The sequence below is a fragment of the Toxotes jaculatrix genome, chromosome 10 (assembly GCF_017976425.1).
Source record: "Toxotes jaculatrix isolate fToxJac2 chromosome 10, fToxJac2.pri, whole genome shotgun sequence".
In the NCBI taxonomy this organism is placed as follows: domain Eukaryota; kingdom Metazoa; phylum Chordata; class Actinopteri; family Toxotidae; genus Toxotes; species Toxotes jaculatrix.
Window position 1 is genome coordinate 2,761,791 of NC_054403.1, and position 67,109 is coordinate 2,828,899.

A 67,109-nucleotide genomic window follows, 5' to 3' on the forward strand; every position below is an offset into this window, starting at 1 on the left:
ATCAAACCCTATTTTAACCTTAATCTCCTGAATGAAAGACCACAAAGAAAGTAGTTCTTGATTGCAGGTATTTTCCTGATCCATGTTATCAGATGTTTCAAATCTGTTTTAACCAATAATCTCCCAGAGTAGCGGAGCATGTGTAGGTCAGGGTTACCCATAACCAAAATAACATAACCCCTAACTGGTATTATCATCCTAATGCCTGTTTTATTTTACAGTTCACAGGTAGGGTTTATCCATTGGGTTCCATGAATAGCTAAACTGCCATTTTGTTAGGCACCAATACATTTCCAAGCAGCACGAAAGCACATTGAGTTCAGTTAAGAATGACACATGGATTTTTACATCACTTCAGTTATGTGTTGAGTCATGAATACTGGAATCTAGCACATTATTGCAAAGCACGTGAAGTGCATGCTAATCTTCAAACCTGAAAAAACCTGAATTTTGTTCCTTCTGCATTGTGCAGGTGCAGGTGTATGTTTATCTGACCACAGCAATATACAAGATTAATACATTTTGTTGAGATGGAGTGTATTTGCCATGAGCAGGCACTCATCCGGGAGATGTTATTAAGCTTTCTGCAACGCCTCGGCTTATCGTAAAACAATAATAAAGGATTGACTTTATAGAGTACACTCCAGATGCAGACCTCATATCCATATAATATTTGCAGTTCAGTTCCTTGGTTGACTGGTTGGTTGAATGATTGGCTAGTTGGCTGGTTGGCTGTAATAAGCTGCAGATCAGCAGTATTGAGTTAGTTGAATCTGGTAGAATCTATTAGTTCTGGAGAATTTCAAGTAAATGTGCAAATAGAGCCGACACTATCAGCTGGCTGCACACCTGGGGAGAGAGAAAGAGAGGGGGGGAGAGAGAGAAAGGGGAGAAAGGAGGAGAGAGAGTGGTGAGATGATGCCTAATGTGGTGTGTAATGCTGTTTTTCTGTCTGTGATTGGCTCCATTTAACCCTGAGTAACCCCCCCCCCCCCTCCCCCGCCGCCCTCCACTCCCCACCTCTTTGCCAGCCAGCTGGATGACTGAGCTGCTCCCAACCTATAGGCTGTACAGATCGTATATGAGTAAGTGTACTTTTGCTGCTATCTCTACCTGCTTTTGGAAGGAAATTCATCTTTATCTGTCCTGACCCAGTCGCTGTTACCTGGCCGTGCTGTCTCAGCCACATCTACTGTGAATCAGCAGAAACCAGAACCTATCGCTGGTCACACAGAGGGAGATTTGGATAAGTGGAGAAAGTGGAAAGGGAGAAAGACGAAGAACTAGCAGAAAGTGACAGAAATTAAGAAATGAGTCCAAAACAAGATCATCACATCGTGGAGAAACTGACACCTATTCTGATCTACTTATGGCACGTATCTCCCAGCATCCACATGTGACGTCGTAAACATCATAAACATGTAACAATCAGACTAAAGAAAGAGAGAGATTGCTGTGGTCCATTCACTGGTGCCATGAGCAAAACATAATAGTCTTGCAAGGTAGATTTCTTTCCCTAAATGTCGAGTAGCCTACACTGTCAGCTGTCGCATTCATAGGGGATTAATATCCCAGGGAATGTGGGTGATTAAACATTAGTCATGCTAAACTGATCAGTCTTTACAATTTTTTTTTACCGGTCCCCCAAAAAAACGGGGATTTTATATTTTACATTCCATTGAGGATGTGCTCGCAACCTGAGGGTAGAAAACCCTCCATCATCAGGACCTGATAGCGTTTAGATTGGACAGACAGAGAGAGAAGTATGACATGCCACAAAGGTTCGCCAACCACTGAATGTCTCTTTCCACAACCTTTCTTACCACACATTGATAGACAATGGCCAGTGGCTGCTATCGTGCACTCAAGAACAAGATATGGGTCCTCCCTCAAGGCGAAATACTTGTGTGCAATCATGCATACGTGGACACGTCCACACACACACTCCCAAAGCATCACGTCCTCAGTGTTCCTCTTTGTTTTGATTCTGCCCTCATTGAGATTGAGTGTCAACATGTAAATTATTTAGGTGGGATTGTCAGACTTGTCAGCAAATATGGCACATCCGATGTCAAGGAAAAAAATCCTACAGACATTTTTTGGGGTAGAAAATAAATGAAAAATGACAATATACGCCGTGTGAGCAGTATATACAATGTTGAACCACTGTACACAGTATGAGCACAGTATAGACAGCATAGAGAGTGTATGCAGAAGTGAATTACTTCACTATGCTGTACATATTGCACCTGAAATTGAGACTGTTACACCTTTCAGTGCAGGTATTTGTGTGTGTGTGTGCATGTGGTCTACTCAGCACAGCTGGTTGTAATGGCAGCAGGAAGGAAGGAAGGACCTGCGTTAACGCTCCTTCACTGTCCTGGGGTGAAGCAGCCTCTCACTGAAGGAGCTGCTCAGTGCCGTCAGTGTGTCCTGCATGGGGTGGGACTCATTCGCCATCATTGATGATCGCTTCGCTACCATCCTCCTCTCTCCCACCACGTGCACTGAGTCGAGGGGGCAACCCAGGACTGAGCTGGCCTTCCTGGTCAGTTTGTCATCCCTGTAACCCCTTTCTGTTGAAGGACAGGAGAAGTTGTCTGGTGCCCCATGTGAGTGTCCACCTTGATCTTCACTGATTCCAATGACCTTCAAAGTCAGCCAGTGTTGTCTGTTTCTGCACGTTATACAGTCTCATGCACAGGGTCATACACAGAGCAGTGCTTATCCCTCTCCAACACAGCAGTCAGGGTTCATACAGTACACAATACAGGCTTCAAATTAGCTTTGAGAGGGAGTCGACCCATGCATTGATCGAAAACAGTGAACTGGGACCTGCAAATCCACCTGCAAACAGGACTACACACTTGGACCAGCACAGGTCTCATGGTTTGACTCAAGTATGAAATTTAACCTGCATAGTACAAGCAAAAAGAAACAACGATAAAGAAAGAAAAAGGCTGTAGTTCTACAGATGGGAGAAGGTGTTTCAGTCGCAACAGCGTATCGCTAGTTTTTGTCCTTCAGGACACATGATTGAACACCACTGCTCTGACACTATCACATTAAAAAAAAAAAACTATCACATGGTATAATGGATTAAAACTTACAGAGGGGTGTTATCTAACAACTATCTCCAACCTTAGATTGTAAAATGCCACTGTTTTCAGCAGTGAAAGGAGCAAGTCATGATTTGTAGAGAACACACTGTGTAAAATGAATATATGGTGTTGGGGAGTGGGGGGGCGGGGGGGGGGGGGGGGGGGGGGGGGGTCTCAGAGAGACAGAGATGTGTTTAGGGAAAGTGTAATATAGATTGTGGTATATTCTCCTTGACAGTAACACGCTGCAGTTTATTTGCACATTGCCAGATGACTATTTTAAGAACTAATATGTATTTTTTGTCTTCTCCCCTTTCTGTCTCTATTTCTCACACTGTCACTCTGTGTTCTCCCCTTAATTCCCGGCTTCTCCCCCTCTCTCTCTCACTCTCACTCTTTCTCCCCCTCTCTCTCTCACTCCCCCCCCCCTCCCTCTTCCGAGTAGAGCCCTATAACCAGCAGTGATTTGATTACTCTGTGTAGCTACGGTCTTTCTTTGTTATCAGCCTTCATAAATGTTTAAGGAGCATTAAGGAGACGCAAACAGAGCAGACGGACAGAGGGGATATCTTAATGCTTAAATGACCATTACCCTTCTCCATTTACAGATTAAAAGCTTTACTTTGTTTCCTCCGCCTACTACTCATCCTCCCCTTGCTCACCATCATCCCTCTCTCTGCATTTGTCCTTCGGGGCTCTGGAGAATCACTTTTGTTTAGGTAGATGATGGCAGTGAAAAAAAAGATTAGACAGAAGAGGAGCTGAAGAGGAGGGACAAAAGAGAAACGGGTGTAGCAGAGTGGAAGAAGAAATAAAACCGGTTTATATATAAGAGTCGGATGAAGTCATTTTATTGAAGGTCACGCTTAATACAATCGGTACAATGCAGTATGATTACGAGATTGGAATGATGCTAATAGAGTATAGTAGCACATTTGAACAAACAGAAGTAGAAGTATGAATTAATGTATTACTAGTGTTGTTGTAATGCTAGTTTAAAGATCCTGGCTTTCAGTGATGATGTTGGATGTTTTGGGTAGCTTAACCAGATTGCAACCTTACCTTAACCACAATCTAACCTAACATCAACCAGAGAGGGGGCGAAGCTGGAAACATCATTTTAGTGGGAGTAAAAACACTTTTTTATTCAAAGGGGGGATACAGACCTCGGCATAAGACCTGTTTGCAGCGAGTAAACAAACCGACAACAGCTGAATTTCATTTTGACCTGCCAACATCTCATATTACCTGCCACTAGTGCCAGCTAAAAGCAAGAAGCTGCCAGCTGAACGTTTTTGTACACTGCTTACTCTTTGCTGCATGAGAAAGACAGAGTTAGAGTGGGAGCTTTGCAAATCTGTGTATCTTGCAAACCTAGATTTCAGAATACAGAGTCACCTGCACCGGTGCACTCAACGGATTTTTCACAAAACACAGTACATTAAAGAAATAACTGGTATTTGATCTGCTGTTGTTTATGCAATACCAGCCCTTAAAAACATGCCCAGACTGGCCCAAACACCAGTCTTTAGGATGAGCTCAGGATATCTCTTGTCTGAACTATATATAGTACCATCCCTCAGTTTTCTAACTATATGCAGCACCTTTGAAGAAAGACTGTCTGGAAGTATGCACCTTTATCCACATTTGTACAAGCTAAGATTAGAAAAACGTGCAAAAGCCACAGAGTTCTTGGAGAGAGCATGGGGAGATGTGGTCCACCAGCAAGTTGAACTATTGCATATTAAGCACATAACTTGTTCTTCTCATGTAACAAGGTGGAAAGTATGGGTGTGGAGATCAGGGTGGTGGAAGGGCATGTTGAGCATCCAACTTTCATGCTGGACACAAAGTTTGCATCTGTTAAAGATAAGCAATTAACATTAGTCTTAACCTTCATCATGATCTTTCCATAACCATAGCCATAGAGGTCTAACCTTAAGCTTTCCTAAACCCTACTTTATTTCCCATAACCACAATCTTTCCCAGACTTCATCCGAGCAAGAAATTTCAAAGCACTGGCACCTGATGTTCAAAAAAAACAAAACAAAACACTGCATTGCTCCTTATGGTTAGATCTTCACTTCCAGCAGCCTGTTTTACATATACAAATAGCAGCCATTCACAGCTTCAGTGTTAAAGTATCAGCATCAACCTTCAGCATAAACATTTATTAAACTGTGTACAGGGAGAAATAAGGGAAAAGAGGATGGAGTGAAAGAGTGAGTTTCTAAGAGTGAGTGTGTGTGTGTGTGTGTGTTGTGGGTGGGTCAGTGGTATGAGATCAAAGGGATGGAGGTGGATTTGGAGGTAAAGAGAATCGGAGGCCTGAATGCAAACAGGGTCATTGGTGAGAGATGAGCCGTGGAGGCTGAAAATACTCAGCACTAATTCTGGAGCTGCTCCTCAGAGGCTGAATGGCAGCGCTGGAGGAGATGCAGAACACACACACACACACACACACACACACAGAGGCAAACAACATTAGACGTCTGGATTTGTGAGTGCACACCTACACAGAGACATATAAAGAATCTCGCCTGCGTTCTTGTATGGTGTGCTCTCTCTTTCTGTCACACACACATATAACAAACACATACACACAGCAGTTTTGCTGAGGAGCAGCCAATTGGTTCTGATTTTTGCCAGTGGGGAAGAAACCCGTCTGATTATTTAATAGGCTCAGAATGGACCTCACAGGGAGCTGTGTGTGTGTGTGTGTGTATGTGCGTGTGTGTGTGTGCGCGCGTGTGTGTGTGCGTGTTTGTTCATGGTGCTTCTATCTTTGTGAGGACTGTCCATGTTTTAGACCCATGCAAAGACAACTTATTAGCCTAATGTTGTCAAACTTTAGGCATTAAACTTAATAACCTATGACATAAATACATGCTCACTTTTCTTCTTTTCATCACAATTTGCTACAACGCAGTAGTGATTCAACCAAAAACCCACTTTTATATTTGCTCTTCCAAACTCCTGGGGCTCTATTGTTGTGAATCAATGGCGCGCAGCTTAAGAGCACAGGGTGTGGCGAGTGATGTGTGGCAAATTTTGTGGCCTGAGGTGCAAAGTGTAACTGCAGCAGAGTTGCAAACAGCATGGGATTAGTCAGAATATATTAACAGCTGGTGTGGTGATGACCAATCATATCAGCCCCTTTTCTTCGCCGTTATAACAGAATGTTATCAGAGTGGAGCCATCTGATGAAGTTGGAAACCAAACGTCCTTGTGAAGAAGGACGTGTGGAGTTGCTATTTTGCACTTTAACTTAATTTATCTTTTCATGAGATAGAACATTTAGTTACTGTGTCGCTCTCGTCATAAGAGAACCACTGCTAAATGTAGACCCAGTGCACTCAGAAATTATTCAGACCCCTTCACTTTTTGGCTGGAAAGCAACCATGGAGGGGCCAGCTCTGTAAAAGCTAATGTCTGTGAGTGACTGAGTGAAGAACTTACGCCATTGGTCAGCTGGCTGATCACAGGCAAGTTTTGCCAACCTGGCCCCTTTTTCATAAGATTTACCGACTTTCAGACCCTCTAGTGACTTTTTCCAAAGCACCTTGTGACAGATCTTGTGGCTTTTTGGAGAAACCATTGCTACTTTCCTTAGAAGAGAGTCTCCAGTATTGTACCCCTGAGTGTGGGGTCAAGCCTTCCCTCCACTGACAAACCTCTCTATGTATCTCATTCACATGACCACACGGCAGCTGACGTAGATGTGAATGAGCTTCTCACTTTCTCCCTAACTAATAATTTAACACAGCTGAAATCACAGCACAGCTGTTGTCTTTAAGGTGCATTTCTGATTTGGATTTGGGTTAACAATGGCAGAAAATTCCCAAATCCAGGCGAGCAAAGCAGTGTTGACTTTTGTGATCACTGCAGCTGACTGTGCCGTTCACTGCAGAGCAGAGAGTCATTCAGAAGCTGGAGTCACTCAGGGTTTAGTCTGAGAGGAGATGCTATATCATCACATAACATCAGCACTGTGATCTTTGTTCAGTGAACTGCTAGAGGACGATTTTGATGGAACGCCGACGTGAATCTTACTCGTTGCTCCTGATGGTAAAACTAAAGATAGCTGACTGAAAGTAACACTTAATGTTACCTCCACATCCACAGCACTTAATAGCTACATTAGCTTACCTTTTAATAAATGCTGCTGTGCTGCCTGCATAGTTACACAGTTCATAGTCTCAGCTGTTTTGTTGCTGCCTCTTTTCTAATTCTCTCTGGATTGTAGTTGAATTTAGTCCATAAATCTGTTTCTTCCAAGAACAGGTAACGTCAGAGAACATTACTGACAGACACGTAACTTTGCAAGGTGTTTCTTATTATTAACAGTGCAACAGGTCAAGCAGCTGAATCATGGGTTTCACTGATCAGGAGCGACACTGTGTTATTCTTGTGGGGAAAAAAAAGGGTTGTCACTGAATAATTTTCATCATAGTTTTCAAGCTAGCAAAATGAACATTAATGCAAAGCCAGTCCTGTCACACCCGAGAAGACCTGAGGCTCAAAATGTGCTTCAGCTAAGCTGTTTAGTTTTTCCTTTTTAATAAATTTGCAAACATTTCTAAAATTCTGCCTTTCCTTTGCCATTATGGGTGTTCAGTGTGGACTGATGATGGAAAAAAAAAAAGATTTTAAACAGCTTTAATGATTTTCTTAGACAAAAACACAACAAAGGATCTGAATACGTTCTGAACGTACTGTGTCTCTAGGCTTGTTTTGGCACATACTGACAGTGTTCTGTGGATGTAGCAGGGTTTTCAGTGTAATTTATTATTTAAGCTCCAACTGAAATGAAATTGCAGTGTTTTTCTGTAACAGAATACATTTTGCTTTGCCAATTACATGTGATGTGCTCTCCTTTAAGGAAAAAAGCCACAACCCATAACTGAGAAATTTCTATTATTGGCTTCATTATCTAGTCAGAACACTGTTAGTTCTCCATTTGTGTAGATGAAAAAAAAATCTTGTACAAAGCCAATCAAATCATTTTAATCAGAAATGATGTGATGCAGTCATGTCGGTATGGACCAGAATCTAAAGGACCTTGGACATTTCATGTGGACATAATTCATCACATCACAGACTTTAGCTTTGTGGCATGGAGCTTTATCCTGCTGGAAGTAGCCATTAGAAGATGGTGAACTGTGGCCATGAAGGGATGAACATGGTCAGCAACAATACTCAGATAGACTGTGACATTCAGACCATGACTGATTTGACTTAATTTTCTTTGACAAAAATCAAGTGGATCAATTTCTTTTCCCTCAAAAAAGAGCTTGGCTTCACTGTCATTTTCTTTTCATTTCTTACTTTCTTTTCTTTTTCTTTCTGTTTTTTTTTTTTTATTTAATGGTAATTTGGAATAGGGGAGAAGACCAAGGTTTGCCTTATTAATAAGGGTTTTGAAATGTTTGTGGGAAAGAAGATGAATATGGTGTTTGATAACTGATATGAATAAGAAATAATAATGGACCTAGAATGGATCCTTGTGGTTCTACACGATAATACAGCTCTGTTAGACTCGCAGTTTTTAGTAAAGACTTCTCTATCATTAACATCACTTTCTAGCCAGCTGAAGACCTTTCCTTGGAATCCATATCTTTTTCATTCTAACTGTAATAGCAGATTGTGATTTACAACATAAAAGCCAAAAAACAACAAAGCAAAAGTAAGAAAAAAGTAAGAAACAGGCTGTATGCAGGGATAACTATTGCACGATAACAGTAGTACAAAAAGATTAACAGAGGGTGGTCATACCAGACCAACCAATACTGTAACAACAAAACTTGAGTGTATTCAATTTATAGAGGATGTGTAGAATTGCTTATAGATTGAACTTTTACTTTGGAAGAAGATGCATGTGTTATTTCTTCTAAGGTGACACAGTCTCCCTTTAAAGACTGAGGGCAGTTTCAGGATAAGACAGTGAATGTGATCACTGGAAGGTCCTTGCAAGTATAGCAATAAAACCACGCATCTGCAAGTGTTTGCATGTGCGCGTGTGGGTGCGCTTGTTTTCTTTTGTGCCAGCGTCAAATGAGTTTTTAGATATCAGTGTGTTTTCATCAGTCCCACACTGGCAGGCTCTATTAAAAACACCCGTGGACTCATTCTTGTCACAGTTTGACAAGAGTAATTCACATGACAAGCAGGACGACGAGATGAAGAGCAGACAGGGGTTTACACATATCCAGTTTTAATGTATTTTTATTGAATATGATTTATTTCCTACATCAGGCCAATATTAACGTGCAGGTTCTTAGCTGATAAATAGAAGCTACAGGACAAATCATTCACAGCATTGGACTGAGCCTGCAAAAAGAGCTCAGTGGTGTTTGTGTTTTTTTAGTTTCTCAGAGGCAGACTTAATAGTGAGCTGAATGCAGTAATGAAGGTATTGTCACTGAGGCTTGGATCTTGCTGTATCAGGCCATTTGTGTGGGCTGCAATCTGTCCTGTACTTAAAACTGCTGCCTGAAGGAAAATCAATCTGTCTGTAAAGTCAATTCAAATTACAGCGATCCCTGTATGTAGTACGTGTGCATCATTATGTATGTGCATGCTTATTACTGTGGCCATATGTTCGAGCAAACACCCTCCGCAGCGAGTGTGAATATCACTCTGCCATTTGGAGACTTGATCGATGCAGACTTTTGCAGAAATGTTTACTCCTCGCTGTCCATCTGTATGCACCACATGCAGCCGAACATGTTCAAAGCAACAGTTAGCGTGGCTATAAATTTCATTATCCTGCGAGTGTTATATGTTCACTCTAATCCTTGTATCTTCAAATTCTCTGCTTTTCAGGAAACGGTGTTATTGTGTTTTAACACTATCTGATTTGGGAGAGTTCAGAGCTGTTTTTCTAACAACTGACAAACCATCTCACTTCAGCTCGTGTGAAACCATTACAATCACCACAATTTCCAAATACAAGCTTTTCAAATCAAACCACTGAAACAGCAAAAGTAAGGATACAGGGGACTAAACAGGGAATAAAAGAAAAAACATTCTCATTTACTGACATCAAAATGAAAGCATCAGCTCAAAACTAAAACTTAAATAATAAATCAAATTTAAAAAATAAGTCAATAATTTGACTTTGTTTTCATTTAGCACACATGAATCCTGCATTTTAAATGGATGTTACTAGCCAAGGTATTTTGTTGCTTGCTGATGGAACACTTTCTTTTTTTTTTTTTTTGGTCATGAAATAGAGCAAAAACTGTATAAACATCTTGATGAAAACATTCCTGACTTCTTATTTAGTTAAACTTGCAATTTTCAGCTACAAAATGAAAAGCTGCAAATATAAAATGGGCATATTCTCACATAATAAATTTGAAATTGTGAACATGTTAGCAAACATTTTTCTATTTACAAATGTAGTGGCCACAGTAACATTAGCATTCACTGTGTGTGGTGTTTGGGATAATCTATCAATATTTCCCTCTCTTTTAGCTCTGTTTTTGGTCTCTACCAACTCATGAGGGAAAGAACTGGCTCTTTAGCTGCTAAATGCTCCACCATGTTCAGGTAGTGGAGAGTGAGTTTATCAGACCTTTTTCAGTGAAAACACTCGCTGTTGCTGCTGGAAATGAGGCTGATGGACCGAAATAGAAAAGCATAACGAGACCAAAACAAAACAAAAAAACAAAAAACCAACAGATTAAAAACTCATAATTATCCAAAGTCAAAATTATTTTCGTTGTGTTGGTCACGTACCCCAAACAGTCACTCAGGGTTAAGTGCCAACTTTCAACTTGAAAGTTAGTGTTTGCCTTCATATCAGATTAACTGTAAAAATTGTAGCTTTTAGGGGACCAAAAATAATTGGACAAGTGGCTATCTTTTACCTTCGCAATTTAATTTAAGATTCACAATGTTAACCTTAAATCCAATGTCCTGGAGTACAGGGTTAAAAGCACAGGAAAAAAAGATATGTAAATCTACAAAATCTATAGGAGAAGAACAAACACGCTGGAAATCAAGGTAAGGAAATGTCAGCTTGTACATTTATTTTATTATTCACATGTGAACACAGCAGAGGCATGGAGTGTTTCATGTCCCCTCGAGGGCACATTCAGCAGGGCAAAATGTCAACGAATGATCAGAAATAGAAATATTTCATGCGGGGCCACATATATGCCCCCCAGAGATACATAGTTTTCACCAACACAGTTTAAAACCGATCAACCACCGATTCTCTATCGACTGGAGTCAATGTTTACTTCTATTTATTTATTTTTTTATTCATGTGCAAGAGAGACCGCTTGGAATTCATGTGCCTACGAAACAGTTAAAGTTTCACCAACAGTCCAACAGGCAGAAAGCACAGGACCAAAGGAGCGTTTGAATGGATCACACACTAAAATAGGAGTGGGGAAAGCCCTGTGTTAATGTGCCCCCCTCACTCTGGCACTGTACACTGACATGCTTTAGACAGGAAGCAGGGGGAGGAAGCCGGGGAGTGACAGGAGTGTTTTCAGCCTCGGTCAATGTTCTTTAAATGGAGTACATTTATCTCCACCTGCTCGTCTCCCGGACCCAGGCTTTAGTCGGAATTACCCAAAGGAAAGGTTTACATTTGACAGAATGAAAGAGAAAGAGACATCCATCCATTTCCACACAGAGGGATGAAAGAGCAGAGCAGAGTTCCCTTCAAGTGACAGCTCAATCCGCGTGGCTGTCTTCCCTTTGGAGAGACAACTTTTCATCGAATCAGACTGTGCAGTTCACAAAAGCCAGTCTCATTTCCGAGTCTGTGACCGTGTGTGTGTGTGTGTGTGTGTTTGTGTGTGTGTGTGTGAGAGAGAGAGAGAGAGAGAGAGAGAGAGAGTGTCATCATCTCAATCTCCATGGCGATGATCTCCCATTCAGCCAGGCACCTGCCGGGATAAGAGGTGGAGGAGGAGAAAGGAGGGGGTTCAGTCAGTCACTCAGTCAAGCGGGGAAAAAAAGTATCAAAATGGCTGCTGCATCCTCGCCAGGTGTCGGTGTATTGAAAAGAATCAGACTTCCAAAGATCATTCAGCTCCATTTACCTTTTGGGATCACCCAGGGTGCAGCAGCCTCAGTGAGACCATGGCGATGCGTGCTGACAGCGACCAGCTTGTGCATCTCTCTCGGCTGGAAAAAGCATTCAGCTAAAGACAAAAACACATCTGAGACATCAGCTCAGGTGCAATGCAGGAAAGTGGCTTTCAAAGAGTCCAGGAAGTCCCATGAGTCCATGAGAAGATACCGGGGGGGTCCTAGAGGAGACTCCATTAAGTTCCAAACAATTCATCCACTACATATTTAATTGTACAGAAACAATCCCAGTCAGTGTACAAGAATGAGACAGTTACACAACCGAATACTAAAACAACAGAATAAATATTCTCTGCAAAAATAATACAAACAGTGCTAATAAACGGACATACAATTAACACACAATTAAGTGTGTAAATTAAATGTAGACACATTTTGACAGTTTAAGAAATAAAAAGTGCAAAGTGACTGATAGACACTGCTGCTTCAAACCGAACATGAGGGTTTGTGCTTGTTGAGGGGGTTTTTGAGCAGGGTTTGGATGAAGTAATACATCAAGTAGACATCGTTCAGTGAGTGTGGTTTATGTCCAAAATCACCACAACTGCTACATGTGGGGTTTTTTTTTTGGGGGGGGAGGGGGGTTGTTTTTTTGGGGTTTTTTTTCTTTTTCTTGTCAGATGTCCTAATACAAAAGCCTTCAGTCAAACCTACGTCATTGTTCCTCAAGGAGTTGGTAACCCACTTAAAGTGAGACTGTTACTTTTGAAAGAAGAATTAACTCACAAGTTTAATTCATAGAAAAATGCACCCATAATAAGTTCAGTTCACTCAGCAGTTTTGTTTCTACAGCTTCACTATAACTAGTTTGACTAGTATCTCCTGGTGGTTCATGAAAGCTAACGTTTGCAGATTTTTGGACACATGTTGTTGTTGTTGTTGTTGTTACTGATCGTACTGAGACACTGTTATGACCTTTCATTACTTGTGCTACTGTTGCACTGTATTTTAGCATTCACCATTATTTCCACATCATTGCTGGCCAGCAAAAGTTACACAGTCTCACTTCAAGTCGTGTGGCTTTCGGTCTTGTCATGAGCCTACATACTGTTTCAGATGTTAACACCCAGACAAGAAAACACTGTGGAGAAAATAGTGATGATAATAATAATAATAATAATAGATCGTCGGTTTAATCTGTGCATCCAGTACAGAGATACAGAAGGTCCAGGAGTGTTTAGCTTCATCACAACTGCCGCACAAACATGACATGAATATCCTGCCTAAGAAAAAATAAAAAATCTGATCTGAAACATCAATATAAATCCTTGGGGTCAGTACACCCAAAAAAAAAAAAGAAAATAAAAAAGAAATAGAAATATAAAACATATCTGACATTCAGGAATAATGGATTTTTTTTTGGGAGAGAAAAAGTTTTTACAACAAAACAACAAAATGAATATGAGATGCATTGCTGTTGCTTTTCCAAATGTTAGATTTCAAAAATTCTGTTCACTTCCATTGTAGTGGGATGGATGCAGACACACTAGAGTTAAGTGAGAAAATTAGATTTGTGTATGTGAGTCTCCTCCATTGTCAGATCTCTCCACTGCGTGGTGTTCAGTACACACTGTTACACTGTGATGTCCTGTAATTAACTTTTTAGTTGTATCAGCTCTTCGAAGACCCGCGAACCCTGTATCAGAGCTGGTCACTGGTGCAAAATGGCAGCTGTGGGAGGAAGCACCAAGTGTAAATGCACCGTGGGACATCGCAACAAAGCTGTATTTAAAGAGCATTTAAATGTTTTAGAGGGGACTTTTCCTGTAATATTTCTTGGACCCAGTGTCGCAGATTGAAAGCAGGGACCCACGAAGCACAGAGAAGTCAAGAGCGAAAGCTGCAGGACTGTGACTGTGTGTTTGTGCATCTTTGTTTATCTGTGTGCATGACTGAGAAATGGCGTCGAACGACTGTGCGTGTGTGTGTGTGTGTGTGCGAACTGGAAATTGGAAAAAAAAAAAAAAAAAGGACATAGCCTGTGCATGTCTATGTGTGTGACTGGGTGTGTCTATGTAACTGTGTGCATATGTGTGTGTGCGTGCGCGCGTCTGTGTGTGTGTGTATGTGTGTCTTTGAGCGCCGATGCGTCAGGACCCACAGAGTGTGAAATGGAGCAAGGAGGACTTCAGTCGCAACACACACACACACATCTCTCTGTCTCTATCTTTTGCTCTCTCACCCATCCCACCACCCCTTCCCCCTCTTCTCCCTGCCTTCATTCCCCATCTTCTTCCCTGCTTTTCCCACTTCCATCTCCATCCCCTTCCTCCTCTTTTTTCCTGCTTCTGCTCCTTCCTCCCTTTTTTTTTGCCCTCTCCTTCCATCTTTTCCACTTCCTCTATATCTCTTTGTCGCCGCTTTATTCTGCTGCTTTATCTCTCTGGATAAAGCTCTCCCTGCTGTGGAGTTTGTTTTTTCCCCCTGCTCTGTCTTTATCTTCCGTTTGGATGCCGTGTGTGTGTGTGTGTGTGTGTGTGCAGTAGCATGGAGAGAGAGACACAGACGGAGAGAGAAAGGAAAGAGACAGCATCCCCATGTCAGGCCAATGATGGATTAGAATACTAAAATACTGGAGAGAGAAAGCAGACACACTAGATGCTCAAATCTCACTTGGTGTGAGTGTGAGTGTGTGCACGCGTGCACTTTTTGTGCGTGTAAATCTACTGCACAGTAATAGAACAATAAAAAAAATGCTTCTTTCCAAGCACACATGCACACACACATCCTCCTTCTCTATTCCTCTCTCACCCTGGAGGCTCTCTTTCTCTATCTCTCTCTCTCTCTGAGTTGATTTAACGCATGGCTTCTCTGCTTGTTTATTTCAGTACATATTAATGTAAATCACCGGTGTCCACTCCTTCCTTTCTCTCTCTCTCTCTCTCTCTCTCCCTCTCTCCACTGTCTCTCTTCTTTGCCTCCGTCCATCCCTCTTGTCGTCCTGCCACTGGGTGCCGGCCCCGATGACACAATAGCTAAGACAACAATTACGATGAACAATGGTGCCCGGTAATGGGCCCGTCGCTCTGGCCCCCGCCTGCCCCGTCAATCACAAGGCTTGCCCTCCCCTGCTGATCTCAATTAACCCCTACTACTGGGTGGTATTGGGTGGGGGGTGGGCGGATGATTCTGAGGTCACAGGAAACTGCTCATCGCCATTTGAGGCAATTTACTGTACATCATATGCTCAGGTTTGTTAAATTTAGAAGAGAATTGCCTTGTCACAGACAGAGCTCAGTAGCCAGTATAATCGCACACTGCCCTTGAGCAAGGCACTGATATTCACCTCAAAAGTAGCTCAGTCTGCCCACCCGCATGGAATGGATCATAACATAAATGTATGATATGTGATAGCGATAGCATCGAGGCTGTCGCTCCACACAAGGAAACATCAAGCGTGCAGCAGAGCAGGGAGTGCAGCGTGACAATAACCTGCCCCCGGTGGGAATCTAGTCTCAGATCCGACAGGTGGATGTTGGGGTGGAGGTGGAGCTTTTGAAATGCCATACGAACAGCAGCAGCAGCAGCAGCAGCAGTAGCAGTAAGTGTCAGCAGAGCTTTCATGTGAGTGGTGTGGCAGCAGGCATGGCATCGAGAGAGCGAGCAGAGCACCGAGTGTTGCAGTGATAAACACTATGTGATTATAGCAGCGGACTTAAGCTGACTGCCTGAACTCGCTTGCAGGTTTCACTTCCATTTTTTTTTTTTCAGGGTGGGGTGGTCGGGGGGGGGGGGGGGGGGGGGGGGGGGATCTGGATGCACACAATCGCCAATTGTGTGCATCCAGATCCTGGCTTCACATGATGAAGACCAGCACAGTCTCCAGACTTAAACCTGATGAATCTGGTTTAGGATGAACTGGACAGAAGGTGAAAGCCAAGCAAACTACAAGTGCAACACACGAGTGGGAACTTCTTTCCAGCAGCGTTGGGACAAACTTTCTGAGCAGTATTTGATTTCCATTGTAGAAAGAACATTACAAAAGTGTGCTCGGCTAGTTAAAATTTTAAATTAAATTTAATTCAAAAAGAGGATAATGCATTTGTTGGGGGACTATTTTCAGCCGTGGATTAATCCACATTTGGTGCTTTAGTGAGTATTTGGGGCAGCAGGACAATGTGTGTGGGACTGAGTCAAAATAAATTACAGAGTGTGTGTTCATGGTGATGAAGGAACATGTCACCCAGTGAAACAGTGTGGAACACTGATGTGTTTTTAATAGTTTCTGGACAACAATGGAGCTCTATGGCAAAGAGGAGTTACAATATCAAGCTCTGGATACACACACCTATTAACAAGTTAGTTTGAGTCTTGCCATTAGATTTATTATTATATATGATGTATTAAATGGATTATATACTCTGTTTATTTATTATTATTTATTTATTGAGGTGAGATTTGACACAAAATAAATGAAGTCTGATGAATTAAGTTGCACAAAGTTTTTTCTTTAACCTTTCCAAAGGGTCATGACCTGTGTCTGTCTGATGATTCCCTGCATAGCTTAATGAAAACACTTGGTGGAGATATTCACTGTCATTGTAATGAATGAATGTTTCATTGTAATCAGTATCCTCTGATTGGTGTTTATGAGTCTTAGTTAAACCTTCAGCAGACGCCTCCTCACAGAACATCAGTATTTACTGCTGATGTTTAAAGATCAGGTGAGCGACGGAGCTTCACTGTCTCTTATCACTGTTTCACTGATAGACAGAGGCTTTGTCTGAGGGTGTGTTCAGACAGAAATGCCTTTGAGATGTATGTGTGTGTGTATGTGTTTCTCAGCAATTGTGCGCAACAGCAGAAGCCAGAGGAAAGAGAAAGAGAGGTTAAAGTACACTGCAGGCCTGTCACCTCTCCCTCCTCATCCTTTCATTTCTTTTGTAGTTTATTTCCTCAGTGGCTTCACAAAGCAGACCTCCTCCTCTTTACCCTTCCTTCTCCTGTCTCCTTTTTCTTTTTGTCTTTGTGTCCACCACTCTTTATTCCTCCTCCCCTTGTTTTTCCTTTCCTCTTAACTCTCTTCTTTCACTGCCTCCTCTGTCATCCTGTCTTCCTACTCTCTCTCTCTTCCTTTTCTTCTTCTCTACTCTCCTCGCTTTCCTTCCTTTTCTTTTCCCGCTTCCTTCCCTCCTTCCTATCTGCTGTTTCTTTTCTTCTTTCTTCTTTGTTTCTGCCACTTTTCTGCAGATGGAAGTTCATTTTACATGTTCCCAAGAAATAGGAAAAAGAATGAGGAGAAAAAAAAATTAGTGTCAGCAAAAGATTTATAAGACATAGAAAATCAAGAGCTGGCGATTCTCTCTGCTATGTTTGTGCTCCAGGGTCCCTCGTTATACTGCACTATTTCTATCATCTGCCTGATACCCCCCCCCCCCCACCCCCCACCCCAACACACACCCCTCCCCCAAGGAGCCTGTCAGATGATAAAGAGATGTTGTCAGGGACTGATTATCAGCCCCCCAACTATAAACAAGTAAAACATCAAACGCACAAAGACCACACGGGGACTTGGCCTTATTTTTTTTTTTCTTAATTTCTCCTCCATACATCTCCCTCTCCCACTCGTTCTCTAACTCTCTTCATTTTGTCTCTGCGTCGGTGTCAGTAGTAGCGTGTGTTTTGTTTGCCTGCTGGGGAGCTATTTGATTTGTTCTGCCGTTTTAGAGCTCATATTGTTTCTGCTGTGTTTTTATTATGACGGCTTTATTCATATCGGTGCCTGTGGCAACTCGGGTCCTAGTCCTGAGTCACCGGGGAGGGAGATAGGGACAGGGATAGAGCAATAAAGCAGGAAAGAGCTGCATCGGCTCAATACATGGCAGGCAGTGTGTGTGCTAAAGTACTCTGTGTGTGTGTGTGTGTGTGTGGACGTCTATGCATTATGTGTGGCTGTGCTGACGCGGGTGGGAACGATGAATTGCAAGACTTAAATTCTAACAAAAAGCTTTACCCAGTTTTCTTTGCCTGATCCCTGTACCAGCGTGCACAAACACACACGTCACACACTTGGCACTTGATGTTCATTAAACAATCAGAGACAAGTGTGTAATTTGTCATTCACCATGGCTGTAGAATAGAGACGGCGGCAGGCAGAAGAGAATCACCCCATTCATCACCGTGATAAAGTTTGACTGATGCACCGTAAATCAACGTTCCTTCCCCCGTTCTGTTGTTGGTAGGATGACCCATATACATGTAAGTCACGACCGGTGGGACAAATCAACATCCATCAATAAGTTAAAAAAAATTTTAAAAAAAAATTAAATTAAATAATTTTCTTCAAAATAAAAGAAGAAAAAGTCTGACCGCAGCGGTGATGTATTAACATCCAAGCACAGGAACACCCAGTTTGCACCACTCCGATCATTTCTTTGTCGTGCTTCCTCTCATTCTTTGTGCTGCGAGTTCGGTGTGGCTGCCTATTTTAGCTAGTTAGCAGAGTTAGAAGAGTTCATTCAGCTCAGAGGATTGTTCATTATTTTTACTGAAGAAGAAGTAGCTTTTTTTTTTTTTTTTTTACTAGCTGATTTATTAGCTGATTTTGGAGTGGCCATAAATAACAGTGTACAGCATGAAAGTCATGTGTAATACAGTGTGTCCTTATTAGCAACATCTGTTAACATGCTAACACATCTGCTACATTTCTTTGCCTCATCTGTCACATTTGTTTGGACTTTGGCAGCATTAAAGCGTACCAACCAGGTCAGCTTTTCTGAGTAATAACATTTCATGTGAGGTATGTGCAATGTTATGCCAGTAATGTAATTATACTGCTGCAGATAATTGTGGCTGTTTAACAAGTCCATATATTTACTGAACCCCTTTACATAAAAAGCAATAAAATTCAAATCAATAAAATCAATAAAAGGTAGCAACAATAGTGTATTTGTCTCCTGATATTAGCCTAAAATGCTGACAGTTGTTTCCTAAAAATCATTCCCCACTCCTCGATCCTCACTCGAGCAGTAAATCCATCTTGAGGGTCGTCCTGAAGCTCTTACTCCTGCTGTGAGGATTGAGGAGCGAAGAGGGGGTCTCTGAGCAGCCATGAGCGTGTACGTGGAAGTCTTTTATCAGAACCACACGTGCCTTTATTAGAAATGTGTTAGCTATTGGATGCTGCAGCTGATCAGTCTGATCTGAAACCACCTCACAACATCACCACAGTTTTATAACAAAGTGAGAAGACTAATAGTAGATTCAGAGGATTCAAGCGTATAACTCCCAAGTTTTGGATTTGGTTTTTCAGATTCACCATCAAATTCAAAATACTGCATCTGTAGGTCCGATTATTAAAAGAACCACAAACATCTTTCTTCACTCAGTGAAGAAAGTTTTTACTTGTCTGCTGTCATTTCCTGAAACTGTATAGTTCGATGTGAGATATATTTACTTAACTTCTACTTTTCCTAAAACATTTGAGCAAATATATCAGTTCTACAAATGATTATTTCTACACATCAGTTTGCAGTTAATGTCTTTATGATACAAGCCAGTATATTATCCCACTAACACACCTTGGCTAATGTTGTCAATGTCTGCATGCTAACAGCTGAACAAGCCACTCAAACTAACATAGTATTTCTGGACCTGTGATGGTAACAGCCACATTATGCTCATTGGTTGATGGTAGCATGTGACCGCCCTGCCACAACTAGGTGTCCTGTGCTGCCAGGACGTTAATACACCACCGCAGTCAGACCATGGTGAGCAAAGTGCCATTTTCAAAGAGAGGAAGGAAGGAAGGACGAAAGGACACTGAGGGGGATGCTACTGACAAAAGGTGAAGTCCATTTCTTCACTATGTTTCTCATAATTTTACAGCAATCAGTCCAGGATTGTTGGAGGGTTCAAAATATGTGAGTGTATGGATGTGCATGTGTTTGTGTGCATGTTCTCTGAAATCCCACACTCTACCCCCAGCTGAGGGAGGCAGATAGGAGCAGAAGGAGCAGTAGTATGGGTTTAGCAGGGCCAGTGTTGAGGGATGTAGCCACCCCAGTCCCAGAGGAGCCCAAGTTGGAGACAGTTGCCCTCTCTGAGTACAGCGGGATGACGTCGAACTGGCCACCATCATCGCCCTCCTCTTCTGTCTGTGTCTGTTCCTCTTCTTCCTCGCTCTCCACCACCTGACAGAGAGGAGACGGTGTGAGTGAAAGCTGCTGGCGAAAAGCAGCAGATGCCTGCATCTTATTACAATGTTCACCTTTACTCTCAGATAGGAAACAGTTCAAGCTCAAGTTTGATTTCTCTGAAATCAGATATTTGTGCCAGGTACTTAAATATAATTTGTATTTTCGATATTTCGAATTTTAGATAGAATATCAAGTTTTAAAAGGAAATGTTTCATGCTCCGTCCTGTAGACGGGGCGGTAAATCGCAAATTAGAAATTGTATGTCCAGCTTTGAGATTGAATTTGATCAAACAGAATTTGTATTTCATACTTAATTTATTAAATTTGAAATGGACTTTGATTTAAATAAATAAATAAATCATCTTTCTAGGTTACCACACTGAAGCACTTAAAAGGAAGGAACAAGCACAGATTCAGCCAATTTATCCGAAGTTCTTAATATGACATGAAAGCAATGAGCGGTGACCCATGTTGCATGTTGGATGCCATACAGCCCCCCACCCCCACCCCCCATGCTTGCTTCCTGTCTCTCTGTAGGCCGTCAACTTTCAAATTAAGGCAAATGCCAAAAGAATAATCTTTTAAAAAACCCAAAGATGCATGAATATGATTGGACATTACTGATCAGCTGGTAGCCAATGAATGAGCTACTGATGGTCAAGCATGAGTGAAGAAGCTGACATCAAGCATGACTTCAGTGCTCTGTCTTATACAGAATACTGTGTACTGATTCCAGTTCAACAGAACAAATAACTTGCCTGTAGAAATCTGATGTTTCTTTACTACATACAAGTGTGTGATCATTTTCTCTGTGTGTTGTGTTTTTGGTCCATGGTTGACACTAACATGTTTGTTTTGCTGTTCTACACAATGTTAAATTTTGTCACATGTTCATGTGTAAACACTTTGATCTACAGGAAGTCCTTTATTTAAAATGTTAGAGCTGTCGATGAATGTGATTCACTGCAGTGTTAGGGGTGTTGAGTGCTGTGCTGTTCATCCTCAGTATGTGCATCAACATCTGGCGGAGCCCAGGGCCCGTTCTAGGTTACTGTGCGCAAATTGTTCTTTTACTGATAATAACTCTCTGCTCTATCATTTCTTTGAAACACAGCTTCTGATATTGGCTTCTTTTGTGCAGTTTATATTTTTTGACTGGCACTTTGTTCACTCAGTGTCAACCTTTCTTCATCGGGTCTGACAGATGCAGACGCTGTAAACAAGGCAGTTATCTTACTCTCCTTCAGGGTGCGGAAACGGATCATGGTTTAGGTTCTTCTCACTTTTGTACTGATGTGAAAATAATTTTGCTCATTAGTCGTGAAACAGATTTCAGTAAGTATTGTGCGCAGCCTTTGACAATCATTTAAGATGGAATGTGAAAAGTGTTGAGCCAGAGAGAGGGCCTCCTGTCTAAGCTTAAACCTTTCTCCAGTTTGCTCAGCTATTCTCAGTCACTATCTTTTATTGAGAGTCTTGTGACCTTTCCTTTGATCTGCTGCTTTTATAACTTATTGGTGAGGGACAGAAAAAAAAAAGCCTGAAGGACATTGTTAATGTTTCTTTGAAGATAATTGGAAGTGAACAGAACTGACTTTGGGAGACTCTTCTGAGGACCAGCACATGTCCAGAGAACATATATTATTATACACAGTAGTGTTACAGTATGTTTAAGGTTGCTGTGTGTAGTGAGTTGTCCTGTTCCCTTTCTGTAATAAGGTAGTTAAAGTATTTCATTTTATTGTGTTGTAGACCAATTTCCAGCTGTTATTAATATGTGATCTGTATTGTGAAAGGTCACCGCTTCTTGCTAACTTCCTGTAAAAAAAATCTACAGACAAGTTCTTTCTCAGCAGGGGAAAAAATGAGTCAAGCTCTCAAGGGTCCTCTACAATGTTTAAGGCAAGAGTCACATGACCAACAGCTTTAGCAAGCACTACTGCTAGCATGTATTAAAAGGACCTGACACTGCGTTCCCTGCGTGCCCCCATTCATTCCAAATAAAACCGCTCAACACTACCACACACCAAAAAACTTTCAGGCTGCTGTGAGATTCCTTTGTTTTGGGCCCAGAGAACGTGCAAGCTAGAATCCTCCAGCTGAGCCCGTGATTCCGGCACATTATAATCACATTATAATCACATACAATCACATAAAATGATTTCCTGAGACCAGCATGCTTAGAATGCACCTTTCCTTTAGAGGCAGTAATGGACGCTTAACAATGACCTTCATCCCTGAAGTATCTCGGTTTAGTTTCTGTCTGCATCTGTTTGCTCAGCCTAACCAACGCAGAGATCAGCGCATGTTTGGGAACACGAGAAGAGAAACTGTCTGGGCTGGACCCACCACCAAGTGGAACAAGTGGAGCAAACTGCGAACAGCAGGCTGAGCTCATCAGGGTTTCAGGTAAGGCCTGCATTCTACTCTTGTTGTTGCCGCTAACAACAAATTGTTTTACAAGAACCGCCTGTGCCATGACACGTGAAACAAACTAGCGTGTAAGAAGTAGCATCAGGCCACATCTAAATGCCAGTGTTTAGAAAGTTCCCAAAGGCAGGATGAAACACCTGCTGTCATCGTTTTTAATAGCACATGATGAATCTTTCTGAAAGATTCTTTTATTGTGTTGAAAACCAAAACAAAAGGAACATGAAAAGGAACGGAAGCAGTCCTGTGAAGAATAAAGAAACAGCCACTTTCACACCCCCTCACACCTGGGCCACACACACACACACACACACACACACTGCCTGAAGTGGACTAGACTGTCACATCATTGGATCCAGAAAGTTACTGATAACTGAGACGATCTGACAATCAGACTGACGCCTTTAACATACACAGTGTTAGAATTACACTTCAGCGGGTTGCACCTTGGTGATCATGCAAAGGGATCGCTGGGATATGTTCACTTGGCAGTTTCTCTTACACTTGTAGGCAGTGCGTTTGTTTTCTTCTGGCTTTTCGAAAACCCACCTCCCAATATGAGCCGGCTGGGGGCTGTGTTTGTTGGCTTATTTGTGAGCCGCTGTGTCCTACGGTTACACAAAAAAACCCTTCTCTATATATGTTTGCAGAGATATTTGGGGAGAAACAGAATTCCAGTTGTTTGTTGATATATCATACACCATAATCTGTCAACTAATTAACACATTTTTCTATGACTGGAAAACTCCTTTTTTTTAATACAAAAAATGATCTAATTTTCACATGTTCCGAGCACACTCAGTGAAGCTCGGTCTCTGCAAATGACAGCATTAACAGGCTGCAGATATGACATTAAAATCCCACCTCACAACAAACTTGATTGCATTCTCTGTAGAAACGTAACATTTAAAACAAAGAGCACTCATCTGTGCTTCTAAATGGGACTTTTTTTTTTTCAGGGCTGGAGCAGATACTCCGCTTTTTGAAGTGGAACCTTTCAAATTCTGGAAAAATCACTTTAGAGAAACAAGCGAAAGCTCCTCAGAGGGGACAAGACAAGCAGCTGAGTGACAGACAGGTGAAGATATGTGGAGCAGGTATGGAGGGGAAGGAGGGAGGGTCAGGGTGAAGGCTGGAGGACGCAAGGCTGAATGAACTGAGAAAAGAAAGAAGAGAGTGAATGAGTAGAAGAAGAAAGGGTTGGTTGGAGGAATTGAGGAAAGGACAGAAGGAAGAAAGTAAGGAGGGGGATTTGGGGGTAGAAGAAAAAGAGGGAAGAGACATATGGGCATGAATAAATTCATACTAATGAAGCCTGACTGATGCACTGCTTCCAACCAACACCTCATCTAATCCGCTCACTGGGAAAGAGACACAGACGGACACAGAGAGGGAGAGAGAGTGAGAGAGAGAGAGCGGAGGAGGGCAACTGAGGAAGAGAGAGAGTTGGAATCCCCTCTTGTCTGGAGGCCCAGATTATCTCTGGCAGTGAGGCATGCTGGGAGCCAGGGAGCCACAGCCACAGCAGATTGTGGTCTGGCCAAGGTTACAGTAGCCAGGACCACGATTGGATTGGACAACATTTAACGGTCAGTGTTGGACAAGGGCAGCCAGGAGCTGTGGTGCTCTCAAAACATATGCGTTAAAAGCACATTTCAGCGTCTCTGTGTGTCTGTTACTGTCTGCACATTACTGAGCTGGCAGACTCACACATGATCCAACAGGACTGAAATCAAAACACTTCAGGGCCAAGACTTGTCTGTGTGCCGCAGACTGTGTGAAGCCTGATTGCTTGGGTGAGACAAATTAAACGGACCCAGTCAGGATGGTTTGGACATTTGTTTTCTTGTAGTTTCGGTCTGACCCTGTTTCCCACATGTGTGGTAGTGTCCCTTCGCTGACTTCAAACCTGAACACAAACACACACAAATCAGATATTTTTACATTAAGTGTGACTTATACTTCTCAAGGGCATGAGCATCTTCATGCATAAACATCCAAAAATCTGCTAAGAAATCACAGAATACAAATGTTCCACTGATGTCTGTACATCCATGGGTACGCTGCTAATAAGAACTGATAACAGCTAATTCAGCATAATTTTAATGGTACCTCTTTGCCAAGATGTGAACAAAAAAATCTGCACATCAGAGCCAATATGTGGTCAGGAGCAGGACAGACCAACACTTCCTCCAAATAAAATGACAGAATGTGGGGTTTGTCCATGCCGTACAGGACGACACATAAACCCCATTCAGATGGGATTAAGATTAAAGGGCGAATAAAATCTTTGTTCTGGCTAGAATTTAACCTGGTGAAATGATACGATATGGTCTGTAACTGACATGGACACTCAGTGGGTTAAAAACAAAAAGAAAGACTAATGCCTCCCCAGTGGGGGCGCTGGAGAGTTGAAGGGGTGGCATAGTGTGAGCTGAATTTTAATCAAAAATCATGCTCCCTCTCAGAGTCATAACTCAGTCAGATCTGAGCACAGACATGAAACACTTTGATAGCATTCAGTGTGAATACACTTCCCAAGGATATAATTATCTCTGATGACAATCATCAGGTTTAGAAGTTTTCCTCAATATCAAAGTAATCCACAGAGAGTCTGTACATCCATGGGTGCACTGCAAAGAGGAACTGCTAATAGCTAATTCAGCATCCTTTTAATTTTTTTTAAATAAAGGCTAAAAACGTGAGCTCAGAGATAATAGCAGTACCTACCTGTGGCTGATATTACAACAGCACGTTTGATAAGCTATTATGGTGTCTTGAAGTCAAGGCTTGACTGATTGCTTGGTGTTAGAGGGAGACAGAGTTGAGTGTCATCAGTGTATCAGTGGTAGAATGATTTTATCAAATGGCAGAAGAGAATGGGGCCTAAGACGGAACCCTGGGGAACCCCACATGACAAGTAACTGGAGAGGAGGAAAAGTTGTTTATATTGACCTAAACGGTTCTATTTGTGGGACAGGAGGAGAACCAATTCAATGTAGTGACACCAGCACCAACGCCATGTTTGAGACGGCCTATTAATATGGCATGATCAGCTGTGCTGAAGAACAGTGGAATTAGGATAGCACGGTTACCAGAACTGACAGTGAGGAGCAGATCTATGTGGACTCAGTACCGTGGGCCACCCTGAAATTTATCCAGGATGTTGTTTTGGTCTAAGTAAGGCAAGTTCGGGAAACTGTATGTCAGTATATTTTCATTTTCGTAGACATTTTCATGTAGCAGTTTGGTTGTGAACATTACGCACAGAAATGTTAACAATATTGGTAGGTGAACTGGAAGGGGTCCAATGAATGGTTGATCAATATACAATGAGAATTCAGGACCAAGCTTTCAAAAGCCTTCAAGATGTATGAGGTCAATGCTGCTGGTCTGTAGTCACTGGTGACAGGAGGAACTTCACAACACAGGGACTTTTTCCAGACACAAAATGAAGCTAAAGAGGTTCCAGCTTCCTCCTTTAGGCCTCTGGCGCACTGTAGGCCCTTCGTCTACAGCAGGTCCAGGGTCCTATCTCCTCTAGTATTGCATTCCACAACCTCAGTGAAAGCGGAGAGTCTTCATATGATTGAACCTGGAAGTCATGAAGAAAGCAGTGGGGTGCAGAGACTGGAGCCTCGAGGCAACAGAGTGGACGTCGTCACATGTGACTGCTTGGTTAGCAGAGGGGAGTGTAAACAACAACTAAGATGATGTGTGAGCTCATTCATCTTATTGTCCAGTGATACTACGTTGCCCTTGACAACAGAAGGGAGATGTGGCTTACACTTCCTCTTCTCCATTAGTCTCTGTTGTCTGGAACCAGCTCTTTCCTCATCACTTCATTCCTCTTCTGTGTTTCATTCTCCTGATCTCTAAAGGGATGTCCTTTGCCCTGGTAACCATACCAGCAGCTTCTGCGTGATAGGTTTGTACGTGTTCTAAAACAATGGAACCGGGGAGTAGTGTAACATAATGAAAAAAGTAAAGCCACGGTGGGAAAAAACTGACCAGAACACTCTCTACGAGTGGTTTTAGAGAGGTCTCACTAAGGTGCTGGTAAAATATAAACAAGTACGATAAAAGAAAATTTGGGAAGCAAACAGGAGAAACTGCAACAGGCTGCACGCAAGGTCGGCACATGTGTACTTGTCTACGTTAGCAATCGCAGCCCTTTCCTTATTGAAGAAATTAGTTCTGTACAGCTGTCTAAAGTCTGAAGCAGCTTTGCATCAGGTCCAAACCATTAAAACCCACAAACTGCTAAAATGGTTAAATAAGTTAAAATGGAACAGAAAAGTTATAATGTAATCAGATACAGTGGTGATACGGAGGATAGAGGACATTACCTGTGGTAGATGTAATCCACATATTTTACAGTCTGAAAGATTTGGCAAATGCAGTACATAAAGTATATCTATCTATCTATCTATCTATCTATCTATCTATCTATATCTATATACATGTATAACTTAGAGAACTAGAACTTAGACTTAGAGTCTGAAAGGTAATTAATTGAAAATGTGCAGGTGATGCACGTGATGCACTGAAGTGTACTCACAATGTTGTTGTGTTCAGGCAGGTGGTTGTTGCTCAGCAGCTCATCCTCCTGAACCAACGGGGAGGGTCTAGGAGCAGGAGGGGGGGTGATGTCTGCAGGCAGGGAGCCGGGGCTCCCCATCCAACTGATAGAGTTACCTGCATGGAGACAGCCTCATCACTGCCTGTCTGCCTGTGCGAGCGCCCGGGCCAGCCCGCACGCTGCGACGCTGCATCTGAGTGGGCGTGAACCTTCATATCTATTTGGCAGCTTTATTGTTTGAGCTGTCGGCAGCTTGATAAATCACAGAGCTTTATGGGAAGTGCATTGATGCATCGATCCAGCCTTTAGTGTTTGGACATTACAGGCTCGGTGTGTATCGACAGCCTGACTGACAGCTGCTGTGACCGAGTGACAGCTGGAGGGCTTTGCCCTCTGGCTCTGCTGCTCACACCTCTCGAGCCTCGCAGAAGCCTCATGCTGCAGACACAGTCTATAAGACTCTTATGAATGCTAAAGCTGTAGCATGTAACTGACATATAAAGAGGCAGAGTTCAGTTCAAGCTGTGAACATCGCTGCAGGAGCCAGCCACCCAGACAGATTGAGCAGACATCATGTCGTAGCCATTTTTTTTTCATTTATTCCCTTTGAGCTGCTCCTCAGAGTATCACTGATGGTGACACATTAATGCTGATTTCATAAGCCTGCTTTAAATATTGCACTATTTAAAACAGGCTTTCTAAGAACAATATGGATAACAACAGTTTTGGTAAGTCTTAAATATTACTTTCTTTATTCCCAATTCTAAGTACTCTATTGCATTGGTATAAAAAGCATCTGAAATGGCATGCAGAGCAACGTGGGCATTAAACCCTAAGAAATAATTTCCTTATTTCTGTTAGGATATATTTTTTATTAGAAACATTGGATGCAAAATAAGATCAAGTTATGTCCTTAGGAAATTTCTTTAAATAAATAAAATCCTTTTATGCAGTGAGCTTCTAAGGAATTCCTTAAAACCAATTTTGCACTGCACAAATAAGACGCATGCTGAAGTTTCAGCAACTACTAACACCACTCAAAATGCTAATAAAAATATAATAAACTGTCTGAAATCTGATCCATCACTAAATCAGTTCAGTTTAATGGCCAACACTCGACGGAAAAATAAATCAAAGGCATCTGATTTTGCGTATAGAGAGAGAAGACTCACGCAGGCAGGCGTTGTGGGTGAACATACGCTGCAGTCTCAGACACTCCTGCCAGTGGTTGCCGCTGCCTTCACAGTTGCACCACAGTGACACATCAGCAGAGCCGTTACTGATGTAGTTGGGCGTCATGATGGTACCTGCGGGTCAGAAGGGTCAAAGTTAGTCAAAGGAGCGGCGTGTTTTATTTTAATGTCAATAAATCACTATCACAGTAAGTCAGAGATATAAACAACTCAGACTTGTCAGAGACAAATGACGTCATGGCCAAAAATACTGTGGCAGCTTCTATCGGCTTCTACTCTGCATTTTACTTTGAGCAGTTTGGGAAATTGAGTTCTGCTTTTTTTTTTTTTTTTGGTCTTTACAGCAAGCTAAGCTAAACTATCATCTGCAGAAAGGACACGAGTCCAGTGCAGTGTGTAAACATGGCTTGGTTATCTGTGGCAGGCTACCGTGGTGTAAATATGTGGATGATGCAGGTTGTGCCTTTAAAAAAAAAAGCTCTGAGCCTTATAGAAAAGTCATCCATCACTGTCAGAGCTTGCAGAAAGCTGCTCAACACTTCTCTATCCACATCTCTTGTCAGCTGTCATGGGTCCTCATTTTCTATCTTGCTGCTTCTCCTTCTCCACTTCTGTTCTGTCTGATCATCCCGTTCACACACTTTCTGCCTCTCTGCCCGTTCCTCTCCCATTCTGACCCTCTATCCTTCCTCCCATCCACTCACCGGATTCTGTGCAGCCACTTTTTATGTTGAGAATGTATATATATTATTAAATCTGTTTTAGAGAGTCTTAGCACAGTGTGTTCAACTTTAAGTTAACCCCAACGTGCTTAGGCCAATGTCTCTTACTGCAGCAACTCTGGTGAAAATAAACTTTAATTAGTTTCTCAGTGTAAATACACTAAACACTTCCATGTGGTGCTGTTACACTCCTTAATGAAACAACTTGTTTTTACATACTGAGCAGATATTTTTGTATTTTATATGTGGATTTTTTTTTGTTTACGTCTTTTACTTTTATTTTGTATTATTAGATATTATATTATTTATTATAACTTTCCATAAGTTGGTCTGATATCTGGCTAATATCTTTAATATGATGATAGCTGTTTCAGATAACATTTCCACACTGATTACTATCATGTGAAAGATTACCTGCTAAAATAAGTTGGTGACGCCAGTTAAACTATGATTAATAAAGTGTCCTAGAGACAAACTAGGCTGCCAAAACTTCTGTCCTGGAAGTTGTGTCTGGAGGTAAAATGGAGCTTTCTCTTTTATGTAATGCAACTACTCATCCTTCCTCCTTCCCCAACTTCCCGTACCAATGAGTCCAGCGTAGGCTCGGAGGCAGAGGCCAGCTGAGTCTTTCAGGCAGCCGCTGGCCGTCAGAGGAGATGGCTGGCAGTTATTAAGGAAATCAGCCAGTCTGGACCTGGCAACAACACAAACAACAAACTAAACATCAAACACAAAAGAAATGGGCAGGAAATTTGAATGGGTGTGTATGTTGGGGTGAGTTTGTGTGCATGTAAATTTAGGTTCAACGGAGGTTCAATTTTTTTGTTGTTGTTTTGTTTTGTATAGTAGTATAAAAAAGTATTGACCCATTTTGGTGTGTTTGCCCTTTCTCTTCTTTTCATAGTTTCTTTCCATGTAACATTTTTGACAAAATAATGGGATATGAACCAATGTGGTCTTATTTCGCTGTTTAGTGTTAAATACTTAGAGTTAATACATTTTACAGCCATTTTAAATATAATTAACAAACAGTATCAGCCCCATACATGTGTGTGTATATTTGGCTTTGCGACTGACCTGCAAAGGTCGTCTCGGCGACAGAAACTCTGCTGGTGGAGGCAGTTTGGTTGTATTCCCTCCATATCCTGGTAGGAGCAGGAGGGTACAATGGTTTTCCTCCTCCTCTCACCACACAGGGTGTTGGTGCAGGGGCAGAACAGGACGCCCAGGCTGTACTCCTCAGGCACCCGCTCCAGGAAGCGCCGGAGGGCCCGGTGGCACTTGTGCTGGTTACATCGGCTGGACCCGGGAACCCGCTTGGTGCAGGCCAGGACATACTCTGATCGCAGGGAACCACACTTCTCATACAGGCCGCAGTCCTGTGCCGCCTTCAGGCACTGGTTCTCATCATCCAGTTGCATGAAAGATGAAGCTGAGCAAGTGAGGGAAAACTTGAATTAGCGAAACACAAAACTCTGCAGAAAGTTGTGAAGAGGGAAATGGAAGAGCCAAACCCCTCAGATCTCACTTCCCTGCTCTATATGCAAATAAAGTAAGTATATCAATTTTGTTTGCAAAGACCAAATGTGTTGTTGTTTTTAACCGGAGACAGCAATGCACTCCCTATGCTTAGTCCACTGAAAAGTAAAAGAAGAAGAAGAAATCAAAACAGCACTTGGCGTGTTCACAAAGGCAGTTCACACTATTTGCAAAACTTGTATTTGTTTACAGTATGTACATCTGCTTAGAGGACAGATTTGTGTTCACACTCCTAAAAGAATGTGGCCATATGTGGTCCAGACCACCTCCGGATGTGGTCTGAGTGATCTCAAATATGTCCTGAAGGCGCCTTGGGTACATCCGTACCTGTACTTAGAGCTGTCCACTTGTGATTGGATCACAAGACGCATGTTAATACCAAGTCTGAACTGGGCCGGAACTTGTTGTAATCAACAATCAGTTTCAGCAGTGGTGTTAGTTTTTGTGTACAATGTACTCCCGTTGAGTTAAGGCTCAGGGAGTCAATCCTGTGGGTTCTGTGACTGTTAATACCACAACAAATAAAAAAAAGCTAGATAAAAAAATTACTAATTTCAGAAAAAATGAACTATCATGTTGGAAGCCCTGGCAGACCGCTGATCTTGCCTAAAACCACCAAACTGAGTGCACAAGGAGAAACTCTGAGGGTATAAATAGATACTGAGACAGAGAGAAAAGAATGGAAATGCAAAGAGCAGAGTCCCCTCAGGCAGCTAGGCACTAGTTACTATATCTGTATTGACTGAAGCGTATTGATTATCACGTCTACGGTTAGTGATTCGTGGCATGTATTTGTATGACTGGTGAGACAGAGCTATAGAGCTGTCTGCCATTAAATACTTCATGTGTGACTGTGATGGACATTGACTAATATTACCTAATCATAACAAAGACTGCAGGAGTGACTCTGTGCGTGTGTGTGTGTGTGCTGTCGTCAGAGTGTGTTTTACCTGCCACTAAGGAGGCCATGCGAGTATCCATTAATGTGTCTTCATAGGGAGATATTTCCAGCTCATCCTCCCCTGGAGACAAAGGGACACACACAAACAAACATTAGCAAACAGTTGAGTTATCTTTTACAACATTTCTGTTTCATGAAAGAGCATAAGCCACATTATGACAGGAAAGGCCGTGAGTTTCAGCTGTGTACCTGACCTGTACTGCAAGTTGAGGATCTGTGAACAGGAAAGGATTTAGAAAGCATTCAACTGATGAAAATAAAAGTTTGATGATTCCTGGAAAGTTTGATCCCAGTAAACTGCAACATTTTCCAATAGGATGTCACGGTGATCTGGGCTGGGTATGTCATCGCACAAAGAGTCGAGATAACCTGATTTTTTTGGAGGTGTCAAAAAGCAATGACACACAGAGGAGTAAAGTAATCACAGGCAGTGACACAGGAAAGATAGAGTATGACAGTGGTGGAAAATCATAAAGATCAGGGCTGTAAACATGAGTCATCTGCATCATTAACATGTACAATATGTTCAAATCACTATAACTATAATTCAGTCATAAATCATTGATTTACACGTCAAACATAGTTAAATTGGCGTCACCAGCACGCAGCTCTGAGTGCGAAGTAAATGATTCTGTCATATATTCTATTCTATCTCTAAATGAAGCTGTGCGGTGTATTTTCTGACACTTCACTGTACTGAACTGATGTTTACTTCACAAAAGCTAATTAGGAGAACAAAGTCCTCCCCTTGCACCCCCTGCAGTGCAGAGGGATCCCTGAAGTAAACCCACTATCTATGCACAATTCAAAAAATTTGAGCTTCTTTGCTTGTCTGCACAAGTCTGCCTGTTAACACCCCCCCTCCACTGTGCAGGTTTTGATTTATGATTCAGCCTCATATTTAACCTTTTGATAGTAACAATAGATGGTCATGCTTTAATTGTGCTTCCCACAGTAACTGTGTTTACGTTCTTTCATTTACTTTGTGATCTAAAGCGACCACGGGAACGAAATGACACAATGACCATGCTAACATGTTGACGTTTTTACCACGTTCAACATCTTAGCTGCGTGCTAGCACGCTAACATTTGCTCATTAGCACCAAATGCTACAGTACAGCTGAGGCTGATGAGAATGTCATTATTTTTGCAGGTAGTTCATCATAAACCAAACCACTGGGCAAAAAAGAAACTTCAAACATCTGTGGAGAAATATTCCTCAAAAGTAAAAAAGTCAACTTCATGGTGGCACTAAATGAAAAGTTAGAGGATCACCACAGTATTAGGATTTATCCTCTGGGGTCTATGAACTTTTGAACCAAATTTCATGGCAAATCATCCAATAGTTGTCTGACGCAGATAAGAAGACCATGTTTTTGTCCTTTATCATTCTGTATGTCCAGTGTCTGGCAGCTCTGAGATCAGTCAGCACCTCTGGTAAAGACACCACTCTTAAGCCACTCTGGTTGCTCGGGTAGGCTGCGTAATGAATCCTGGATAACATTATATAAGGATTTGACTGTTTCAAATTCTGATTCTGATGAACACAACTGGATGTGCCAACAGCAATGTGGACAAAATGAAGGATGAGATGAGGGATTAAAATGACAGGAGGGAAAGCCCAAAGTCACCATGAGCTCACGTTACTGGAAGCAGCTTTTGTCCAGTTGTGAAACCCATTAGCAGAGCCTTGATTGACTAGTGGACGAGCCGTTTGTTCCTGCAAATTATTTAAACACACTCCAAAGTACAAACTCAATCAAGAATGTAATGGCATGTAAAGTGTTTATGTATGTAAATCCTATTCCAGGCTATATATTTATGGTAATGACACGCTAGAGCAGCCTAGCAGCGTTAGGAACTGAAGAGTGTGTAATTACACTAATGCTCCGCTGACTAATAGGCCACAGGGGAGAAGGAGTCCGCTGGCTAGTATTAGCTCACTTACTAATGCACACATCACACCAGCACTCTGGATATGCTTCTGTTACTGTGTGTGTGTGTGTGTGTGTGTGAGGTCTTTTTGACTGGATCTCTCTTCAGCATAAGGTTGTTTGGGATTGCGACACGTTTATGGTCAAACCAGAAGATAGAGGTTTGGTAAGTGTTTAGATTATGGATTCAGAATGAATGAATGCACAGTAGTTAGTTGAAAGTTGTTTGGGGTGAATGTGATGATTTATATTTTTCTTCTTGTCAACAAAAGTCATGTGCGGTCAAACCAACAATCACTGTGTTCTACTGTACTAACAAGTACTGTGTGTGTGTGTATCTTCTCCTCTGAGCCACTGAGCTCCATTGTTGTCCAGCAACTATTAAAAACACATCAGTGAGCCACACTGTTGAACTGGACGACATGTTCCTCCATCACCATGAACACACGCTGTATACAAACGTACCCAAAAGCAGCAGTGGCTTAGCTGCTCGCCCTGTACAGCTCTTGCTTTATCTGCAGCAAGCTGGATGAGATTGCAGACAAAGTGAGCGCCTCATCTCCAGCATAGGTTTGGTTTTATTTTTAGTAGGAACGTTTTGTGTCCGATGGACAAAATAATATGCAACCTTATTCTCTGTCTCTTCCCTCATTCATAAGCATGAGTGTGCAGACACATACGCACATATTAGGCCTGACTCAGAGAGAGCACACAGCTCACCTGTCAGTCTGTGACATCAGAGCTCACCTGAGAGCCAGGATTTCAGAATAAAATGATGCCTGATATTAACAAATACCAATCAGTTGGACAAGACTAATTTACTTTATTTACTTTATGTCACATGCTTTGTCTCTCTGTCCTTCTTCTGTGCTTGTTATGGTGTTCTTCATGCTGGAGAGGAAGTTGTGTGTCCTATCTGTTGGCAGCACTGCACTTATCAAAGTGGACGACACATTCAGATTCTACCTCTGTACTTCTCTTACTCGATCTCAGTGTGGCTTTGGATACTATAGATCATCACAGAACATCTCTGACCTCGCCCTCACATTAACGCCTTACTTACCTGAAAGAACACAGTGTGTTTCCTATAAAAATACAACATCAGTATTTTCTGATGTGGACCCTGGAGTACCCCAGGGCTCTGTTCCTGGTCCTCCTTCTTTTCTCTCTTGATATTTCAGTCCTGGAATTCATTTCCAGTGTTACACTAATGACACTCAGCAGTATTTTCCTGTAAAAGCTGATAACCATTCTCATATCATTAAATTAGAGGCCCGACTGTCTGACTGTGAAATGCTGGATATCACATAACTTCCTGCTCCTACATTCTGATAAAATGGTGAGATGGTGGTCACTGACTCAGCCCAACATACTGTAGATTTGATGAAGTAACCATAGTTCTCGACTGCTGCATGACAGCCCAAAATCTTACATTTGACCCTAGCTATCACCAGTGATGCCTTTTCTCGCCTGTGTAGCAGCTAAGGTTCAGTATTTTCTGTTCATGGCAGATGCACAGAACCTAGTTCACTCCTTTGTGTCCTTCCAGGGTTGATTACTGTAACACTTTGCTCTCAGGTTGGCTGTGTTCTAGTGCTAAAAGTCTTGAAATGATTCAGAACGCTGCAGCTAAAATTTTTACTGGATCCAGAAAATTTGACCACATTACACCAATTTTAGCTTCCATTCACTGGCTCCCTATGCATGTCAGATCAGACTTTAAGGTGCTTCTAATGGCATACAAAATCCTAAATGGACAGGCCCCCTTTTTCCTATTCTGTCCTTTCCCCTGGAAAAAAGCTCCACACTGACATCAGACGGTATGACTCTGTTGAGGAGTCCAAACTTTAAATCCAAACTTAAAATTCATCTTTACACCTGACCTTTCAGCCTGTGGCTTATTCTTTGCTTTCTTCTTCTACCTGTTAACATCCTCCCTGCAGTGGGTCTGTTTTAGTCACAGTTAATTCATTTAACCTAACACATACAGCACAGTGCACAGGATGTCTGTAAAGCCACGGCATCTCTCTAACCCTCTGTTTGTTCCCTCAAGCATGTGAATGTCCAGGCTGGGTTACAATGTTGTCTCTATGATCTATTAGTCTATCATTTCCTAATCCTGATTGTTCTCCTTGTAAATTTACCATGTGCTTTATTCTACAGATACAACATCTCCTGCATTTCTGTCCATCCTGGAAGAGGGATCCCTCCTTTGTTCTTAGGGAGGTTTCCCTTATCAGATAAACAGCTGTACGCTGAGCTTGTCACATGCTGTACAGATTGTAAAGGCCATTGAGAGGAGAGTTGGTGATGATTCTCTCTAGTTGCATAACTATCTGCAGCCGTTTTTACATTGTACACCGTCACCTGAGCTCATATTTATATAGAACAGCTTTAAACCCTGTGGTAATCTGGCTACCTGTCCAAGTGGATATAGAAAATGAATGGAAGGATTCTTATGAGAATGTCGTGATCTTGATTTGGCAAAGCAAAACAATGTGGAAATGAATGTTTTTTTCATTTAATGTTTTTAAATGATCTGTTTTAAGCTGAAGGGTGTTCTCATTATTCAGTTTTTCTAATTTAATATCTTGTGTGTCTCTTAAAAAAAATACTGGATGCAAACCCTGCTTTAGAAATGCATCCACATTCAGACCCTCATGCAAACCTTTTCTCACCCCCAGCAGAGCCCAGACTGACCTGGCAGCAGGCGAACGCTCCAGTAAATGCGCAGGCACTGCTCCTCCTTGCGAAACCCACGCTGGCACTTGCAGGCCAGCAGAGCAGGGTGTTTGGCCAGCAGAGCGTCCTGTCTCTCCAGGCACTCAGCTGCCGCCTGCTCCCCTAGTGGAGAGACCGCTGCGTCAGCCGCACACAGCTCCAAGCCTCGGTACAACGCCTCGCACCGGGGATCGGCGGAGCACACACGATGAGCTTCGACACAGTCAGTGGAGGAGGGAGGGAATGGGAAGATGGGTGCTGAGGATGGCAATGCATCTAAGAGAGGACAAAAGAGACAGAGACGACATATTATAAGAGTAAGATGTGGAATCGAAGCACAGAGATGGAAAGAGGGAGGTGTAAAGATCAGAAACTCTCAGCACACTGGTCATAGTGAATATAAACCTGACACCAAAGCAGAAAGCTTCATGCTGTAAAGAACGCTTCATCAAACAGGCAACCATGTGTTAAGGTGTGGTCACACCAGAAAGCACTATTTAAGGACTTCGAGACATCCAACCCTCTGACCATTCACCTGACTGTCGTGTGATTGGAGCACTTCAGGTGCCACCCGCAGCCATCACCTGTCATCACCAACTGTCACCACCGAGAAAAAAAATCATCAATCTAAACTGCATCTGCTGCGTAATCTTTCAACGTTCATACATCCCAAAGCTGAAAAACCCGAAGCTGTTTGCAGACCAGGTGAAGGGATGGAGTCAAGTGATAGTGATTTCACTGAAATGAAATGAATTTGTCCTGAAATTTTGCTGCATGACCAGGCCTTTCATCGTATGATAGTATGTCACTGTGTAGCATCTTGGTAAGGCTTTATTTTCTGGATCTGCATGTTCATACTGCAGTACTGTTCTGGAGGTTTTTCATCATTACGTGAGCCCAGTAATGTTTGCTTGTCAGGGGGCGGCTGAGGCTACACCTGACAATGCCAGGATGAGAGTAAATGCTAAAATGTAGCGTTAAGGTGTGATCAGACAGACTGTGAAGCTATGAGGTGAAGTCCTCAGGCTTTATGAATTTACTTCATAAACATACAGAGAGGGGATGGAAAAGGAGCGAGACCGGAGGGAAATAACTGAAAGAAATGGAGACAAACACACACACAAACACACAGCCAGTGAGCTATCTACAGTTAATGTCTGTACAGTCTGTCGTCTGGAGTCTGTAAATACAGACACAGCAATTACATTCATGCAAATAACACAACTTAACAATAGTAAAATCAGAGAACAGTCATCAGGTCAGCTTTCTGACTCTTCTTTATAAGACACTATAAATTACTGGTTAAACCAAACCAAGGTAAGGCTGCAGATCCAAAACCCCAGAGTTTACTAAACTCATTTTTCTGAAGAAGAATCGAAACACCTGAGACACGAACAGTTCTTTTAGAACAGCATTTCACATTGTTAGAGATAATACAAGGAAGATTTCATAAAACACAGCAGGCGACAGTGTCATATCCATTTTCATTTTCTAGTACTACAGAAATGTGCTAACATAAAAAATAAAAATAAAAAAGTTCAGGATGACAACCAGATTCCTTCCATAGACTTCACTGGGTCTGTGTGTGTGTGTGAGAGAGAGCGAGAGCTCACAGAGAATGACTCTGTACATCATTCTATTTTATCAGCACTGGAAATGAATGTGGTGATTTGAGCAGTGAAAACAGATTCCTCATTTTAACCTTCGCAGCTTCTTCAAAGCAAAACTAGAGCACAACGTTTATGGTGTGACTGGACTGCATTCACTGTTCAGAGTCTCTGTGCTGCAGACGCTAACATCTCTCTACTGTTCCTCATGATGATGAGCGCTAAGTGACTGAAAGCAAATTCAAATTATGCAGCTGATTTCAAAAGACTCTCCGACACAGTGCAGACTTACAGTGCTTCCAAAACACCACTTCATCCTGTCACAGTTAGATTCTCACTTCAGTTTCATTGCAGCATTTCATTTGGGGCTGTATTGTGTCTACTCCTCCTGATTATCTCGATGTATTATTTTAAAACATAACATTATATGATTTGGCTTAGGACACTGTTTACAGGGAGGGGGTTTCACTGCACTGTAAAAAAAAGTACCTTAACATTTACAGTAACTTGCTGGCAACAATTAGCCAGCAAGTAACTGTAAATACTTTTTACAGTAAAAGTACAGTACTTCCATTTACATATTCACTGTAAAATAAAATAAAATAAAAACAATTAAACACTGTGATTTCAGTTGTATTTACAGTACTAGTTGTTTAACTGTTGAAGAAATATCAATTAAATACTGTGATTTCAATTGCATTTACTGTATAAATAAAACTGTATTGTATTAGCATAATCACCGTAAATTCAGTTTCTCACTAACAATTTAAATACCGTCTCACTGTGATTTACTATTAGCCATCATTACTAGAATCCCCCATATTCTAAAATATTTCAATTAACTGCAGAAAACAAGAAAACTGTTAACACAATTATTTATTTAAGACATTTGGTGAGCAGGAATATGATAACAGGTTACCAAACTTTTCAGACCAAGCACCACTATGTACCAAACCAAATTTTCAAGTACCACTTCAGATACCAAAAATATAACAATGAATTTTTAAAATATTGCGATCGTAAACAAGAAATCAAAAACAAAAATGCCAGTCTGGCCCACAAGCTCAAAATATTAACAGACAAGCTTCACAATTCTACATTTTTTGAAAAACACAGTAGCAACATAATGTAAAATACCGTGTCTTATTGCATGGACAATACAACAGGACACTGTAAAAACTGTAAAATGCAACATTTAAAACAGAAATGATAAGAAACTTCTTAGAGAGAGAAATCGTCATTTCCCTGCCACTTGACATAAAGATCTATGGCCTCTTACATGCCCTAACCTTGGAGACCCAGAATCCCAGTTGGAGCCCTGAAATTAAAGAAGAAAACACATTAACAATTACAATTATTACAATTACTTTCTATTGCACCACATAGGAGGGTCTAAGATGGCGATGTCGGAGTTGTGTCAAGGTACTTTTACCACAGCAGACAAAGACTGATACTGCTGGACAACAAAATGCACGTTTGACTCATTTATCAGTATCAACATTTTCCCAAATAGATACCCTGTGTTATTTTGGTAACAGTCATGCCTCTTTTGTACAGACTGCCTTTGAAAGTGACAGAGGGTGTTTCAATAGTGTGTTGTGCTGGGCGGACACCCTTAAGACTGACAGCTCTCTGGACACGAAAATACTTTGAACACTTAATATAAGGGCATGACACTTTTTTTGCCATCTCTAATATGCCAATGAAGATGTTGATGTAAGGTTGAGTGCAACAGTGCAAGCCAAATCAACTCCATCAATTTGCCTTTCAAGTCCTGGTGTAGCGGTCAATGTGGCTTTGAAGTGCGCCATGTGTCCCCAAAAGTGGCAAAGCATTCTGCTACGCCACATGGAAATCTAAAATTAGCTAGATTTCTGTGTATCCTCAAATGACAAACAAATACAGGAATTGAAGCTGTGGTGAAATTACAGTGCTTGCATGAGTAATTCATTTTGATGGCAAGCTAACTGGTTAATACTCCTAGCTGGATACATGTGGTTCACCACAGTCTGACAAGGGAGGCACTGAGCGTAAAATTATTCTTTTACTCAAAGTGATGGTAATGTTACTTACTGATTTTCCGGAAGTCCCGACAAGTACTTGGTGGAGGATCCGCGATTCCAGCATGGAAACTCCCGCAGAGACCAAGGGTGGAAAAAAAAATCTTCTCCCAGCGCAACGAAGCAACACAATAAAAAACGGCACAACTCTCCAGGAGCGAGCTTTAAACGGGTCTCTGTCTTGGCTAATGTTTCAGTTAGTTAAAAAAAAATAAAACGAAGACCTTCTGGTCAGTCCGTGCTACATATCACTACATAAGCTAGCTACATATGCTTACCTGTATAACGCTAATGGCGGTGGAGACGTCTCCTAAGAGCTCTCACGGATACGTTTGCGCTGAATCTCTCTCTTGCAAAAAGTGAATGAAATCCACACAGACGACGAAAAACACACAAACGCAACAAAAATTCACACGAGCAAGAGACAAAGCCTTGTGTAAGGAACCGAAATTTGACTAACGCTGATTATTCACGGCGCGTTCCTATCACTAACGAGTCAGAACAGCGAGTGCTGTGCTCGCGGTTTGTCCTGTTTGCGATGACGTGACTGGTCCGTTCGAAGCGTGACCTTTGAACTCTCTCGAACCTCATTGGATAATATTATGAAGCCCATTCCCGGGTCATTACGAGTCATAATTATGAGATAAAAAGTCACAAATGTAATATAAAAGGTTAAAATTATGATAAAAAGTACAAAAATTTTTGATCAAAAGTAAAAAAAAAAAAAGATAGGTTTTCATTTTGACATACTACACACAGAGCGAGACATGCAGTGTGTCTCTGTGTGTGTAAGATTAAAAAAATGAAAAATACAGTAGTTTACTATTTACACTAATACTTAGACTACTGTAATTTTGTCATGTGGATAAGGTTTTATTGTAAACTTTACAACATTCTACTGTAGAAATCATACACAGTAATGTTACTGTGTTTAATACAGTAAATAACTGTAGATTTCAGAGCCATAATTAACAGTGTGTGTATGCGGCCTCGCCGAGCACATGAACTGTAACACAAGCTGCACATAGTGACAGTGAGCTATTTGTTAATGGGATTAGAGTAGAAATCATCATTGTTTTATTTTGTGATGACTTCAGAAAAATTGAAAATGTATTTATTGTTGTTTATTTATTTATTTTGTTATTTATTTAGTTTATTTTTTATATGAATGTTAATCTAGATTAGAATCAGCTGTTGATATTCAGACCAAACCCCTGGGATCAGCTCTATTCTGTGCTGCTACTCCTCTATGTCTGAAGTACAAAAAGAAACCATCTTTAGATCAGGACACAAAGTCAACACCAGTGTGTGTGTGTGTGTGTGTGCGCATACATGAGTGACGCAAAGAAAAACTGATGTACCACTCTCTGAATCAATGCAGAAACAGAATATTTTCTATCAGATGACCGAGAAAAAAACCAACAACCCTGAGTAGTTAGCAGGTTTTACACGAGTGTTCTGATGGGACGCAGGATAAAACAGTTTTTCAAGCGTGAGCAGATGGATGTTTGGGCTGGGAGGGGTGGAGGATGGGGTGTCTCAGCTTCTTCTTATGTTCTAAAAGAGGAGCATTTCATAAACTACAGCTGTGTCATTTTTTTTTTAATTATTTTGAATGTCAATCAAGAGACACTCATCAGAGGCAGATCTCAGGTCTGATTCAGACCTGGAGCATGAATGCAAGAAGTGGTCAGCAGACTCGAGGATGACGATCAGTCGTTTCTTTGAAAATTGCTTTCCAATAATAAGCCAAAAAAAAAAAAAACTTTTCTAGCCTCTGGGTTTTCTTTCACATTGTGCAGTTCGCTGCACATGCTCATTACCGTTTCTCCCACTGGCCACGCACCAAAGAATCTCTTCTACTCTCTGGGGAAGTTTTATAAATATGTGTGGATCCATGAATCAACAATTTCATAATACAATGAGGAGGTCTGGATAAAAAAAAAATCAATTTTGTGTAAAATGTCTGTTATTATCAATCGTTATTATTTTTAGATAATAAGTGATGCAGATGACAGCTGCTGTATGAGCCACCCTGTAAACTGTAAGGTGAACAGTTAGAGTGTGTGAGGACCAGCTGCAGTTTACAGGCCTGAGACTCTGGTGTCTATGAGAGGGACAGAGTGATACACACGGATCTGAGCTCTGTTTGTGTTTGTTGAAGAGATATTATCTCTGGCTACGAGATGTGACGCCGTGGAAGTGGAGCGAACGGAGTGTGTGTTCTGCTTTATTCAGTCCGTCCCTGCCGGGGAGCGACCAGTAGCCTAACAGCTGTCTGCAGACATCAGGCTGATGTCCTGTCAACACAAAGTGTACAGAGGAATCAGTGCGCAGATGTCAGTCTCTGTCCTCTCTGTGCTCACAGGCATTATTACAGTGGATGTCTGTACTTACTGTAGCTGAAGGATCTGCTACTGACAGTCCACGTGTAGACGTCTGAGACAGCAATGATTTTTTTAATATGCACAATGATGACGTCCTGTAAGTGGTGCACTCTTGCTCAGTTGTTTTCCACATGTACTGCTGTGCCGTAAACATACAAGGTTCATACTGTAAATTAACCAATCATGTGACTTTATACAATTTTTCTATTCAAGGAAACAACAGCTTGCTCACTTGCTGAATGCAGAGGAAGTGTCAGGTCCCAGGATTCATTCTGAGGATGAAACTGAATCACTGAGAAGGGAATAGTTAGTTCTGCTTGATTTCAAATTCACACCAACTTATTACAAATAACCAAGAGCTGTTAGATCAGTCACCCTGCGTCATCAGCATCAGCGCATTAAATGATGCTCTTACTGAACCTGAATCTGCTTCTTTATCTTCTTTCTTTATTATGTGAGAGAGAAACAGAGCCTCATACTGTCTGCCGCAAAGGATGAACAAACAGAAAGAGAGGATGAGAGGAGGCATCTTACTGTAAAATTACTGTTCTCACTGATTGCTGAGGAGGTTGCTGCCTTTAGAGTTACCATGGTAAACAAATGGACGGGACAATTTAACAGGAGTTGGGCTTCAAATTCATGTTAAACATTGATGGGTCCACCCTCCTTTTCAAAAAGCTCTCATTGTGGTCTGTTGGTCCACATCAGTGTTCAGTGTAAACTCTGAACCAAACAGTGCAGGAGTTTGTTTGAACCATTCCAAAATGAAGGTTCCTTGCCAGCTCAGAAAACTCTGTGGATCAGACTTTATGCCACTGATCACAGACAAAAAAACACACAGGCTGCTTCCACTCATCTAACTTTCTGTTTTCACCCTCCTTCCAGCAGTCCACCTCTCTGTCTCCTCTTTCTGTAGCAGATTACAGTAGATGCTCTTCAGCCGAGTTAGTCGCAGCTAGCTGGCGTGGATGATGCTCGGAGCTCGTTTTCATTTATTTATTTCTCATGTATGTTTCTCCAGGAGAAACTATTGTTTTTTTTTTTTAGGATGTGTGGCCGCTTCCATTTGCAAGAGCAAAGAGGAGAGAGGCTCCTTTGGTAAAAATCCAATAACTGATATGCACCGGGGGAAGTGCAGAGAAGTTGTCTGAGGACAGCAGAAATGTCATACAGGGAGGAGAAATAAGCGAACGGAAAGATAGATGGAAAAAGGGGTGAGGTGGAACGCGAGCGAGAGCGAGAGAGATAGAGGCAGAGAGACGGAGAGCGAGCGTACCAATGTGAACCTTGATGGGTTGGACACGCGCACAGTATGAGGCACAATCAGCATGCACCTCCAAAAATGATGTTCTTAGAATCACACAAAGATGCACACATATACACACACAATCGCCAAAAACAACACACAGACACACACACACACATGGCTGCCCTGAGAAGGACCCTTTTATGTGTGTGTCCTGCTGGGAGGGAGACTGGGAGGCACAGAACCCATCATTATTACCAGAACACAATACTGCACAACCACAGGGGAGGGGGCGGAGGGGGCAAAGCAATCTGTCTAAGACACACACACACACACACAGACTTTCACACACACACATCTCAGTGTCAGAATAAAGTGGCTGAGATAGCATAAACAGCTTAACATTCAGTGCCGGATCAGTAGACAGTATGTAAATTGAATACTGAGTGTGCTGATGAAAGACTAACCACATACATAAAACATTGTTGGTTGAACAAACAGCCTTTGTGGAGCGCCGCATCCCAACACTCTGCCTCAGCTCACTTTGCCCACACATCAGACATTAGCCGCTCAGCCGGACCGGCTGGATCCAGACCGGGCTCTCTGACCAGAGGCCGGCCCCGGGTTCGTACCAGCGTCACATCATCAAACTTCTACAAACAAATTCACTTCCACCTCTGCTGCACGGGAAACATTGCCTTTCCACTTTAAACCCAGTGTTGTCTGATGTTAGCAGCTCCCTGTGGGGTCGTGTCATGCTCAGGTCACACACATAATGTCTGCCGGTAGCATTTCCAGCACACACACACACACACACACAGACTTTTTTTGAATTATTTTTCCACACTTATGGCTGAGCCGAGCTCAAAGCAGCATGTGGTCTTATTTTTATGGGTAAGGTCATCTCATCCAGGTCATCCAGGTAGTACATTGCCTCTTCAAAATAAAAGAATTCACTGCTTTGCAATTTCAGACAAACAGCAATGTTTGATTTCACGATAAAAGTCCAATGGATTCACTCAGTCACACAGACCTCAGTCAGTGGTTTTGAATGAGGAAGCTCCACTCAGGGTCACACGGCAGAGAACATTTGGCGTTTCAGTTAAATTCAACAGGCTATTCCAAAATATTCACCTGGCATTCAGAACAAATGCAGGGAGCTGTGATTCTGTAAAAACCTGTCATCAACATTCCAGCTAACTAAAAGCACAGACTAATAACTGATGACCATGACATGTTATATGCTGCACTTAATAAGAGTAAATAACTGGTCTAACATTGTTGCGATAGACATTTTTTTTGTTTGTCTTTAACTGATGCAGCAGATCCAGAGGTTTCAACTTTGTTATTGCACACATTCTTCTTCCTTGTCAAAACCTATTACCTACATAACCTCTGAAATTCCCCTTTAATAGATTTAGAAAAAGTCAAACAATGACTGCATGTAAGCTATTGTACAATTTCCCTTTGGTTGTTTAAGGAATAGTTTGACAGTTTAGGAAATACTCTTTTTCAATTTTTTGAAAGTAAGACAAAGACATTTCATAAGTGAGGAGATTGATACCAGCCTCATATCTGTGAAGTAAATATACAAACAGTTTAGCTCAGAATAAAGACAGGAAACAGGGGAACAGCTGGTCTACCAGCACCTCTGAAGCTCACTGACTGACATGTTATATGTTGATTGTTTTTCTCACCAATCAAAATCTTGAAAAACTAAAACATTAAAATATTCATTTCAAGAGATGACAAAAATAATTAAACAGGTTCTGAAGAAATTTAACCCAGAGTACAAGTGAAATCAACATATTGGATTTTTTCCATCAATACATCATGCGATACTTTGATATTTATTTTTCTGTACTGTGACACTAATGAAAACAGCTTTATTCCACGTTCCACAGGCGAGTGAATCCAGCAAACGCAGACCACTCTGGCTCTGTGTCAAAGCTCCAGACAGCCTAATACCACATCAAAAACACTGCTGTCTGCTGGCCTTTACTAAGCCTTCTGCTGGAACCCACACAAAAAGGTACAAGAGGTGTAAGAGAACAGCATCTACAGCACACTCCCTGCACAAAACCTTCACACTAAAGGCGTTTCCCAGATTGAGAAAACTATAAATTAGATAAACCACACATCGGATTCTGCTGTAATAATTCCATATGATACTCAGAACCACATTTTCACTACAGTCTAATGCAGATAAGTCTAATACTGCTTATTACAGACCAAGGAAATACACTACAGTCAGTAACCTGTCAATGTGTTGCTGCGGAGTTGCTGCGACTTGTTTATTTTTGTTTTCATTCAGTAGTATTTTCTAACATGGACGTCATTAAATGAACGGCTCTGGAGTCGCAGAGAGTCTCTGTCCAGGCTTTCTGTTTCTTACTCTGCAGTCTGACAACACATCAAACTCAAGCTTACACTGCGGTGAACAAAACATGCCGAAATTAGACAGCCTTGCACACACGGCAGAGGCTGAAGCCAAACACTGTAGCTGAGTCTTTAACTCACCATGGACTCTTGTGGAACGTGCGAACGTGGGACATGTTCGCATCTCGTTTCCTAACAACATTCAATAGCACTTTGTTCCTAATCTTACTATAGTATTTATTTTAATCATTATAAGGTCATTCTTAACCTTGGAAACAGTCGTTTGACCAAAAAAAAAAATTCAAAAGAAAATATAACTCAAGGTCACAGTCTTCCTCGGGGAATTTTGCTCAGTTGTCATAAAGAATAGTAAACTGGATACTCATTTGATATCTCAGGAAAAATGCTGGTATGTGGACCTTGGGTTATTTTGTTTGTACAGTTGTAGTCTTTTTAAAACCTAAACATCAGTCTCTCTGCGGCTCTGACCAAGCTGTGCCTCAACCCATCCGAACCTTCACCAGAGCTGCGGTGGTGTGTTTCTTTTTCTAGCTGTCATTTGGAGAAATCTTTGGAAGGATGTGCTCCAGCTGACAGCGACACCACACCTGGGTGTTTCTGGAAGGCAGTTACAAGCTATGTGCTTTGTTGGTTTAGTATTGGAGGTTTCGTTTTCGGTAGAAAACCTGTGTTGTTCTCAAGTTTGTCTTTAATTTGCTTCAGTATGGACAATAGCACTGCTACAAAACAACACAAGAGGCTTTGATAGTGTGTGGCATGTTGCTGCAGGGTGGCCTGAACTATACTGCCGTACTTGTTTTTGGTAAAATGAACTCATCATGGCAATAAAATCTACATCATTTCTATCAGCATGGTGATGTTTAGTCCACATAGGTCGTAGACTGATTGGAAACAGTGTCTCTAAAAGGTCTCTAAAAACTGAAATATGTAATGAACAATATTAGATATATATAGATATATATATTTAATATTGCCCTTCTTATCTAAACAAATGGAGTGAACCACAAAGTAAGGTCTGTAATTTCATTATTTCAAGTGTCAGTTTTGAATGAGGTTTTCTTTCTTTTGGAACAAAAGAAGTTACAGTTTCACATTCTCTAATTTCATTCTCCATCTTAATGTTTGTGAACTAAGAATCAAATTATTGATACAAAATGCCAACTAGAGCCAGAACCAACTTCTTGAGGTACTACCCTCCCACTCACCCCCACAGAACCACAGTAAACCCCATTGAAATGAATAAGGTAGCCAGTGTTGTTGCTGCCTTGTTTATTGTTATCGTCGGCCCCTTTCAAAGTTTTTCAAGAGATGTTCCCACAGGAAGTCAAAGACACATTGTGTACGTTGCCAAGCCAGAAAGACTATGCCGACTACAAAGGGGGCCAAGCATAAAAGAGAAATGGTTAGCTAAAGCTAACTTTGGCAGCGAGCCTTTTTCCTCCAAAATGTTTAAGTCCGAGGAAGAAAACTCTTTACCAATTTATCTTCACCAGAAAAGAACATGAAGTACACGTTGATAAATAAATGTACACGCCTCAGTTTTTTTGGTAGAATTTCCAAAACCTGTTTGTCATCAGTAGACAGCAGAAGGGGAAGATTAAACTTTTGTCACCACACTGTGTCTGCAGACGGCAGGCAGCACTCTTCATCAGTGCTGGTGGGGTTTATCATTGTTTTCCCACTGATGGACGATGAACATCCACTATGCCATCTGCTGCACATCAGCACTGTGTGTGAAAACACAAGAAGACTCTGGTGAGCTGCTTCGAGGTAGACGACCGTTCACACTGAGCGCGTTTGTTTAACTTTGACTCGGTTCAGCAACCAAACCAAACGTTCCAGGTTTTGGATTGAATGTGAAACTTCACACAGGTTCTGAGTGAAATACACACTCCCAACAGATCCACCTGCCACAGGGACAGGGTCAGGCTGTGACTGAACTATCCATTCTTTAATCAAGGTCTATGTGGGATGAGATCCACATGAACATGAAGTGAGAACAGATAAATCTTAGGGTTCTTCTCTTTGTTTTACAGCCAGGTGACATCATGTTAAAGGCACTCTGAGTAGGTTTAGGAAATGTGTGATTTAGGTGCCATTTGGTGGTTTTATCAAAAAAACACACACACACAGTGGCAGACAGCAATTCATGCCTGTCCTCCCTGCTGTCTCTCCACATGGGCCCAACCCAGGGGCACTGACATGAATGGACAGAAATTAACACACAAACTGCACAAATTTTCACAACTTCCTTCATTTTTCCACAAATGTCACGTCGTATTAGGGGGGTTATGTGCCAGATAGTTCCTGGTTGGGTGCCTGACAACCTCACTTTAAGACTCCAGGAAGTGACAGCTACCAGCCAAGAAACAGCGCATAAGGCCCTCCCCGTAAAACCACATATTCTGTGAACAAACTATATTACGCGGCTGATCAGTCAAACTTTACTGAATCAAACTAGTTTTTATGTTGATTCCACAGGAAGAAATCGGCATTGTTTTTATTTGGTGGACTAATTGAGGACTAATTGATTTTAATTCCCTGGCCATGGAAATCTACCTATAGTGAAACCTGCAGGTTCTTACAAATATCTTACAAATAGCATAGTAAGTTCACAACATATACAATGTAAAGAGCAGGAGATGTGTGTGATTTAATGCTGTCTGTGGCTCTTACGTTTCACTTTCTACAGAAAATCAGAACATACAACCTGAGACCGTGATACGATCACAGCAGCCGCGATGCCGGTCAACATGTTGACAATCTGACCCACGAGTCCTCAGAATTCATTACTACATTATTAATACATGGGTGTGGGTCAGACTTCACCCATCCTCAAACACTGCCTTCCCTTTGTTCTCATCTACACACCTGTAAAATTAGCATGACTGCATGATGCACGGTTGTGACGCTATCGTGAAAAAAATCTGTCCAAAGACAGACAGATAAACAGACTGACAAATAAACAGGAAAGTACTCAAAACCACCTCTGTGGTAGTTCCCCTTACACATCTGCCATGATGACAGCCGCACTGTCATTGTTGATAAAGAAAAAAAAAATTGTGGGGGCGGGGGGGGGGGGGGGTTTGAGGGTTCACACATCTCAGTTGTCTTGGAGTTAGTGTGGACTGATACATTTCATTAAACGGACGCGTATCTCCACTGTGAGACACACCAGAGATGAACATCAAAGAGGATTCATAGACTGCATTCTATGTGGCTTGGCCTTCAGACATGCTGGTAAGTGGATTTCCTTACCTCTGGATAAATCCAGCCTGGCTTTCCCCTGTTTCCAGTCTCATGTTAAGCTAACTGGTAACTCACTGTATGTTGTCCTCTACTGGACAGGACAGAGTGGGAATAGTCTTCTTACCTAACTCTCAGCTAGAAAGCAAATAAATGCATTTATACATGCATGTATATGTCAAACTATTCCTTTAATATCAGAATCATATTAAGATTAATTTTAAAGATTGCATATAAAGTCAATGGATCAATAACAGTAGATCTGCACATATAAATCAATCAATCACTAGCTACCCTGTGGCAATGAAGTGTGACACAGTGGTCAACAGTCTGAGACCACTTCAACTATCACAGGTAGCAGCTAAAACAGATCATCTTCTAATAATGAAGCACTCTAACATCCACAAATCATTACTACATGAATTCTGAGGCAGTCAAATAAGCATCTTAAAAAAAAAAACAGCATCAGCTACTCGTGGCCTTTGCAGTGTATTTTACATCATGTGCCACAAGGTTGGATTTAATGCGAAAGCTGCTGGATTCGTTTACAGCACAAAGCACAACTGCAGGTAATCCACAATGTGATTTCACTTCTATTATTACAACTGCGCAGTGTGACTGACTTACCTGGTCAGAATAAACTGTATACTGGCTGTTAGCTGTTATCAGCTGGTATCCTCCTCTCTGTTCCAATCTCTTCCTCTTATTTTTGGGCAGAGAAAAACTCAGACCTGGCCGTGGTGGAGAAAGAGGGTTTGTGTTTCTCTGGGTGAAAGTATTCCCATCACCGTGATGAGAATTGGAAGTGATGCGTTTCGCATTTTTGGGGATTGTTTGGGGACAAGGAGAGGAATAACTGGCTGGTTAGAATATGAAGTGCAGTACTGAGAAAAGACAGACGTCTACAAATACTTCAACTTAAACTGAACACCTGCAAAAAAAAAGACATCTCAGTAATGACCACAGAGTATGCTGAAAAATATAGCTTTATAGAGAACAAAAAAACCCACAACAATGAGGACATAATCACAGATTCTCATTTAAATGCCAGGGTCAGGGTCTGACGGGTGGAGTCAACATTTTGGAGACTGAGATAATCAGTAAATGACCAGAAAGCTAGTTCAATTATTCATTAGCACTTTACTGCACTGTAAAGCTGACACAGAGCTTTGGTATCTAAACGAACAAGGTCAAATTCAGCCGGACCTCATACAGATTTGATGATTACATTTTGCCTCACTTCTGTAAAGCTTCCTCAGACATTTTCATAGTCGTACAGCAAGTGAAGCAAGCCTTTGACCTGCTACAGCGATGTAAAAATATAATATCCACCAACTGAAATTTGAGCTACCATGTGAACATGGAAAAAATTATAAAGATATATCCAACTTCAGCAAATCTGGTTTATTCCATACCCTGCCGTCCTATCAATAAACTATGCATTTGCATAAAAGTTCATTCTTGACCTTGGAATTATGACCCAACTCAAGGTCCACTTCCTAGAGTTTCCAGGAGTTTTCAACCACATTTTTAAGTGTATCACACAGTCTGTCATCTGCCACAAATGTGCTTGTCAAGTCAAGTGAGTCAGCACTGTGTTCCTCAGCGGATGGAGATGGAACCTAAATTGGGATTGTGGGCTGGACTGGCCATGGTCCAGCACTACATCCCCAAGTGTCTGTGACTGAGTAAGTGAGTGATAGAAATGAGTTTGTTATGAAGCTACACCATTGGTTGCACGGCTGAACATTGGAGTTTCCTCATTTCCTCATCTCTTTCAAAATGAATTGACACAAACAGTTTCTATCACATTGGCAAAATCTTTGTCTTTGTTCTGGACTTACCAACTTTTCAGACCTTTCAGTAGCTTTTTTTTTTTTAACAAAAGCAGCCAGAGAAAAAATCTGGTAACTTTTTGGACAAACTTCAGCTGCTTTCCTTAGAAGGCAGTAGCCAGTATTTCCCTCCACGGACACACCTCTCTATGAGTCTTATTCTTCTAACTTTCTCTCTGACTGATCGTTTAGCAGGTAAATCCATCTGAAATCACAGCACAGCTCTTGTCTTTAACTTGTGTGTGTGGTGATTCTGTCAGATGGAAATCAGGATTTTAGCAGCAGCTTGGAAATGTCTTGAAGTGACTGCGGGTTAACATGGATCTTAATGGGCCATGTTTCAGTCTCTGTTTTAGACTTGTTCCATTGTCTGACACAGAAACAGAGAAACATGTTGATGAGAACAGATTTACTGTGAATTCAGCTGAATGAAATGACTGTATATGTGAGCACGGAGAGGAGGAGAGAAACAGGTAAATGATGGGCCATCCACATGTGAGGTTTTGACCCTTGCTTTTTTTAAATCAGGTCAAGAATGAACTTTCATACTAAAACAATGGTTTATCTTTGTGTTAACGAGAAAGAAAGGAAACCAGCGAGGATGATGATTCTGAAACCAAACCATCTCAGGAGTAACGTGGTGAAACATTTCATATTCAACACCATAAATGCAAACACGATGGATAAATGTAATGCTGCTAGCTTTATCTTGACCAACAGTGCTTCCACAATCCATTTCAGGATTTGTCTGTGTTAGTTAAAACAAATTATGTAATAGTTTGACAGAATAATCTTGATTCAAGGTTCACCTGTTAGCTTTTCCCAGAGCTGAAAGCAAGAAAAATGTTCCCAAATTCAAAAAGGAACTTCTCTCATCAGCAAATTATCGTATTGGCCCAATTATTAGACTATAATACAATATTTTTTCTGGAAATGTGTTTGAAAAGACAATCACATGTTCACAACATTAGATATTCTTTTTCAGTGGAGAGAGGATCAGTGTAACATTGAAGTGTTGTATTATTGGTTGTTTGTAGCCTTAATGTTGCTAGGCTAGTAAGTGTTTTTACAGTTAGTCGGCACTAAGAGAGTTTGGTTAGCCCAGTTAACCTGCAAGAGTTTGATGCCACGGAAGACATAAATTCTTGATGGGTGAAAAGGAGTTAGCATCTCTCGACATCTTTACAGCAGAAACAATAAACCGGGGAGGAAATCTGTCAAACAGCCAAGAATTACAGCTGTCACAGACGACGAGCTCAGAAAGGCTGAAGTCCGACTGTCTACTGACTGTCAGAAAAAAAAATATGATTCTGACCTCCACAGTCTGACAGGAGAGAGTCCGAGTCTGTGACTGATGGACCAGATACACTAATGTGGGCTTTATTTCATTTCATGTTTTCACTTTGTCTTCAATGATGATGGTGCTCCTCTTCTTTGATTATTGGTATATCATGGACACTTTCCCAACAGGATGAATGTCAAAGTGTTTCCTTTCCTCCAAAAAGAAGAACAGATGTTGGGGGGGTCATCCTATAATCAGGGTCCTCCTCTATTGTGATTGTGATGATCCTTCACTAGAATCAGTGAGAAACCATTTTAACTAAAAATCACAGCCAATGAGGCCTTTTGGTCATCTTGTGATTTCCTTAGTAAGAAAACCTGGGAACAAGCAATATCAGCCTTGTATAATTATAGTACATGAGTTTGACAGCATTACAACCATAGAGAATTTACCATAATCACTGCTGCCCCCAACCTTAATGCCAAACCAAAGCAATGCAGCTTTCATTGACGTCAAAAGAAGGGTCCATTCATGGTTGATGGCTGAAGTTTCCGAGCTAATAATTGGAGTCTGAGTGACCTTTTAACAGAGCAAAAACTTCATCATATTGGTAAAATTAGCTCTGCAGCACCAGGGTAAGTCAACCACTCTAATAATAATAATGAAAAAAAAAATGTTGAAGCCAGACCATATGGAGCAGTTTGCAGAAAATCAGCGCTATGAGCTGAGCTTTGGTTCCCCTCTCCGTCACTTCAAGCCCACAACCCAGCCCCCCCCCCCCCCGCCTCCTAAATGAACCAGAATAATTTGTACCAAAGTCAGTGTGTCACCTGCAAATTTCTAATCACATTTCAGACACTCAGAGACTCTGAATCATTAAGCCTCTATATTCTCATTTCCCCAGCTTCCTTGTTTATGAAAAACTGAGGTAATAGATGAGCCGTAATTAGTGTAATTATGATCAAAGAGCAAAATAATGGATAATGTCTGAATAGTTGCTAAGGTCTCAGACAGTGATGAATGCCTCCCATTTTTCTTTACATTTTGCAAAGGAACTCCTGCCGCGTCATTGTGTACTGAAGGAGCTGCTGTCTCCACTCCGTATATTTTGGCAAAGTGGGACTGTTGTCTGTCTGTGGTTTTTTTACAAAAAGAGGGGAGGGGCATCTGCTGAGGGACTGTGATGTCAGGGATGTCACACACTAACATTGTGTTCACACCTATGAATCCAAATAAAGGACACGACAGGATGCCTACTGGAGACGTCCACCACTGAGAGTCAAAGCAGAGCAGCAGAGCAACATAGGTGGGAAAATCAATTGCGCTCCCTTCGATTTCCTATGAAATTAAGGCACATGGTTGTTTTCTCTTCCTGTCAACTACTTAAACATACTTAAACAAAATTGTGGTTAATGGCTTCCTTTAAAAACTGGGATTTAAATAAAAAACAATGCTGGAAAACAAGTCGATCAGGAACGACTGTGCCATGCGACCGTGGTGGCAACATGACATAACTGCCCTGTGATGATATGGCACAACAACCCATACCCTGGCTGGTTTAGATGGAAGTAAACCTTTGACTTAGTAATACTTGTTTTTAAAAATGATGATTTACCTCCTGTGGGTGATGCAGCAGCCCTCTCTGTTTCACAGGGTTTCGTGCTTCTTACTTCTGCAGTTAGACAAGAAGTAATGAGAATCAAAACACTTTTGATTCAGTGTGTATCCAAACATATTTTGGATTTGAAGCACTAAACTAAATCTAAGCCTGGCAGAGGTCTTCCTGCCAACAGGGAAGGCGGTCTGTCGGAAAGACTAACTGGGGATTGTGGGTCCAGCCACAGATCTGAAGCCAGTTTCTGACACATCTGTCATCATGATAGCAGATGGGCCTGAGGTCAGGCCACGGCTGACCTGGGATCAGTCCAGGCTTTGACCACAGAGAGCAGCGGTACCTTCAGGGACCACTGACTCGTGTCTGACACTGAGTTTGGGTAAGGACACACCAATACGCTCACACACACACACACACACACACACACACACACACACACACACGCAGAGCACTCAATCTAATGCTTGTTCACACACTTGACACACACACACACTGCCAAGGAAGCAGAAGCCAACACACCATCTGCCGCCCCTGTGTTTGAGTTCCAAATCCCAGTTATCAACAAAACACACAGAAGACCTCCAAACTTCCCCCTTGGATACACCATTCCCTTTGAGAAGAACTGTATCACACACACACCCACCCACACACACATACACTCACGTATGCACAAATTACACACATACACACCTCTGCGCACAGATCAGATGGAACCAGGTGGATGGAGGCCAGGTAAGTTGCTCATTTTTCATTAAATGTGACAGAAGAAGGAAGATGGATTTCCTCACTTCTTTCACCAAGTTCATTCACCTCATACACTTCAATCCTCGTCACCTCTCCCTCCCTCCCTCACTCTCTCCTCCTCTCTTACCTCTGTCTCTCCCCTGACCCGGGCTGATCGCCTCTCCTATTCCCAGCATTTTTTTACACTTATCATCAAAGCAGGTTTATGATGCTCATTTCTCTGGCCTCATTGCTCTTCATAGACGTCATTGACTGTCACTGGAGGTCAATACAGATAAGACATTTTCTCCCTCTCTCCCCTGCCCCCTCTCCCTCTCTCTCCCTTTCACCCCCCCCCCCCCCCCCCCCACCACTCTCTACGTACTGGAAGGGCTCCTGTTGTTCACAGCACACACCCCTGCAGTGCTGTGGAATCATCAGTAATAGTGTGTTACCACGGCACGATAGCCTACACTTTGAAACACCTGACAGCTGTGTGCGTGTTGGTGTGTCAGTATGTGTGTGTTTATGTGTTTTAAGTGGAGGTGGTGTTAGACCAACATGTCACTTATATCCATTAGTTTTTCACAAAAAAGTTTGTTAAATCTAAAGAAGATCGGTGACTGATTAGCTGACGAGCATGTTAGCAGTTCAGCACTAACTACGTTACCCAGCTTCCACCTTGTTCTGCTGTGACCAGATTTTTTAAGAAATGACCCTGATGATGTCACAGCGATGTCATCAGGGTTGCCTCTGGGCTCAGAGTCTGTTTTTGTTTTTGTTTTTTATCACCCAGCCTTTGTTTGAAAGATGTGACCACACACAGAGGGTCTAATGAAAGCTGCTATTGGTTGCCTTATGGGTAATGTATGTCTTGCCACATACGAATTACTATCAGTCATTATGTCTCTCGTTATCTTTTACCATTTTTCTAATGCGTCTCTAGCAAATCACCCACGTCATGGAACATTCACACTAAATCACCAAATCACTCCTCTGAATAGATTATTAGTGTCATTATTATTACTGTTGTGGGTTAATGTGTTCAAGGTTTGTCCACGGCACAGAACTCAAGTGTGTATCACTGACCACTTTTTATTTTTTCTTTCCTTTTCTTTCTGGAGAGGAAATCAGTCAAATTCCCATTCAAAGTCTCCCAAAATACCAAATCTGTCAGCCTGCACTTTGAGGAAATGTTTACGAGACATTTTGGAAAATTTGATGAAATAAAAGTTGGCCTCAAATATTTCACTTAAGGTAAATACAGTGTACATGAAGAGCTAGAACGAATATTCTGTGAGACAGTGCGGATTTTAATAACCATACTTCTATATAACATTAAAATGCCATGAATTAATAAACTACAATCAAATTTAAAATTAGGGGAAAAATATCTTTTAAAAAAAACTCACAGCTGACAAAAAAAAAAAAACCCTCTTGTTTTAAATAAGCAGCCCTGTTGTAACTTTGGCAGGAAACAGTGTGTTTATGTAGAATCCCACCACACTCAGTAAGATGCTGATAGAGAAAACAGGTTTTCAAGGCCCTGAAGGGGAAGCAAAAGGGGGACAAACAGATCGCTAATATGATCCAAGAGAGCACGTAAATATTCCCTGTGGGCAGCTTCACTCCCAAAGTACCGGTATCAGTCTAGGTCTTCAAAAACCCACTCGTGGCGTCTATGCAAAATGAGCCCTGTCGCACACCCTCCCACCCCTAAAAATACACACAAACACGCACACCTGCCTGCGCACCGATAAGACGTCAACCACCGCCGCTCCAAATGTGTTTGCACACCGGCGTCGGTTGACTGCACTTCCTCACTGAACGACTTGAACAATTTATTCTGACGCGCCGCTGAATCTGAGGGGGAATTTAGATTGAGATTGAAAAAAAAAAAAAAAAAAAATCAGACACAACCTGAAAGCCTTGAGGGAGAGTGAGGGGGGACGGGAGGGGGGGTGAAACCAACGCAGAGAGACAGGGAGATATATGAGCCTGTCACTCAACATTACAGAGTCACTACAAGCTGGACAATCATTAACATGGCTAATGAACACAGTGGGGCCATGCTGCACTACAGACCACGCTCACATAAAGCCACTGTGGGGGAATTTCATTAGCCCTTCCACAGCACTGATATCATCCACTAACTCTCAACCAGCAGAGCTGGTACACCAGGGGGTACTTCTGCAGCTATACCTCACAGGGCTGTGGGGAAGCTCAGGTGATACGAAATGCTGTAACTGATTTGACAATATTTATCCACACAGGTGATAAATAATCGTGTGGAGTGGTGATCTTTGTTTAATGTCACATTAAATGTCGATCTTCCACCGACCTGCATCAGCTGCAGCCACCTGCCGCTGAGAGTGAATGAAATGTAGTTTAACATGTAGTTAAGAATCAACCACAACCACTGTAGTCAAATACTGTTGAACAATTCCCCACAGCCATCCCATCTAACGTGAGCCCATCCGACAGAGCTGGGAGAGTCTGCAGCTAATGCGGTGCAAGAAAATGAAAGCTTCAAAATTATTTGTACACACCAAACACGTTTAGTAAATTTCAGGGCTAATTACAGTCCACATCACAAAGTCAAACAGAAACTGAAACTGATTCGTCATCCCGTCAGACTCCATCTTCTAAGCAATGTCAGGTGACATTTCCAGTGCGCTTTGTCAGCTTTTGTATTGCTTTTGTCTTAACGTCAGACTTAAGAGATAAATGTTTGAAGGAGCAGTGTGTAGGATTTAGGAGGATCTACTGACAGAAATGGAAAATAACATTTGTAACTATGTTTTCTTTCGTGTATAATCACCTGAAACTAAAAAATTCCTGTGTTTTCGTTAGCTTGTAATGAGCCCTTCATATCTACATAAGGAACAGGTCCTCTTCCACGGAGCCTGCCACATTACACCACTATGTTTCTACAGTAGCCAAGAACAGACAAAGCGACCACTAACTATCTGGGGGGCGGGGGGCCTTTGGCACTTTTACATAACCGGCATGAAATTTAGACTTTGGTTCGAATTTTGTTCAGTCCGTCCCTGTGTGCTCCTGAACACTGATTAAAGATTAAATCACTCTCATACTTTTGTCACTAACAAACTTCCGTATTTACCCACAGAGTGGAGAGTGTTTTATCAGTCCGCTGCTGTTATCTAATCTTCAGGCCTTAGAAGGTTTTTCACAACCCTTTTTATTGTAGGTGACGAGAAAGCTTTTTCAGACTTTCAGACTTTTCCTCTACATTTATGGACTTTTATGACTTTCGTTCATAAGTATGTTGCATTCTCTTCTGTTCAGTCAGGATCTCTCCCAACACCAGAGAAACACGTCACTCTTTGTTTCTTTGGTAAACCTGCCTCCATGCACTGGCTGTAATGTGTGTAATAACATACAGAATAAAGAGGAACAGACCCTTGGACCTTAACTTTAATTTTCTTTTCTTTGATGCTGAAACTCACCTTCTGCTCTTTGGGTAACACTGACTTCACACCTGTCTGTGACTCTCAACTCATACAGTATAGTGTCATTTAATACCACAAAATGGTTGTTACAGGCCTGAACACAACCCACTATGGTACTATAAACAACCCTTTACTGAAGCTCTCAAAGAGTATGTTTATTGTACTGTTAAGAATCCTTTTTTTCCCTTTTTCTTTCCGTTTTCTTTTCATTTACAAGCTTCTAGTGCTCAGACACAGACTCCACACACACACACACACACACTCTGTGTGAACCATACAAAGAGAAAAATGAGTCAACAACAAGGTCATCCTCCGGGCAATATCACACCCAGCACCCAGCATTAAGTTCATTACTTCTAAAGTGATCATTAAAAAGCTGCACCAGTGACAGTACGAGTCCATACACTCAGCCCTACAAATGCTGAAAACGCTTTTCACAGGTTGGAGATTTTTGAACAATTCAAGAAAAGTGTTTCTGGTTTTTTTTTTTTTTTTTTTTTTCAGAATCCATGCAATTATTTATGGAATCAAGATGTTGTTTCCAACCTTCCAACCTTCAGCCACATTATCAGTGCTACTTCTATACATGAAGAAGAAATGTAATCATCCGCACAACATCTTAAAACAGCCTTTGTCAGAGTGGATATAGTCCTTATTAGAAAAGACTGGGGGGAAAAAGAAAACTATTATAAGATAAAATAAAAATAGGATCTAGAATATAGATATAGAACATGAACTGTAAAGAGAAGAAAAGACACTGTTCCTCTAAGACTCTTTTTTTTTTTATTTACCGTAACCAAGAAAAAGCATCTACGGCGCTGATCCATAAAGGTGTGTGAGATGCACGCACCACAGGATAAAAAATCTGAAAATTCCCTTATTATCACTTAGCCTATGTTTAAATTCAGAAAAAAACTACAAAAATCATTTATTTTGAGCCTGAATCTTTTCCTTTGTTTGCAGGAGGAGCTGCTTAAATACACCTGAGATACAGTGATTCAATACCTTCATTATTAGACTACCAGACTGAGGAGATGCATTTAAGGCTCTGGTCTACAGAGGATCACAGTCTCTTGTTTTACCACTTAAAGTTATTTATTCCATTCACGTTCATCTTAATCTACATGGTATGCTTCAGTACATGTTAAGTTACATAATTAAGACAGTCTGCCTTTCCTGCATACATATCCTATATTTATCACGACTCACTTTTTCCTTAACTTGAAATATTTATTATTTGTACATTTTATGCCTTTTTCATCTACAAATAGAGGAAATATCACATTTTTAAAAAATCATTATTATAAAACTAAAAACTTATTTAAGAATCTCCCTTTAAAACACTGTATGTCGTACTTTGTATGTAACGTTTTATTTTTGTATTTTATTATTTAAAAAAATCAGAGGATGCTTTGAGTTTCTGTATCTCTATATAAACAAATCAACAAATAATCTAACTCTTGATGTGATGCTGGGATCCAAGCAATAGCTCAGTCAGCATGTTTCAGGGTTCAGGCATCATTTTAAACTTTGGGCTCAGGTTGGAGCTGGAAGGGCGTAGCCTAGTGGCGTTTTGGGCAGAAAAAAATTGCGGAGAGTCTTTTCCCTGAGGAGCACAGAACCACCGCTGAACACTGGACCATTAAGACATTAGATTACACTTGACTGTTATATTCAGAAACAGTCCTGCAAACACATGTCTGTTACTCTGCTGAAAAGTTGTGGGAGAAATTAAAAAAAAAACATCTTTACATCCCCGTGGCTCCAAGACTGTGAGACTGACCAAACGAACCAAAAACTGCCCCTCAGAGTGAAGGAGAGGAAGAAATATCTGTCCTCACTTCAGGGGCAAAATGTGAGGCTACAAATAAATGGGAGACTTTTTCAGTCTCCATCCTCATCTCAGTATAACTTGCGAGTTGGAAAGCACAGAAACAGACTGATTTCATGTTCAAATCTTTCACAGAAGATCGAACCTGTCTCTGTTCTTGTAATAAAAAAAATCTCTGAACGTACCTGTGAAGAAAAGAACCAGCACAGTCCCGAGAAGAAACATTTTTTTTTGCCGTGTGCGTGACTCCGCGGGAGGGGAAAATGAGACCTGGGACGGCACTTGGTGCGTTCTCGGCTGGTCCAGCAGCACCGGTGTGCGCCCCGCAGACAGACACCCAGCCTGCCGCTACATTCACCGCGCTGACCCTGTCCGTCCGCACGCCCGCCCGCCCGCCTTTTGTTCTCTGCCTGCGACGATAAAGTCCCTCAAGTTTCCAATCCCCCAGATGGAAGGAAGCAGAAGCGTCGGAGAGGAATGTGTCGGAGCAAACAGAGGCAGCCTCTGTGAGAGTGTGACAGAGTGTGTGTGTGTGTTTGTGTTTATGTGTGTGTGTGTGTGTGTGTGTGTGTGTGTGTGTGTGTGAATGTTGGTGCCAAAGCTCCCGCTTCACGCCGCGCTGCTTGGAGAAATCAGCTGGGCTACTGGACGGAGGAAAGATCAGGCGTCACTGAGCTGCAGCTCTGCCCGCGGACAGTCATCACGACGCGGCTCCGCTAGTGAAGAGGTCCCGGCACATTCTGCGATCATGATGCTGACAGGCAGAGGAGGCAGGGGTTATTAACTGGTGATATCCCTCCTCCTCCTCTTCCTCCTCCTCCTCCTCCTCTTCCTCTTCAGATCATCATCATCACCTTTAGGAACACTATACCAGCGGATGAAAAGAAGTCCTTCACTGAGGTCTTTATAAGAAAAATTATATGACGCTGCGTGGCACGATGATTTTTTTTTTTAATTAATCTATTCCCCTAACGTCAAAACACTTTGAAGAATCTGATAAACTTCCTACCAAGGGCAAAAATGATTCTCACATTTATTTATAAAACCCCAAATATTTATATTGATAATAACTGTCTTGGGATAACATGTTTAATAGTTTGGGCACTGAAGAATTCACAGAATCAGGGAAGTCTACTATAAGATAAGCAATGCTGCTGAAAGAACAAAAGTTTTTTTGTATGCATCATAAAGAGCCTTAAAAATTGCATGATGGTACGTTTTTGCATAGCTGGCAATTTTCTGAGCAGACTGATCATGTAGCCTTCTGCTCTCGTGTAAGCATCATAAAAATAAGTTAATACTAATTAGGATAATAGCAAAGGATACTCTGGCTAGGCAAAGCTGTTGGAGAGATTGTTCTTGGGGGGTTCTTGTTTTTCAGTCTCCTGGAGCCATGGCGCAGCTACGTATGAGCAGCGGTTTCAAGGTGGCACAGTGTGGGGATGGGAGACAAAGGGCGCCGGTGTCTGCAGAAGAGCGGCATGAGGATGAGGCCTGGACAAAGAATGAGAAATCTCAGAGGAGGCTAAGACGCATTACTCTCCTGATTGTGTGTTGGGCAAAGCCTTACAGGCTGATGAGGAATTTGGCCACATTGCAGAAATTTTGGAGACTTCCACGTGACAAACTGTTCAAACTCGTGGGGAACCACCACTATCCATAATCATCTGTGATAGCTATGTGATAGTTTAAGTTTCACAGCCATTTCAGGAAGCTGGGTCAGTCTGTGGCCAGTTTTGTAACCAGGCTTTGACAGCTGTCAGAGCAATGTGATTTTCAGTGCAGTGTTGATAATGTGCTCTGTGAGAGACTGGTACATGTGCCTTTAAGGGTGAGGCCATTGAGTGCCACCAGCTGGGGGAAACCCTGCCACTGATTTTCTTGAAAGCCCTAGAGATTTTTCAAAACATGGAGATGACTGCCAATAATGCTTAAGATATCTAGAAGGGAAATGTGGGGTCACAGTCAGCAGCAGTGCACCATGTCAGGAGATCGACTGATAAGCATGCAAAGTGGGTGGAATTTTTTCAGTGTGGAGGGGACACACTATGCAAATGATTGCTTGGGCAAGGGGGAATTCAAGAGGGTCAGGCAGACATATGTCACCTGGAAGTAGCAGTCAGAGAGGCAGAGTGTGCCGACAACATGTTTGGAGTGGAGTGGACTGAACCTTGACAGTCACTGATCACATCAGAGATCAGTGAGGAGATCTACAGAAGGACATGGGGGTCCAGCCTGCCACCCATCAAAACATTAAAACTCAAACTCAGGACCTAAACAGGAGAACCTATACCTCATTTAACAGTGTTATATATGAACATTGCGGCTGAGGGTCAGAAGGATGAAGCCAGGCTGGTGATAGCTAAGGAGGGGCAAGCTAAGCTGGGCACACTGAACTGCATGACAGTGAAACTCCATGCCCTGCAGCCACACCATGGTTTTTTTTAAGCCCAGGCCAGTGTCATTTGCCATGAAAGGCAAGTTAGAGGAGGAGCTGGAATGTTTACAGGGGCTGAGAATAATTAAACCCACTCATTTTTCAAGGTGGGCAGCTCCTATTGTTCCAGTTTTGAAGAAAGACAAAATGGCAAAGAACTATGGGGACTATAAGGTTATGGCAAATCGGGTCTATAAGCTACCAGTGGACAACCGGTAGGGCTCTGTTTACCAACAGCTGCTGCTCAACAAGGGTTCAAAAGAGTACATCACAATTAATATACACAACAGATGATTCGAATACAATCACCTGGTGTTTGGAGTGGCATACAGCCCTGCCATTTTCCAAAGGACAATTGGACCTCGCTGTCGAGGAATCCACACTTAGTAGTGTATCTGGATGATATTTTGATCTCTGGAGGCAGAGCACCTGGCTAACTTAGAATAGCTGCTGAAGAGGTAGATGCAGGGCTGCAATTAAAATGCAGCAAGTGGGTGCTCCTGGCCTCGAGTGTGATGTACCTGGGACAAATGATCACAGCCGAGGGGCGCTGCCCAGTGGAGGATAAGGTGAGAACTATCAAGGAGGCCCCAAGCCCTAAAAGCATCAATGAACTTGGATAATTTTTGGGCATGGTGAATTATTCAGGCAAGTTTATTCCTGACCTCTTAAAGGTATTGTCCACGCTTCACAGTAACACAAAGTTGCAGTCAGGTGAGGAGCAGGAGGATGCTTTCAAGGAGGTGAAAAAAAACTCCAGCAAAGCTGCTGTTGGTTCACTAGGACCCAGAGAAGGTGATCACTCTTTCATGTGACGTCTCACACTGTGGAGTCAGGGCAGTTCTGTCATGTGTCATGGAGGAGTGTTCCAAGAAGCTTTTTGGTTTTGCTTCACATACCCTAACAGCACCCGAGTCAGCATATTCTCAGCTAGACAAAGAAGATCTGGTCTTTTTTTCTGTGAAATGCTTTGATCAGTACCTTAGAGGATGTACATTCACAATTTATATGGATCATAAAGCACCAATGAGCCTGTTCAATGAGACCAGATGCATCCTACTGCTAGTCTCAGCCAGGATACAGTGTTGGGCTCTCACTTTGTCTTCCTACTTGTACACTACAGTGTACAGAGTGGATAAGGATAATGCAAAGTCAGCTGCCTTTACCTGTGACACCTGCTGCAACATATGTGCCTCCAGAAACTGTGTTTTCATTGGTAAGGTTGTCAGAGACACCTATAAAGGGGACCCAGATCAAGTAGTGGAAGGAGAAGGACTTTCACTTTCACAAGGCTGGTCCATTGTTGTGGTAGCAGAGGAACGTAGGCCTTAGATAGAACTGAGTCTGCAAGATGGCTGCACCTCCTGGGATGTGAAGGTCATCGTACCTCCTTCTGGCCATTCAGAGACTGTGGAATAAAGACATGAATCTCATCAAGGGGGTGTCAAATGAAACATGATGACACCAGCTCCTTTGTACCCACAGGAGAGGCCAGACTACCCTTGGTCGAGGCTACATTTGGACTTTGCTGGCCCATTAATGGGGCAGGTGTTTCTTGTGATGGTGAATGCTCTCTCCAAATGGATAGAAGCCCACATCATGAGCAACATCGCTGTCCACACTATCATAGGCACACTCAGGCAAGTTTGCAGTCCATGGATTGCCTTAAACTCCAACCACTGATAATGGCCAGAAAGCTCCTTTCCCCATCGGCATCAAACGTCTTGTCAGAACGAACTGTTCATACAGCGAAGGAGGGCCTGAAGTGGATGACAGGGCACTCTCTTAGTACTCAAGATCTAGGCTCCAACTACACGTGCTCCAGCAGAGATGCTAATGGGGCATAACCCCAAGTTAAGATTGGACATGCTGTGGCCAGACATAAAGGAAAATGTGGAGAGGAAGGAGGAAAAGCAGCAAGAGAGACGTGATCAACATGCATGAGAGAGACAGTTAAAACTGTTTCTCCATGTGAGAAACTTTAGCAGTAACAGCAACCAACAATAGCTACCTTAGGCAGAGTGGTCTGCTTTGTTGTCAAGCTGACTGAAGGATGTGTTTCCTGCAGGCATTAGGACTGTGTCCTGATGTGTCATGATGCAGGTTCAGAAACAGACAGTTCCATGGAGTTTACAACAGTGGCCAAGACAGTAGTATAGTTTTTAGGTGTATACAAGCTAATGACACCATTTTATTGAGCTTGGACATGCAGTGGTTGAGTGGTCATTTTTCAAAGCAGAAATGACCACACGTACAGACACCTATCACTTCAGTACTTTTCTAAGAACTGTTTGAAAACATATTTGAGCCTTTTACACAAATGAGTTGTGGTCCAAAAACTGTAACAAACCCACTGTGCACCATCATTACCAAACAAAGAGTAGTTAGCAGAGCACTTGGCAGCTAAAGAGACTGATATTTATCTCAGGAGTTGGTGGACAACAAACCAGAGCTAAAGGAAAGAGGCTGTTTGTTCTGCTGCCCCTAACTGGCCAAAAAACAAAGACTTGTACCTTCTGCAAGGTACATGTTGTGTTTATGATACTGTAAGAACAAGAAAAAATTCTGTAATTTTCTTTTTTAAAAATGCACTAATGAGTGAGTTCATAACATTCATCGAAAAGAAAGAATATTCCACAAATACGAGAACTTCAATTAATTCATTCAAAATCGCACTGGTATTTGCAATTTAGTTTATAACTCAAAGTCCAGCCTTGGAACAGAATCTTTCTCAGCAGTATTCTGTCAGCTGACTTTATATGTTTGGATAAAGACGAGTTGAGGGGTCACAGCTAGCTCAGACATGTCTGGAATAACAGGACAAAGAGGACTGAAGGCTGTAGAGGTCCCCAAAGGCGCAACTTCAGCAGCTGCAGCTTTAAGGGATGAGTCATCCTCCAACCTTCAAATAGAGTTTGTTTCAGGTGAAGTGCTAAATAACCCACCACTCAGATCCTTCATCCATGCATTCATTACCTATACCACTTATTCTCTTGAGGGTCACGGGGGTGGCTGGAGCCAATCCCAAGCCGGCTTTAGACGAAAGGCAGGGTACACACTGAACAGGTCTCCAATCTATCACAGGGCTGACATATAGAGACAAATAACCATTCACACTCACATTCACACCTATGGACAATTTAGAGTCTTTGGAGTGTCTTTGGAGTGTGGGAGGAAGCTGGAGAACCATAAGGGAACCCACACAGGTAAAAGGAGAACATGCAAACTCCACACAGAAAAGTCCCAGCTTGCTCTTGCTGTGAGGTGATAGTACTAACCACTGCACCACTGTACCACCCCTTCTCACATCCTCCTCTGCCTATCATGCTAAGTTTCACTTTTTCTCTTTTCAGTATGAACATGTTCTAAATGTATTGTGTTGACCAGGCGTGATTAAGTTTAGTATAGTTAGATGCTTTTACTCATTTTCAGTGACATTAGAAATCCCCAAAGAGTATAATTAATTGGTAGAAAATGTAAAATTGTAAAAGAAGCAAATTAGGGTGGATTTTGCAGGAGTAGGATAATGAGCTACTTTCCTCATATGTAGGCTTCAGAGTTATTTTGTGACTATAAAGCAGTGAATCACAAAGTGGGGTCATTTAGAGGGCTCCAAGGGCTCCACCTGTTAAACCACTGCTGCATCACCATCATTTCCTTTGATGTGATGCCTCATTGTAGGACAATGTCTTCCGATAGCAAGTGACTGATTCTCCGCGTTCCGTAAACTCTTCTAACGCCTGTTGTTGATGATATTTGTCTTAAATGAATTGTGGGATACTGATCTTTAGGGAAAACCCTGACACAAAATTCAACTTACAACCTAAAAGAAAAAGTTTTATTTTATTTATATGACCATTTGCTCTCTTTGCCTGGCACTTTCCACAGTTAAAGGTACACTGTGGAGTTTCTGTTTACAGTCGGTGTCTCTCACCAAACCACACTGTGTGTAACTGGAGTCTAAAAAACATGTGACGTTTATTTCCCTCCAGATAAAACATTTGCATCCAGCATTGTTTACATCCATATTTATTAGGCTGCTGTCTTCTTCCCCGCCCTGGTTGACATATTGCCACACATCTTTGCATGTTACCATCACATATAGTATAGAGCAGCAGAATAATGTGACACTATGGGTAGGACTGTGCATTGTCTCACTCATGTGCATGCACATAAGAAACAAAATGGAGATCCTCTCATAGAAAAACAGATCCATAGCACTACTAGAGTTTAGATACTCCACAGGAAGTGGACAAATACGAATTTCAAATCAACAGTTTGGGATCATGGACTAGAACAGCTCTGTACAGTGTACAACGATAAGCCATACAACGTTGTGTAGATGGTGTGTGGATTTGGTGAAGTGCATGTGTGGAGCTGTGTGCTGTTGTTGTGGTGGGCCATTAGGTGCACTGTTGGACTGGATGATTGTATAAATGGAGGAGACACATTTACAGCAGGCCGACCATAAATAGCAGTGACACAGAAGCACACTGCAAGCGCACATACATGTACAACACTTACACAGCCACACA

At 41.9% G+C, this 67,109-nt stretch overlaps 1 protein-coding gene across 1 annotated transcript; it reads right to left on the reverse strand.

Moving 5' to 3' along the window:
• Positions 1 to 19,842: 19,842 nt before the first annotated feature.
• Positions 19,843 to 60,648, reverse strand: LOC121188809 (GDNF family receptor alpha-4-like). Its single transcript, XM_041048722.1, has 8 exons — positions 60,323 to 60,648; positions 36,412 to 36,708; positions 31,767 to 31,838; positions 30,355 to 30,709; positions 29,862 to 29,971; positions 28,535 to 28,669; positions 27,342 to 27,478; positions 19,843 to 20,344 (listed from the first exon to the last, which is right to left on the reverse strand). Exons 1-8 carry the CDS (start codon positions 60,360 to 60,362, stop codon positions 20,129 to 20,131), a joined length of 1,362 nt encoding a protein of 453 aa, XP_040904656.1. The 5' UTR covers positions 60,363 to 60,648; the 3' UTR covers positions 19,843 to 20,128.
• Between the last annotated feature and the right edge of the window lie 6,461 nt (positions 60,649 to 67,109).

Coding starts and splice junctions, on each gene's coding strand:
- LOC121188809 (XM_041048722.1), bottom strand. CDS start 60,362: ATGTTTCTTCTCGGGACTGTGCTGGTTCTTTTCTTCACAG. Junction 30,710..31,766: donor CATGGCCTCCTTAGTGGCAG/GTAAAACACACT, acceptor TCACTTGCTCAG/CTTCATCTTTCATGCAACTG. Junction 29,972..30,354: donor CGCCGAGACGACCTTTGCAG/GTCAGTCGCAAA, acceptor TGTTGTTGCCAG/GTCCAGACTGGCTGATTTCC.